This window comes from Euprymna scolopes, chromosome 9 (genome assembly GCF_053919585.1).
Source record: "Euprymna scolopes isolate OS-2025 chromosome 9, ASM5391958v1, whole genome shotgun sequence".
NCBI classification, from domain to species: Eukaryota; Metazoa; Mollusca; class Cephalopoda; order Sepiida; family Sepiolidae; genus Euprymna; species Euprymna scolopes.
Genome location: NC_136490.1, coordinates 40,684,612 through 40,756,700, shown reverse-complemented (window position 1 = coordinate 40,756,700; position 72,089 = coordinate 40,684,612). Strand labels below are relative to the sequence as shown.

The following is a 72,089-nucleotide window of genomic DNA, read 5'->3' as shown; positions in this document are numbered from 1 at the left end:
ATATAGTCATCAATAGTAATGGAAGTTTGGTAAATTTTTAACTTAAGTGGAACGGATCATCAGAAACTTGTTCACGTTGGACTTGAAGACAACCATATTATAGACAGCTGGAAAGCAGGAAAACGGAAGACAATTCCACAGGCGTGCAGTTCTAAGAAAGATGCTTTGATCATGGAATCTATGTTTAGGTTTAGGCACAGATAAAGAGTGGGGTGGGGGGGAATTATTGATAGTGTTTTCAGTTAGACGAGTGTTTCTTGTGAAAGTTTGGCGAGGGGGGACCATAGATTGAAGCTCAGTCAAACACTTTCCATGAAAATAACGATAAATATCCTTTCTTATTGTATTACTGTTTAAAGCTGGGTTTTTTTTTTCTTACAAACAGAATAATACATATTATTTATCGCCCTGTCTGGAGTTTAAAACCACATGGTCAGATAGTTTGGAAAAGTCAGTGCACTCTGGTCTAAAAAAATGCCTTAGTAGCCCCATTGGCAATCCTCCGTAGGGCAGCCTTAGGCAATTAGCAATAAACTAACTCCTCAGAGAGTAGTTAAAGCCTGGAAGGATAGACAGAATAGAACCATACCTTAATCTGATTGCAGCAAAGCCATTTGTATCATAATTTTATGAAAATCACAATTGCATAATTGCATAACATCGTTTAACCAACTAAATTTTGGTATTCCAAACCTTTATTTTTACTCTTTAGGCTTTTCATGACTTTTCAGTCCATTTATGATACATTGAATATTTTACTAGAAAAGAATAAAACTAATTTTTGTTTAGCAAATTCTTTGTTTTTGCAGACACAAGTCATTTAGTTAGTCAATTTTTTTTTTTTTTTTTTTTTTTTGCCATTTTTTTTTTTATAACTTGGGCAGATAAATAAATAACTCCCCCACTTATAAAAAAAAAAAATTATGGTGTACGTAGCTGTGATGGAAAATAGATTATTATAAACCAAAGATCACGTAAATTGATCGGATAGTTTTATTTTAAAAATAGAAAATAAAATTTTATAGATAAACAACGATCTCTCGATGCCATTTAACAAATAGTTTGTAGGACAAGGGAGATAATTCAAACTTTTACAAACTTTTAAAAAGCTATTCAGTTTCATTTTAGACCTATATATATATAAAGTAGTAGTGTTCGTGTGTGTCTGTGTGCACAACTCTCCTGCAGCCCACCTCACTGGACCAATCATGACTAAACCTGGCATCATGCCCACCTAGGGATGGTGCGCATCATTTCTCAAGGTCAAAGGTTAAGGTTGGTACTTTGCTAAGATAAAACATTGTTTTAAATTTGTGATTTTGTTTAGAAAGAGAATCCTTTTGTTTCCGCAATGACTGAAACAACAATTGACACTAAAGCCAGTGTCAAAATTCGTCCGAAGACGAGTAGACGATAACTGTGTGCAATAAATATCCACAAATACTAATTAACATGTGAGTAATTATATATTTTCGTTGGTTTGTATCTTTAATATTTTAAGCATTTTTGATTTTGTGTGTTTTTTTTTAAATTGTCATTTCACCCCAAACAAGGCACAGAGCCACTTAGTTGTGAGGGGCTAATATTTAGGACCAGATTTGCAGGGATACTATTTATTATCTATTGTTCCGATTACACTTGAATTTCTGCATGCCAGTACAGTCAGGGAAGCAGGAGCCCGGGAGGGAATTCCAAAATACAGCAGTCCGAGGGAAAAAGCTATTCGAGTAGAAGGCTTTATGGCATCTAGAGATCTCTACAGCATGGGGGTGGAATTTTGCTGCTTGTCGGGTTTGTCAACAATATTGTCATCAAGAGGGCACTAGTACTCAGAGTTCGTCAGAACAGTTGCTATTGAAATGCTTGTAAAATAGGCAAAAGGATGTCATGTTTCAGCAATGGGACAGAGGTTGGAGTTTAGTTGATAGTTCAGGACCTATTAGGTAAAGATTCACTAATCCTATGAGATATAACTGTAAGCACATCTGCTGTAGATCTAGCAGAACGGAAACTATATTGCAGTCACTTTGAAGGTTATTTTTTCTGAAATGGTTGACTACTTCTCTATTTAACACAGATTCCAGCAACTTACTCATGACGCACTGGAGACTTATTGGCCTGTACTGAGAGGGAGATGACCGATCACCTGAATTCCTAAATACAAGGCATACTGACAAGATTTTCCAAGGTGTTGAGAAGCAATTCGCCTTAAAAAAAATGCTTAAACAGCTTTGTAAGTATGGGCGCTAGTTCTGGTTAAAGTTTTTTGAGTACTATAATTGGAATGCTGTCAGAGCCAGTTGCTTTACTGGAATCAAGGTTTTTGATTAGCTTGGCAACATCACATACAAATATTTGTATGTCGCATAGCGTGTTTTCTGATATAGGAGGAAACATTGAGGGTTGGTGACCTTGGTCGCAAAGGGAAGAATTAGCTGCAAAGTTCTTGGCAAAAAGTTTGGCTTTGTCTGATGCTGACGAGATTACCTCAGGTCCATTGATAATGGTTGGGATAGAGCACACGCTTCTATTCACGTTTCTGTTTGCTATTTGCCAAAAATAGTGGAAACCAAGCCACTGCTCAGCTACTTTGGACTTGACAGAATTAGCATGCAACTCTTGCACGTTCTGTATTACTTTTTTTTTACAGTGGTTGCTGGCAGTCCTGAAAGCGGTTTTAGTCTCAGTACATCTATTACGTTGGAAGCAATGGAAAAAGTGATTTCTGTGCGCAATGGCAGCAGCACATTCTGGAGAGAACAGCGGCTGGCTGTTAGGTTTTTGCTGGAACTTTTTCGAAGATATGAAACGGTCTATACCTACAATTAACCATTCTGTCAGGTCTGATACTATGGAGGACACATCCTTTTTAAACATGGAACGCAGAGATTTGATGTTTAATGTGAAATGTTAGAAAATAAGATAGATTTTAATATTTGGATTTAAAATTATTTGCTTTACTGTCTGAATACTTGTTCATTTTTAATTGGAAATATTATACACTAGCAGTTTAGCCCGGTTTTGCTTGGGCCCTATGTACTGTTCATAACTATGTGCATATATATATATATATTAAAAAGTTTGACTCGTGTCCAGGTAACCTACATCTAAAATTTCAAGTGTTTAGACACAAAATTGATAGGGGAGTTTGGTAGAGTCTACAAAGGTCAACCCTTTCAACTTTGACCTCTTGGCTGCCCAGAAACTGATTAAAAAGCTTGCTGCATGTCTAAATACCCTTTATGTAAATTTCAAATTTTTATACACAAAATTGGCTGAATAGTTTTCTAGAGACTGCAAAGGTCAAATATTTTGAACTTTGGCAGCCAAATTTTCGGCCAAAACCTGATTAAAAAGCTTGTCCTATGTCTAAATACACTTTAGGTAAAATTTCAACTGTTTAGACAAAAAATTGGCTGAGTAATTTGGTAGAGACCGCAGAAGTCAATTTTAACTTTGACCCCTTAACATCTATTGTTTTGAGCTCAAATCAAATTAAAAAGTTTGATCCATGTCCAAGTAAATTTAAAATTTCAAGTGTTTAGACCCAAAAACTTTGACAGCCAAATTTTTGACCAAAAACCGATTAAAAAGATTTTACAAAATCTCAATACCCCTTACGTCAAATCTCGAGCCTGTAGACTGAAAAGTGACAGAGTTGTTTGGTAGGGAAATGTACACACACAGACAATTTCACTTTTATAGATAGATGGATTATAGTCACATGTTTAAAATTAAGATAATTTGAAATTAATTAGTGTGAGAATATATATTTAAATACAACTATATTTATATTATTTATTTTATTTTATATAAATCAAATATTTACTTATTTATACTCCTGTATTTTTATTTTTATTTTTTTTTGGTATATTGATATTCATATTAAAAACCCTTTTTTGTATTCATTTAAAAAGAAAATACAACTTTGTTATACAGAAGCGTCCAAAACTAAGGGAAAAAAATTTTAAACCTAATATTTGTTAGAAATAACAACTGTGAAAAACTGAAATTTTGACAACTGGAAGTCGTTATCATCCAAAATAACATACTAAAATTTGAATCATTTGCAAAGGATAGAAAAAGAATTATAACAATTATTTATTTATTTTCAAAATAGGAATGTCCAAAAGCAAGGGACAACATTGAGAAAAACAATGTAAACAGTATGCTGTATTCAAATTTTTTATTTCCTCTAAAGAATAAGTCTTACTTAGTTATTTGTAAACGTTGCATCAGCCGGCATCATGGTGAAATGCCAAAAAACTTGATTACTCTGTGAGACAAGCTATTATGAATCTACACAAGGAAAAGCACACCATTAGAGAGATTTCAGAGAAAGTGAAACGTTCCAGGAATGTTGTAGGCTGGGTTGTTAAATCCTACTGGCAAAATAGTGCTTTTAAAACCGGTAGACCCTGCAAAACTTCGGCAAGAAAAGATCGAATAATGCAGTGTATGTCATTAAAGGACCGTTTTAAGTCTTTCACCAAAATTAAAGGGTTATGAATAGTACCTCGTGTTAATGTGTCAAGACAGACTGTTTCTAGACGACTGCAAAAATAGGGCTGTTTAATCGAACCCCAGGGAAGAAACCACTTGTTAGTTCGAAGAATAAGAGATTATAGTTTGCAAACAGGTATGTAATTTGGATATATGAAAATTGGGCAAAAGTATTTTTCAGTGATGAAAGTAAGTTTAATTTATTTGGAAATGATTGAAAAAACAACAATATAAAGAGATGTATTGGTGAAAGATTAAGTGCAAAGTGTACTAAGAAAACTGTCAAGTTTGGGGGTGGAAGCGTCATGGTATTTGGAATGTTTTCTAGCCAAGGTACAACGCCTGTCTGGTTACAAACTCGTGTAAACATGCAGATCTATAAAAACATTGTTCAAGATCATGTTGTGCCAATCATACAGAATTCAGGTTTTGATAGGACTACCTTTATGCAAGATAATGCCCCATGTCACAAGGCAAAGGTAGTAATAAGTTACCTTAGCGAGCAAGATTTTGAAATTATGGATTGGCCACTGCAAAGTCCTGACTTAAATCCAATAGAAAAGACCTTAGGAGTGAAAGTTATGGAAAGAAATCCCACTAACACGGAGGATTTGTGGGTGAAGCTTCAAGAAGAATGGTCTAAAATTAGTATCGAGGATTGTCAAGAAATGATTCGTTCTTGTAGTCGAAGATGTACAGCTGTCATTGAGAGCAAGGGCTCATTTACTAAATATTGATTGTAAATGTATTTTGATTGTGTTTTGGTTACATTGTTTTTCTCAATTTTGTCCCTTACTTTTGGACGTTCCTATTTTGAAAATAAATAAATAATTGTTATAATTCTTTTTCTATCCTTTGCAAATGATTCAAATTTTAGTATGTTATTATGGATGATAACGACTACCAGTTGTCAAAATTTCAGCTTTTCACAGTTATTTCTAACAAATATTAGGTTTTAAAATTTTCTCCCTTAGTTTTGGACACTACTGTATATGGGCAAGGTGGAATTTCATTCATCTGCAAAAGGTCTAGCTAATTTGCATATTCTTCTAATTCTTCTTTTTAATTCATTTCAATTAATTCCCTATTAGTTTTTTCAGTTTTCTTATGGAATGATCATCTTTAGTTAACTATTACGTGTAATCATATTGTAACCCGATGTGTGTGTGGCTCCTCGACAATCGCTGACTCCCAACGTCGTGTACCGTGGATTTTTCGTTCGATTGTTCTTCTTTTGGCTGGATCGTCCTTTTCCCATTGGTGACTGTTGATGAGAACACATGCGGTTCACAAAATAGAAATATGAACAAAGGAAAAACACAAACGCCAATGTTCACATATAAATTGATTGTTGGACTTGTGAGTGTGTGTGTGTGTTCCCCTGTTCTATTGATGTTACATTTGGTCTATCTCTGTTTCACAATCAACTCTAAATGTCAAACTGTAGTCGTTATCAACTCCCATACGTCTAGCGCATCTAGTTGTCAACTGACTGTTCAACTTCCATCCGCTCTCGAGCGCATCTCGATCTCAACTGTCCCCTCTACGTTGGTATCACTGGTCGCCCACCCCATCCTGGTTACCGGAAGCTGCCCTTCCCTGTTTTATCAGTAGGTTTCTATTGTTATAGTTGATTGTAGGATATTTCCTCTTTCCTTGTTTTTCTAAGCCATTTCCTATCCCTTTGTCTATTGTAGGATATTTGTGATTTCTTTGTCTATTCCCCCCTTCTTAGCACTTAGTGGCTCAAATCCACCCCAGGGCCACTTTATAGTATCACAATATTCATGCAGATATTCTACATGATTTATACAAAGGAGACGGAAGAAGAAAACTACAGTTATTTATTACTGACTAGTAGGGAGCACCTGGCCTTACTCAGCCGTTTAATATGCTTAAATATATTGTAATTCATGCAGATTTCTTATTTATCATTACAAAGCCAATTCTCTATTGAATATTATATTGTACCTAATATGTAGTACTGATTTCAAAAGTTTAAAAAAAAAAAAAAAAAAAAAAAAAAAGATTGGGTGCCTTCAGCTAAAATCGAAACCAAAACATTTAGCGCTCCAGATGCATTCCCTACCATTCGAGTTATCGCAAGATAAATAAGAAAGATTTAAAATCAAACCACTTCAAACTATGAATGAATTTGCACATGCGCAAAAGTAATACAAATATGTTGACAAGTTGAAATAAACAATTTGGATTTCAACTTACCAACATTTCGGTATGCATTATTCATCCATTCAAACAAAGTTTCCTTATTCTAAACCAACGTTGGTGTATGATTACTGTTTCCTGTTAATTAGTGTTATGTGTCCAGTAGTTTAAAAGTTTATCAGTTAAATATTTACACACAGACACACATCTATTGTTTTATTTATATAGAACTATACCACAAGAAGTATTACCTCCTTTTACAAATGGTCCTGGATATGACCTTGTTGCAATATTTTTGATTCAGAATAGGGTATGATCCCACACAGTCGGGCGATTCTATTTATAAATGATGCTGCTAGGAACTGACGAATCAAATTAATTCACGTTCTGCTACCAACCAATCAGAAACCAGAATTGCTCCATAAATATGAAACCTTTTCTGTAGCAATTACGCATGTTTTTTCTGTCTCGACACGGTAAGAATATTTTGCTCTGTGGAACTGTTTACTGCAAAAACCAGTCACCTCTCAGGACTTGTGTGTAACAACGAACTATCGGAAACTGTTCTGTCTACTGCAACCCAGTCACCTCTCAAGACTTGTTTAGAATAACGAACCATCAGAAACTGTTCTGAAACTAAACATGGCTTACACTTCTAGAGGTTATGCGCCCAGCATGTCTTTATTTCGATGGATCCGAATCAAAATTCAAATTGTGGTAAGTTAAATTTCTAGGATATCTACGAATCCAAAAGATACACAAAGTACTACAAACACAACCTGAAAACAGAAACGACCCCGACTTCATTGAAAAGAACACAACTGTCTTTGCGAAATTAATACAGTGTTTAGATGACCGAAGTCTATCACTAGTAATGAGAGACGCCCTGGATGATGGCAGCAAAGCATTGAACATATTGAGAGAACATTATGTATCGAAGGGAAAACCCAAAATTATTTCTTTATATACTGAACTGACCTCTCTAAAACGAATGGAAGCTGAAACTATTACTGATTATAAGAGCCGAAACGACTGCAAATTCTTTAAAAATGTCTGGTGAAGTTATAAGTGACAGTCTGTTAATTACCATGGTCCTTAAGGGATTACCGAGTGATTTCAAACCATTTACCACCGTGATAACCCAGAAACAAAAACCCAGGACTTTTAGCCAATTCAAGGTAGCACTCAGAAATTACGAAGAAACTGAAAAAATGATTACAGAAAAAAAACGAATCCACAAATATCATGAAATTTAAAAATACACACATAAAAACACCAAAATTAAATTATACCCATGCCAGGAATAAAAACTGCAACTTTGCCAAAAACAATTTTTCTCCTAAGAAAAGTACAAAAATTATTTGCTATAATTGTGGACGACCTAATCACAAGAGTTTCCAATGTAGATACAGGACTCAAAATGGCGACTCCATTAAAAATGTGGAGAGCTCTGTTAGCGAACATACATTTTTATTTTAGTGTACGTTTAATGCATCAACAAACAATAATAATTTTCTTGTCGATTGTGGGGCCACGGCACATGCGATTACAAAGGAATCTGATTTTATCAATTTTGATCCCAACATTAAGCTACAAAATCATTTTGTAGAACTAGCTGACGGTAGTCGAGTAAATGATATCATTTTGAAAAGAGGCGATGCTAAAATCTCGCTAAAAAACAATAAAGGTCAACTGTGTTTCTGTATTCTAGAAAATGCTCTTCTAATCCCAAAATTTAAACAAAATGTATTTTCTGTACAAGCTGCCACAAAACAAGGTGCAAATACAAACTTTAGCCCCAATAAATCAAAACTGGTATACCCGAATGGAACTGTATTCGACATTAAAGAAAATGGAAGACTATATTATTTAAATAGCATAGTACAATCGAAAACCGCCTGCCATGATCTACAGATATGGCATAAAATTCTTGGACATTGCAATATTCCTGATATCAAAAAGTTGCCAACTGTAGTTGATGGAATGAAAATACAAACATCAAAAAACTTCAACTGCAACGTCTGTATGCAAGGGAAAATGACAAACTATCAAAGCAAGATACCAGACAAGAAGGCCAAAAAAATCCTATCAATGGTGCATTGTGACTTGAACGGTCCCGTGGAACCGATGGCCAGAGAACATTATAGATATGTTGAATTTCGTAGATGACCATTCAGGTTTAATAATGGTTTACTTTTTAAAGAACAAATCTGATACCCTGCTAGTGCTAGCAACTAAAAAATATTTAGCCGACATGGCTCCCTACGGTGAAGTAAAGTGTATTCGCTCTGACAACGGTACGAAATTCACCAATAAAGACTTTGAACTTTTACTAATTAACCATCATATCAAGCATGAAAAATCAGCTCCTAGATCGCCACACCAAAACGGGACTGCTGAAAGAGCGTGGCATACACTTTTTGAAATGGCAAGATGCCTACTCATTGAATCAAAACTCCCCAAAAACCTTTGGACGTATGCACTTATGGTGGCAGCCTATATACGCAACAGGTGTTTTAATAAAACACTATCTAAAACTCCATATGAATCTTTCTGTGGTAAAAAAAACAAATTTAAACGGAATGCATATATTTGGTTCAACTTGCTTCGCATATATAGATAAAAAGACTAAATTGAATATTAAAGCCGACAGAGGTATATTTCTTGGATATGAGAAAAACAGTCCAGCCAATTTAGTATTTTTTCCAGAGAAAAATAAAATAAAAGAATCCGATATGTAAAATTCACAGACACGTTTAATTTTACAGACGAAAAACCCGTCATATGGAGAAGATGAAATTATATTCCCTCAAATAATTAAAACAAAGACAATAAAAATAACAGAGACAAGAGTATCCATGATGATGATGATAAAATCGAAAGATATCCCAAAAGAAATAGAAGGCGACCCGATTTTTTTGTGGTCGACAATATAAAAGATTATCAAATCGACTATTGCTATTTAATGGAAAATGCGCCAAAAAGCTTTAACGAAGCAATGAATTCAGAACATTGTGATGAATGGAAAATTGCCATGAAAAAAGAAATAGATGCCTTAACCAAAAATGATACCTATACGGTAGTGCCTCTCCCAAAAATAAACATGTTATTTCTACAAGATGGGTCTTTACAAAAAAAAGAGTACAGCATTAGGCGTAGAACAGTACAAAGCTAGATTTGTTGCTAAAAGGGTACTCTCAGATTTACAGTATAGAATATTTTTCTACGTTTTCACCGACCACAAACCTAACGACAATCAGAATTTTACTGCAAATTGCATTGCAATATGACCTAAACATCCATCAAATGGACGTAAAAAATGCTTATTTGAATGCCCCAATAGACTGTGAAATTTATATTACCCCTTCAGAGGGATTTATAATGAAAAATAAAAAGTGTGTGTGGCGACTTAACAAGTCATTATATGGTCTAAAGCAGAGTGCTCAGTGTTGAAATACAGTATTTCATGATTATATATTATTAAACAACAATTCAATGCGCTGTAGACCCCTGTTTATATACCCAACACAAAGACGATAAACTACTGATTTTGGTTTTGTGGGTCAATGATATTTTAATCGCATCAAATTGTGACATAATGTTAACCGATGTTAAGAACAAATTAAGTAAAAGATTCAAAATGACCGATCTTGGCAAAATATCCTGGTTTCTGGGGATAGAATTTAATCAAAGCAAAGGACTTGTTACGATGAATCAATCGAGATACATCGACAAAATACTATTAAAATTTGGAATGGGAGAATGCAAGAAATGTTCTACACCGGTCGAAAATGATATTAATAAAAATATACACACAGAATCTGAAATAATAAATGATAAACAATACTGCGAAATTATAGGTAGTCTTGTATATTTAATGACTGCGACCATACCCGACATATGCTATACAGTAACAAAACTGTCACAAAAATTATCACAACCGACAATGAAAGATTTAAACAGAGCTAAACAAGTCCTGCGTTATTTAAAAGGAACTAAAGAACAGAAGTTAGTATTTAGAAAATCAAAAAATCCCCTAAAATTAGAAGGATTTTTGGATTCAGATTGGGGAAACGACGAAGATCAAAAGAGTATATCTGGATATTGTTTCAGACTCTCAGAAAATGGGCCTATTATTTCATGGAAATCTAAAAAGCAACAGATTGTATCTCTCTCTACGTGTGAAGCAGAATTTATCGCGATCACACACACGACCCAGGAAGCACTTTACCTTAAAAATATCCTAAAGACTATTTTAGAGCCAGAATTAACTAAAAGCCCCGTAGTAATTAATTGTGATAATCAAGTAGTATAGTCTTAGCACAGAACACGATAATCAACCAAAGATCTAAGCATATAGATATAAAATACCATTTCATAAAAACCGAGGTGAAAAAGGAATCCATTATTTTGAATTACATATCATCAGAACAAAATATCGCTGATGTATTCACGAAACCTGCAACAAGAATAAAGTTAAAGCATTTTTTCTCAAAACTTGTTGGGGTTTTTTTTTCACGGCCCTGTATGTATATAAATTTCTATATATAAAAAAAATAAAATAAATAGTCCTGGACAAGATGTTAAACTGTATCCATTTTATTTGTATTAACACTTTAACCTACTAATGCATAACTAATACTTTTGCTGAAATAAAAAAAAAAAAAATCATTTTTAAAAACCTCTTTGTAATTTTCCTTTTCGACAAAATACTTTTTGCATGCTTATTTTAAGGCACACAGAAATTACAATTGACTTTTATTTATTTTTTTGTGCACGTTAGTTTTCTTTCTTATTTTTCAAAAATGTCCTATTTTTTTTTTCATTGTTTTAATTAACGAAACAAAACAAAAAACTCTTTAAACGGGTACATATTGCATGTATGTTTATTTTTATGTATATTTATTCATATGTATGCGTTTTTTCTGTTCTTTTTGTTACAAAACTGCATAAGCAAATTTAATAAATGGCTTCTTTTTCACACATCCACCCCTTTTAAGGTTAAAATACCTTCCATTTCTTTTATTTCTCTTCTCTGTACACGTATATCTGTTTTGACATTTGAGAACACAATTAAAAATAGTGTCTTTTTACATGCTAAAATTCTAAGATCCAAATGATTTCTAATTTTTGTTATGTATAATAGAATATAAAAATATATGTTTATTTTTGAGCAAAAGGAACACAAGAGACTTCCTCGCTATGAAAAATAGGGGGGATGTTGCAATATTTTTGATTCAGAATAGGGTATGATCCCACACAGTCGGATGATTCTATTTATAAATGATGCTGCTAGGAACTGACGAATCAAATTAATTCATGTTCTGCTACCAATCAATCAGAAACCAGAATTCCTCCATAAATATTAAACCTTTTCTGTAGCCATTGCTCCCAGGTCCACTCTGATCCAGAGCGGTAGTACCTGTTAGGGTTCCAACTATGGGTTAAATAGAAACAGACTTGAGAAAATATATACATTTCTATTCAAACATTTTTCTTCAAAATCACTGGATTCGGCATTAAATAACCTGAAAAGGGTTGATATGCTGTAAAACAAAAACAACCAACCAACCTTTTACAAATGGTAATGACTGAGCACTGAAGTCTACATGAGTGCTGCCATGTACAAGGAGTGCACATTTCTGACAGTGGTAGAGCGAGTATCACAGTGAGAGTTGGACGGCAGTTTTGTTACCTTCAGGTTATCATCAGCCAGTCTCATTCAACAATTCTTTTCTCTTTCTCTGAAATGTTTCTCACGATGTACTCTTTTTACAATTACATAACTATTTCTGAAATTTTTAGATGAAGATTGATAGTTCATTATTATTCCGACTACTGTTCTCATCTGGAGTTTTATTTTCACAGCATTTTGGCTGCAAGGATATGTGGAATAGTGGATGAAGTACTTAGTAAAATTCAGATGTAAGTTACATTCCTCTGGATGTTGAAGGTTCAATCTCAAGTGCAGGCGACACTCAAAATACAATTGTGAATTACTTAGGACTTCTACTCAGTCATGGCTGACAAACTGAGAACATACAACCCCAGTAAAGGGTTTTGATTGAAATTCTTTGCAGATTCTCAAGTTTTACAGCATATACGTAAAGAAAGTTGGAAGTTACATCAACTTTAATGTGCAAATAACACGCTAGATGACAATAGTAGTTCGAATAATCCAAATGCAATAAAACTGTCGGTGATTTTATGTTCAACTCCGCACATTGACCCTCGACCATGGTCATTTATTCTTTTGGTTTGTCTTTGAATTTCTTTAAATAACACCCAAAAGGTATCATCGTCATCACATTTGATTCAACATTCTGCTGGATGGTGCATCATGAGGAAGATTAAATCTGAACAGTACAAAGAGACATGTGCAGAACAGGAGACTTTGATGGTATGGCCACAATGAAAGAATGGATGAGAATTCTTGAATTAATAAGATGTACAACAACTAAGGTCGCTGGGTCAGTTCACTGAGGAAGGCCAAGGAAAACATGGAAGTGATGAGGATGAACTTAAAAGAAAGGTTAGCATGAAAGTCAAGTTTCTATAAGCTGCCTACATGCTACTATGTAAAGCAGATGTTTAATTAATGAAGATGATGATGATTCACGTGTTGAACAGCTGAAAAAAAAAATCAAGTAAAACTAGTGGGCATATCTAAGATTCAATATTTGACACAAATGATACAAACCCATGAAAATTAAATATTTTACCAAAGACATTTTTTTTTAGTGAAAACAGTTTTATTCATTCAAATATAGAAAAGTAATATAGAATGTTTTAAAAAGTCATAAATCACAGATGAATCTAAATTTCACATTTTATGGAAAAAAAAAGTATGTATCATTTTTTTTATACAAGCTTTTTTGTCAACAGGCAAAGATCTTAATATAAAATATACATCACATTAATTCAATTTATGTAATGAAATAGCAGAAAATAAAAACAGCTTTCTTGTGCCCAGTCTTTATCAAAAAGCACAAAAAATTAAAAATGGAAGTGTTAAAAAAAAAAAAAAAAAAAAAAAACAACAAACAATACTTGGCCAATTATTTTCAATACAAAAGGACAGAAAATGTTTTCGTGAAGAGATATGGTGAAGGTATTTGTAATGAACCGAATGGGCATACAGAAAATCTAAGTTCATATCGAGTTGATTCTTAATGGAGATTCCTTAGTCAGTCCTGAGTCTGATTAAGACAGATGGAGAGGATATAAATAAATAGGTGTTCAATATGTGAATAATCCTTGTGTGATTGGAGAGGTTGAGTTAGTTGCATTAAATAAATTGTTTGAAAAAAAAAAAAAATTTCCTAAATAAAAACAAAAGCACTTCACAAAACTTTCTTTTTTCTGAGAAAGCAGACAAAGAACACAAAAATTTTGCTTAATAAATTCTTTGCCCCACCCCCCTCAATTTGTTCTCTGTTCAACAAGGTTTTATATAAAGACTCAGGATATCCATCAATACTCAATATTACATAAGTACTTAAATCCTCAGGATACCCATTCATTAAATAAGTCATTCATGCTTTGAAATGCTCTACTTAAATCTCCAGAATTAAAATCTCAAACTATTCCTGCAGATTTTCAAAATAAATTGAATCAAGAAAAAAATTTAACAATGTAAAAATGTATGCATTATTCAAACTACTATTTTCATCTTGTTTTTTTTTTATTTTTTTCACAACGTTTAAATTGGTGTAACTTCTTCAGGTGTATCTTTTTAAACTTAAACCTGTAGCGCAACAGTTTAAAGACGTGAAATAACAATTAGTTCAGAGTGATGGTCTTCTGAAGGTTCAATTCTGACTACAAGCGATGAAAACTAATTAGCACTACTACTGGTTTATGGCTGGCGGAACATGAACAATATATTGCTACAGATTAAAGAAAGGGTTTAGTTTGAATTCCATTTAGATTCCCGAGTTTTACATAAAGATACCAATGTTCCAAAAGATGCAAGTGAAGAAGTTAAGAGGTGAAAATAAGAAGCAAGATAAAAAGCAGTCATCCAAATTAACAATCCTCATCTCAAAAATACCAAAAAATTTCTCACCAAAAAAACTTTTTTTTTTTTGCATCTAGTTGTTTTTCTCCATTATCAAAAATGCAATAACTTAATACTCAATGCTTTTAAATATATAAGCCTGAATCTAGTGAACAATGTAACTTTTATAACATAAGATGAAATAATCTTTTGGGGGGAAAAAGAATTGGAGGCGAGTCACCCAATTCATCAAATCAGACACAAATATTTATAGTAATTATTATTTGCCCATGTTTATTTTAAAAAAGCAAAATAAAAAAGAAATTAATTAAAATTAGATAGAAAGTTTAAAAATTGAAACTAAAAGTAAATTCTTTTTTTTATATATATAATAAATAAATGTTACTAAAGGCAAGATAAGTTACTCTTCTATATATATATATATATATCCCTAAATGCTGGAAATCTTTCTACTCTAAGTTTCTTCCCTCGGACAGTCAGACTTTAGAATTCTCTTACCGTTACTGGCTTATCTGACTGTGCTGACATACAGAAATTTAAATACAGTGCAAACAGACAATTTTTTTCATCTCCCCTAAACCTGGTAACAAATAATAGCCCTTTACATGATATGCCTTGTTTGGGGTGAACGCGGGTAAAAAAAAAAAAATTAAAAAAAAAAAAAATGAATATATATATGTGTATATAACTAACACAAGAACTGTTAAAAAATGAAATAAATTCCAACAAAAAAGAATTTAAAACTGAATTTATATATATTATTTGAAGCTATAAAACACTCAAATAAAACTTGTCCTTGGTTAGAGAAGGAGAAACCCTTCTTGATTGGAGGAATTTTTTGTCCCATCCAGCATATAGCATTCATGGGCACTGGAACCCCCCAAAAAATAAAATCTACCTTGTGTCTAACTTTGAAATAGAAACTTAATATAATATAAAACCATTAAATCATCTGCCACCCTCACTGAAAGCTCTTCTAATCTGGAAAAGTCTTAGTGGACTTTGCAGATCAGATTGAGCTCAGCCTGCAGTTTATCCTGTTATACTATATGTATAAAGAAATGGAAAAGACAAGCCAACAAAAAAAAAAAAAATAAAAAAAAAATTTAAAAAAAGGTCAATTCTGACAGAGAGAGCTATAAAAAAACCTTCTCTAGGAATACACGAAAGCAACAGCATCTAGACGTAAAGATCTGATGGTTAGAGCAGGATGACCAAACCAGAATATTTGAGATTTGAGAACTGAAATATCATGGGACTGCTTTCCAACTAACTATAACATGGTCATTTTCAAATCTAATGCAAATAAGTCCCTGATGAACCATCCTCTTAAATAATTAAGCCTTACCCGAGTTCCATCAGCTACCTAACACTTAATAAGCCTCATCTTAGAGTGGCCTCTAAGCTGTGAATCCCCAAGTTAAAAAATAACAAACTTTTGGTTTTATAAAAGGAATCTAAAATAGTTATTTAGTCAGAATATGGAAACTATCATGCCTACTGAAAAACAGATAATTCCATGGTGCTCTAGCATATAAAACACAACCAGGATAAAAACAATTGAAGGACTTCTTCAGCAATAATGTACAAGACCTTAGAAAGAAAACTGTTTTTGTACAGTTTCATTATTGTAAAAGAAAAAGAAATGTGTACCCTTTCATTTTACTAAATAAAAACTTTGTTTTTAACACAATTACGGTGTGACATTAACATATTATACTAATTTAAATATTTAAAACCTAGAAATTAATATACTCGCATACACCATTATCAAGCAGATCAGAGGTCTCTAAACTACGCCTCGCCAAATGTCTTTAATCTGGCCCACAAAGCTGTTATGGAAAATGTAAAAACATCCAGGAAAAAAATTTTTTTAATTAAAATTTACGGAAATAGTGTGGTGTTTTCTGTTTGTTTAGAAAATGATTAAAAGAATGAGGTTTGGGAGGACCAGTTTCACTAAAAAGCAAAGCTAATGAAAAAAAAAAAGTGTAAAACACCTTCCGGTTATTTTTTTTTTTATTTCGGATTTTATTCTTTATATATATATATAAGAAATTAATAAAGCATATTACTTCCTGAAAACAGTTAATTTTCCTACATAAATAAAACATTAATTCTAGCCTATATATGTTGAATAGGTAAAAGCACAGAATAGTTAACATTCGAGAATTCATAAACCCAAAAAATAGCAGAACCCATGTAGTTTTTTAAAATGATACTAGTAGGGAGACCTGATGTTGACCGGGATTGAATGATGATAAACTTGTATTTCACATTCCCATATTTTTATTGTTATCAAAATCAGTGAAATCATCAATTTTTCAACCAAATCATTTGATTGCCTGCTCTAGTTGGGGACCCATCACAGTGCACTAGGAGGAAGCTTCACATGCCTCCCTGCAGTGACGGTCCACATTGCACTGTAGAAAACCTACTATTGATCTTATAAAATTATTTTTATATATAATAGCTTAAAATGCAAAAGTCAAGTATTAATTGTGCTCAAAACAAACATTCATTTTGAACGTGCCCCCATCATATCAAAGAAACTACTGTTGATTTTGTATGCTGGGTGTTTCTACTTGTGTGATAATAAAACTTCTCAAATGCACTGGTGATATTAGATTATATAAGGTGTTACCTGTTCCTTTTTTCATCAGATTTTTTTTGATTATCGATACTTAGCGAAGACATTCCATTACAAAACGTATCTAAGAACACATTTTTTATTTAAAGTTTATAAAAATAAAAATTTAAAAAAAGAGGTGCTTCTTTAGGAGATGACCCATATTGACTTGAATTTTCTGGTTATGGTTTACAGAATAAACTGTAAATGGCCAAAGCAGTTTACAATTTGAAAACCACCAAGAAAAAAAGTCAAACGATAAACATTGAAACAAATGCAAAACCAAGTTATTTTAAGATTTTAAAATTTTACCATATCCTGCAAGTTTGAAAAAAAAAAAAAAAAAAAAAAAACTTCCTTAAAAACGAATACAAAAAGAAAATTTGATTCACTTACTGATTTGAACAAAACCATAATATATATTTGTGTGAAATTTCATAAAAATCATCCCAATCATTTTGGAGTTTATAGGGAACTCACCCACACAAAGTTCCTTTTGTAACTATTGCAAATCATTTTCCTACATTAAAACTATACAAGTTCAGTAGAAAATTTCAATCTAACACATTTTATGCTTTTTTGTTTGATTTATGAGTTCTTGAGTGTTAACTATTCTGTACGTTTTTACCTGTTGAATATAACCGAGTCACAGGTAAAATATCACTTTCAAATCAGAAAGTCAATAAGGCAAATGTGATAAATCTTTAATACATTTTTTTTTTATGATTCATACATAATTTATTTTGCATGCAAGAATTTCATATTTAAATATTTCAAACTATTATAGAAGTACATGTAGTGAACATCAGTTTTTATACAGCTTTCATTTTTTATAAACTTGGAGGGTTGTTATATGTGTACGTGTTAGGTTCATAAAAAAAAAAAATATCAATATAATGCATATTTTAAACAGTACAATATTTATACATTCAACACCAAAACCATATAAAATTAGACTATGAAACAGAAAAATATCCGGAAAACGAGATCAATTTTGCATAGCTTAATATTCTACTGCTCAAACTTTCGCTTTTTGTTCTTTGCATTTTGTACTCCATCCAATCCTTTAATCACCCCTCCCGTTTCTCCTGACCATATTATAAGTGCTGTACTCTGTTCATTCCACTTGCAACACTCCTTTCTTTTATTTCTTATCGTCTTTTTTCGATTTTGCTTTCTGTGTGATTTTAAGCTTCGTGAGGTTATAACTTAATGATGCCCATTTATGCATGGCATTTTAATCAATTTTTTTTTCATATACTAAGTATTGTGTTGAAGCGACAATTCTAATATATTAGATGATTAACAAATTGGAATTATTTTTCTTTTTTTGTTTATTTAATTGTTCTATTCTTTTAATATTAAAAAAAAAAAACTACCACAATAAAGTTAAATTTTAAATCGGAACCATTTTCTTCAATTCCTTGCATGAATTGTGGTGATCAAGATCGCTGCCACAACACTACATAGATTAAACGGTCTAATGTTTGAAGTATATGTGCTATTGTATAAATCTTTAGGAAAAAGCAAGAAAAATGCCATCATCATAAAAAATTCAGCTTTAAATTAATCTGCCCAAAGTCAACATCATGAATCTATATATTAATACTGCAGTACTTTTAACGTACATATGTACGTGTATCACAGTTTCCAGATTATAAACTATTCGATCGGGAGATTCTATTTATTAAAAAAGAGGATAGAAGGTGATGACATATACTACGAACATTAAATTGTTAGTATATATAGATACGCTAATTTAATGTTCTTTTTAAAAAATAGGATCGCCCGATCACTGAAGATGCAATGTAAAAAGAAAAATTTTTTAAAAAATGTTTTTGTGTCGTATGTGAAACTAAAATATACCTTCTTGGTCTTCTGACTAGGATCCAAGTGTAGTATCTGTTCTGTCTAAAGATAGTATAATGATATCTTGCGGCATCATCCATACAATGGAAATATGTCACAGAGTCCTATAAGGATATTGGAGATAAACTGTAAAAACCAGATATATTCTGACACTACATTAACCAGATTACTTAGATAAATACGGTTACAGTTTTAACAAAAAGGCTACAATAATATTGTGAGGCATCCATTCACGCTGAACGTCCACAGAATGCCCAGCAGCAAATAGATTACATATGAAAGATGCCGCTGTGAGATTTCCATAAGTCCTGCTAGCTTAAATACATTCAATTTTCAATAGGCCAAAGAGTAAAAACTTTTTTATTTTTTCCTCCATTATATTTTTTCACCCCAAACAAAGCATTATACCACCAAGATGCAAGGGCTACCGAGTAGGAGTCAGATTTATATAGGGGCCATCCTAAATAGAGATATGCATCAAGATGTTTGTTCACATTACATTTAAATTTCTATATGTTCGTACAATTGGGGAAAACAGGGAAGAAATTTCAAATGCAAGTGCACCAAGGAAGGAAGCTGTTAGAGTAGAAAGTTTTCCAGCATTTGGAGGTCACTATAATGAAGAGGTGGGAATTTGCTGCTGGTCTGGTTTATTGAGAGGTAATTATGTTGAGGAAAATACAAGTGCATCAGAGCACATTCTGTGGAAGAAGTAAAACAAGCACTGGGATGCAACATTGTGGCGATGAGACAGAAACTATTAAACTTGTCTATTATAAACTTGTTAAATAGTGTGAGACCTATTCAGCTAGAATAGTTGACTTTGTTTTTTTTTTGTTTTTTTACAAAGGAGCCACCACTTATCAAGACCCGGAGGCCACTCGAGGATAAGGGTTAATGAGTGTACAGTGGTTAAGGGGAACATGTTATAGTCATATTTAGTAGTGGAAATTTGGTAAATTGGATTACTTAAGAATTTATTCACATTGGACTTGAAGACAACAATATTGTAGTCAGCTGGAAAGCAGGAAAACGGAACAAAGTTCCACAGGCGTGCAGTTCTAAGAAAGAAGCTTTGTTCATGGAATGTACGTCTAGGTTTAGGCACAGATAAAGAATGGGGGAAACCATTAATAGTGGTTTCAGCTAGACGAGCGTTTTTTGTGAAAGTCAAGACAGGGGGGAGGCATAGATTGGAGCTCAGATGAGCACTTGCCATGAAAATAATGATAAAGCAGAGACAGGCTCGCAACGTCTCTTCTGTGATACACATAGCAAAAGATATTTACATGTGTGTCCCCACATCAGTTTTCATTGGTTGAGCCTTTAAAGAATGTTACTGATGATGTTTGAGTTTGTGTTTTCATATATTTTTAAGATTTCAATATAAAAAGTGATTTCTTATTTTCATGAAATTTTAAACATAAGTATTCAAAACCAATTAAGAAATATTGCCAGAATTTCAATTTCATCTGAGCATCTTAAAGGGTTATAAAGTAAAAAAAATAAGTAAAGTGGTTAACCATAGTCAGGGGCAACCCATAGGCTCCCTTTTCATTAGCTACTATGCCAAAATGTAAGAGAGGGGACTATTCCTTTTCCCAGGACTACTCTACTTACCCTTTATCTTCACCTTATAATACTGAGTGTTTGAATCTTTGGAATGACCAAGCGAGAGGATTGAACCCTGTATCTCATTACAGCTGACCTGTTATCAAACACTAACTATGATGCCAAATTGAGGGTTACTCATTCCATTTGAAAAGTCAAATATTGATAATCTAGCAACCTTTGTTTATTATACTTTTTCATGGGATAAAATAAAAAAATTACAAATAGGTTTTCTGCAAGATTAAGAGAGAAATATTTAGAAGTGTGAACTTAAAAACTTCTTTTTTTTTTTTAAAGAAAAAGAAAGAAAAGAGGTGTTTCTTTAGAAGATGACCCATATTGACTTGAATTTTTCTGCTTATGATTTACAGAATAAACTGGAAATGGCCAAAGCAGTTTACGATTTGAAAAACCACCAAAAAAAAAATAAATAAAAAATAAAATAAATAAAAAATAAAATAGTAAACACTGAAACAAATGCAAAACGAGATTATTTTAAGGTTTTTATATTTTTAGCATCCCTGCAAATTTGAAAAAACAAAAAAGTTTTTTTAAAAACGAATAAGAAAAAGAAAATTTGATTCATTTAATGATTTGAACAAAAGTATTGAACCCATTTTTAACTTATAAAAGGAGGGGGGATAGTAGACGCTAACCTTAAAGCAAAGAAAAATAACAAAGTTGTTCCCTTTATTTAATGTTGCTACTGTTTGGTGACAGCTGGGCCATCTATGGTCTATTCCATGCATCACAATCAGAAATATTAGAATTAATATAGATTCTCTCCTCTAGAAGCATCACAAAAATATTGCTGACTTCCGACTCTGATGAAAGAAATTAGAGAAAGAGAAAAAAAAAATCTAATCTCTCACAAAATTTGCCAAATCTGTTGTTTTCATAAAATATCTATGCTTTTGTTTACAAAATTGGAAAGTCAGGTCATATATACATGTTATGGGAAAAAAATCTTTTCAGACAATTAAGATCAAAGTGTAGTATTTGTTCTGATGTTACACTTAAGTTAATTTATCCTTAGTATAAAATGTTTCAACTCGATTGACTAAGGCAATTTTTATTTTTGTCTACTTCCAAAGCACCCCTTTTTTGGGGGAGCTAGTTTCCCATCCCCACATTAAAAACGACTTTGTGTCACATATTGACCTTGTGGGGAAGCAATTAAATAGTAATAGTATCAGCATGATGTTGACTTATGATGGAACGGAGCAAGGTGAAAAGGAACGTTAATGCTTTATAATCAGGTAATCATGGAAAAGTTTAATATTTACAACGTACAAAAAAAAGAAAAAAAAAAGAAAAGAAAAAAAAAAAGAAAAGAAAAAAAAAATCACCGAAACGTTTAATCTTGTGCATGAAGGATTTCTGGTTCTTGGAACTTTGCGGATGGCAAAGGAATACAATGAGTTGCCGCAAAATCAATCATGTATTTGCTCGCTATATACTTGGTCAATACTTTTTTAGCATTCTGGCTTAACTCTTTGCCTCCCTCAATTGGGAAAGGTGTAGACAATTCTTTCAAATAAGCCTGGCAATTAATTTGCGGGTACTCGTCGATGGCATCATCCATGTCACGCTGCAAGTGCTTCTCATCACTGGTGAGACTCAACCACTCCTGTAGAGTGTTTGGGTCAATTATGTTTGGATAGCGATGTTGGAGAAGTTGGCTCAAAAGAAAGTTACCACGATTGCTTAACAAGTCTGCCTGTGTGTTGGTTGTGATTACTTCATCGAGGGTCCTCCGAATGAGCAGCACAGGGCCATGATAGTGGGCAAGTTGTTCTGCAATATTCAAGTTCATAAATTGATTCACACATAGACGCACAAACTTATCCATAAAAGCTGGCAATCGTGTCACAGCAAGTGGGAGCAGATGATCAAACGACGCATCGATGATGAGAGATTTCAGGTCGGGATATGCCATTCCAGCCCACGTAGCAACATAACCCCCAATCGACCAAGAATAAATAATAATATCTTGCGGTAAAAACTGAAGCCCCCTGATGGCATACTGTATTACAGCATCCACTGCGTGCTGTTCTTCAGCTGGGCCCGGACGGCCACTACTCTCACCGAATCCTGGATGATTCCAACCCAAGACAGAATATCCTTTTTCACATGGTGTACACACAATGCCGATTTCGTAATAGCCGCAGTTACCTTCACAGCAAATTACTAACGTACCCCCGTTTTGAGTTTTTTTTCTATTGTCAATGAAAATAGTATCGATGCCATTGTTATCAACAGTTTTAACCCTAGCACGAACCGCTCCATCATTTTCGACTAATTTTGCTCTGTAAGATATCAGCGTTGACCGATTCATTTTATTTACTAACCAAGTTGCCCCCGGGTAGACCAGCGAACGGCCAATAAAATTGAAGAACACATATCCCATGAGCAGCATTGGATAATGTAATATTTTCTGAAGAATATTGCCATCAACTACCGCAGGTCCACTCACGGTAAGTTTATTTAAATTACCAGTGTTGGATCTTTTCACGCCGGCCTGTGATGTATCAAAATCATATGGTCGAGCCCACTGTTCAAAGTCATAACAGTTTAACATTTTTAAGTTGGAAGGCGTTGGGCTAGCCTCAGTAGCGACAAGTTGCTGCTGAAATAATTTGTATTCCGAATCCATGTATCGTCCAAGGCCACGGATGACCATGGCAATAAGGTAAAGGGCAGCTGCCCCGGACACACAACGAACCACCACTATCATGTTGTTTGGGTTGCTGCAGTAGCCATGACGGTAAAGGTAAAACATGATAAACGGTGAAGCCCACTTGGAAAGACTGAACATGAGTTGAGCAGAGGAGATGATTTGGTCGCCGATGGCCTCCAGGTGTTTGCTTTGGTAGTATATTTCAGCCTCGTTAGGTCGGCGTGTCCGGTAAAGGCGAGGGCCGAAGATGGCTCTGATGATAGACGATGCCATGATGTTTTGGGGCGCAGCGTAAAACCTGGAACTGTTCGTGTGACGAAATAGGAAACGTTGCGGTTCCGACACCGACGATGACGAATTACGGATCTAAATAATAATAAAAAAAATAAATCATTGTTTTTTTTTTTTAATAAATTTTCTTAAATAAATAAATACTTTAAAATGCATAAATTAAAAATGAGTTAAAAGTTAGGATTCGCACCGTGTTGTTTACAAAGGCATTCCTACGGTAATGACGATGGACAACATTGAATCTACGAATGACCAACAGTGTATATAATTCGCCTCAACATATACTTCTTTAATAAAAATATTCTTGAAGTTTTTTTTCCTTCTTTTCTTACCAATAAAATGATAATGAAAATATATTTTTTCAAGTAATGCAAACTTTCATAGTCATCTACAAGAATTCATTTGGTGGCGGCAATCAATCACAATTATTGTAAGAATTGGTACTTCTGCATTATAAAGCCCGTTTTCCGTGAACCTTACTCGGCAACGACCCCTCCCCATAGAACAAAGAAATCCGCCGGATTATACTGAATGACTAAAAAGAGACGCGAGCAGATGGTAAAAATTGAAATAAAAACAAAAAAGAAAAGAGTTTAAAAGGAAAAGAAAAGAAAGGGCAGCCCCAGCGTAGTACAACCCCCCCCCCATGTTAAGAACGGCTTTCGGAATAAACACCTCCAATCTCGAAAGGCGTTCTTAACATGGGGATGTTGGGAGGTGCTTATACTACACTGGAGCAGGTCGTAAAAAAAATAAATAAATAAATAAACAAAATTTTTATTACTCCTCCCCCCCCCCAAAAAAATAACAGGAAAAAAAAAACAATTGCCATTAAAAAATAAATAAAACAGTAAAAGTTATGGTACTTCTACAATTTACTACCAAAAATGGAGATGCCATTTTTTTGGGCACCTGTCGTTAAATTCAGAGTGAGAAATCAGTGTTTTAAACTATGACCGAAGTAGGAAATAAATAAAAAAAATTACAAAATTGTTTTATTAAAATTATATTGATAAATATCTTATGCAGACTTTTCAATAAATGTCTTTACAATTATATGTTGATACATTTTTATACAATAAATATTTTGGTTTTCAAATGGCGCTCGCCTAGTTTGTGGAAAAAAAAAATGAGTTGGATGAATGTTACTTACATCTGGCAAGCTCAGCGACGGGGGATATTGTGACCAACTTGAATATCTATCTACTTCTGATATTTATAGTCAGGATTGAGTAGGAGGGGTGGGAGGTGATTACCAGGGTTTCGGAGTCGGAGTCGGAGGTTTTAGCTGGAGTCGGAGTCGGATTTCTAAATGTAGTCGGAGTCGGAATTTTTTTATCCGACTCCGACTCCTTAAGTCCCCCCACCAAATTTATTTTTAAATGGTTTTCCTGTTTGGTTTTACCAGTTGTACAATTTAGCAGTTTTTATAATGTCTTGTTCTTATTTTTTTAGATATATCATATTTTGTACTGTCCTGCAATGCTTCTACTTCATCAAGATATTTTGGTTTATCGGATCACTGCAAATCTTGTCTGGACAGCTTTTTTCGCTTTGGTTGTGACGTCACACATGATCAATGAAAAGTCTGTCTTTGAGTGAGATCACTGTGGATAACAATCAGATTGTAATCCGAAAGTTATCCAGTTCCTGAATGGAATTTGGCAATTTGATTAGTCCAGGATCGATCCGGAATTACAATCTTATCCCAAAAAAAAATGGGTATAAATCAATTTGTGTTGCCACCATGTGACAACATTGTATATGATTAACTAATCTAAACAAAAATAGCTGATTATGGCTGAAACAGTATATCCCAGTGATTTTTCTTTTCCTTCATTTTAGGTAGTTTATCACATTTTTCGTTAATAGAAATATGCTAGATTTTTGTCTTTGTTTTTGTTTTTCTTACAAATAAGTTTTAACATTTAAACATTTCCGTTCTCTTATTCTTTATTCTGCATCATGTTCGCTTTTTTTGTTGTTTTGTTTGTTTTTCCGATTTAAAAAAAGTTATATTTAAACAGGGTTATTACGTTCGCATATTCTTTATTTTCCATTTTGTTTTGATTTACCCCCCCCCCCACACACCTCTAAACACCCGGGAAGCGCTGGGTACCCTCGCTAGTTAAACATAATTCTATGTTATTTATTAGTAAAAATGAATGCCTGAAAATTTTCCGACTTCAATAAATAGCTGATGTTTATAGCCTCAGCGCAGTCAACATAAGAGATCAGAATTTAAATATTTTATTTTTTTGTAGTTTAGGGTGTTATCGTTTAGAAAAACATAACAATGTTAGAAAATATCGGATTCAAATTTCTTTAATTTTGGACCACTTTCCATGGAATGAGCCAAATATACAACTTTCCCAAGTCTAGGCAAGTTGATTTAAAATCAACCTACCCTAATACTGGTATGTGGAAGAATCTAAAAAAACCCTACATATGTATTTATTTACGTTTTTATAGGTTTACAGAAATTGATTACTGAAATAAAGCAAACAATTTTTACATTTTGAATCAAACATCTTTTTTTTTTTTTGACAGATTTACAGAAATACATAATTTTGAAAATTAGTTACAAAACTTGATGCACCCACAAGATGGCTTCAAAACGTAAATCTGCCGTATTTGACCATTTTAACTTAACCAGTGATTTCAAGCATTATGTATGTCAGTGCATAACAACCCGAGACGATGAAGAAACAACTTGTGGTGTTGAAATTAGTGCTATCAAAGACCATGCTCCTACTCGTGCTTCTAACTTAAAAAGACATTTGGAGCGCTGCCATCCTAGCATCTTTAAACTTGTTCAACAGAAAAACAACGGCTCATCTAATACACCAACCACATCAAAATCTAAAACTTTGATTACTGAAAAGAACCCTACCACAGCATCTCTTACAAGTTTTTTTGTTAGTGATAAAGTGACAATCTCAATGACTCCAGCTGAATTCAAAAGGAACATCGTTAAGATTATTGTTCTCAGCAGCATTCCCTTGAGATTCTTTTCTCGGCCTGAAGTGTTAGCACTGATTGGTGAAGTGGCACGAAAATTAGGAGTGGCTCTAAACAGAGATTCCATAAAGAAATTAATTATTGGTGAATATGAGAGCCAAAAAAAAAAACAGCTAAAGAGAAAACTAAGCAATAAGTTTGTATACTTGAAAATGGATGCATGCACACACCATCGTGTTAATTATTTTGCTGTTTATGTTAGGTATGTGGATTAAGGGAAAAATATGACTAAAATCTTGGCCATTAAAGACTCTGAAGCCCAACATTCCAGTAACTTCTTAAAGCAATTGGTAAAAGAAGTGTTGCAAGACTTTGGCATTCAGAAATACCATGTATTATGCATTGTCACAGATAATGCGTCTAACATGCTGAGTATGGTAAAAAAAACTGAATGAAAGAGAAGATTTTAGTGTTACAGAAGAATGTGCAACAGAAATTCAGGAAGAACAGCCAATTGACTGGGATGACTTAACAGAGAAGCAAGAGGATTTTTAATTTCTTTGAAGGGTTTGAGGAGGCACCAAATTCATTGGATGCATTTGGTAATGTAGCAGCCTGCATTTCAGAAATTGAACACCAGCGTTGCTGTGTTCATACACACCAACTTGCAGTAAACGATGCTCTTAAAGAGTATCATTCCAGTTATCTGATAGCAAAAGTCAGAAGAGTTGCTATTTCAGCAAGAACTCCAAAGATTGATGCCATTCTTAAAAGAAGAGCTGGAAAAAGGAGCCATATTAGACCAAGTAACTCGCTGGGGTAGTACTTACAACATGGTAAAACGGTTTGTTGAATTGAAGCCTATTCTTATCGATATGGCAAACCCAGATGTCAGTTTTTCAGAAGCACAATGGATTCAACTTGAAGAACTGGAAGACCTTCTTAAGCTCCCTTTTCAAGTGACAAAAAAGCTTCAAGAAGAGGACCTCACTCCAGGAATGTTCTTGAAAGAATGGAAAATGTTAGAACATTCCTTATCCAGGCGTGGTGGTTTGCTAGCAAGAATAATGTGCGAGTCAATGCGTCAAAGAGAAATACAACTGCTTCATAATAAAATCCTACTGGCTGGAGTATATGTAGACCCAATGAATAGAGTGTTGTTATCTGACACTCAGAAAGATAAAGCGAAATCGGCACTTTGTGATCTTGCTGTGAGGATTTCGGGCTTAAATTCAAAGGCATCTACTGAAGATCCAGACACTATTTCAACCACAGACTCAGAGGGAACCTGCGATGAAGAGGATTTTGAAAAGCTTTTGGATCAAGAAGATCATAAAGCAAGGTCAAAGCGGCATAAGCTACAGGAAACAGCTAAAACGCTATCTTCAGTGAATAAAGCCTTAGCAAGTTTCAAGCTAGACTTTCATGCTGCATTACAGCAAGTAGAACAACTAGATAGAAAGTCTAAGTTAAATGTTCATGAAGCTATAAAGCAGTACCCTGCGAGAGTGAAAGAATCTGCAATGTTGGCAGCAGTACTTCCAACACAAGTGAGTGTTGAACGTTTGTTTTCAGCGCTAAGGCTAATCAGGACAGACCAAAGGGCTGCAATGAAAGAGAAGCTCACTGAAGCCATCTTGTTTTTGAGAGTAAATTATTAAATTCTTATTTGCAACTTTCAATTCTATAATTATAAATAAAGCATATTTTTTATATTTACAAATAAGACATTTTTATAGATTGATTTTTTTTCCTAATATTGTGATAGAAGATTTATGAGAATGGACAAATGCAATAACATATGAGTTTTTTCGGGAGAGGGTACAAAGGAAAAAGAAAATATATAGCTTGAAGTGCAACTCTGCTATTATAGATTTGAATATGCTGATAGGCTGGTAAATGATCATGAGCATAAATAATACCATTGTGTATTATATATGTGTGTATATGTATATGTATATATATATATGTGTATGTATATGTGTACGTGTATGTGTATATATATGTACGTGTATGTGTATATATATGTGTATATATATATATATATATATATATATATATATATATATATATGTATATGATATTTCAATAATAATCAATCTATGCTACTATAGCCCTTTATGGCTTTTTCCTGTTTTACCTTTGATCCTCATTCCATAAAGGCAATATTATCTTTTAAAATATTATTCTCTGTATAATGTCTTTATCCCCCTCTTCTGATGAAAAGCGTTTCGCTTCGAAATGCCATAGCCTAAAGAGGTTTCCCTATCCCTAAATATTTTATTCTATTTTGAACTGATAGCATAATAAAATTTAATTGTAAACTTTTTATCCCTTTGTTATCTAAACTTATTCTATAAAGCTGGTTGAGTTTATATGTGAGTATATTTATCATGCAAGTGAATGCTAAACGTCGAAAATGATATACATGAAAAGTAATTATAAAATGCATGCTGAATCGATGTGGGAGGATGGCATATGGATCTGCAAAATAGATTTTCACATAGGGTCAAGGCGTCGGGAGTCGGAGTCAGGAGTCGGAGTCGAAGATATTAAAGGAGTCGGAGTCGGCATCCTAGTAATTCTAGGAGTTGGAGTTGGACTTTTACCATCAGACTCCACAACCCTGGTGATTACAACCTATATATTCAGAGTTGGTCTCTCTATCTCTTCTCAGTCTGTACTGTGTTATCATAGAGACCAAACTGTTAGTCTTCTACTCCGGAATTTTAGATAGTTCTATTACCAGATCCCGTTGGGCGGGTCACTTAAGGAGGATTTCTTTTTTGCAACCCTGATTGCTGCCTGCACCTTTTAAGCATCGCCCTTCAACCCTTTTTTTTCAAATTGCAAAAAAGAGATTTTAAGAATTATCCTTTTCCGCTGACCGGTGACATAATTGATCAACTCGTTATTCAGCATGGAAGTTTCCAGGGAACGGATCCTTCAACGGATAACTGTACTGAAGATAAAAGTTGAGGAACGGTTGAAGCTGTGTCATGGAGATAGAGTGACCCCACATGCTTATGCCATCTTCCGCAACAATATTTTGGAGTATATTCATGAAATGGAAGTATGCATCACTAAGCTGGAATTAGCTCAAATTCCAGAGACGGATGTACTGGAAACAGAAGTTAGTTGGGCATCACAACTCATGGAATACCATACAGAGTTGGGTGAATTGGATGATTCCTTGGCTGCACCTACTGCCAGTTCTTTCATGGATACAACTCTTCATTCAACATCAGAAAGAAGTTCAGCTTCCTTTGTAGTTAAACCTCTACAGATACAGATCACCGGACCCACATTCAGTGGTTCTAAGATGGCTACCAATCACATGAGTTTCCAGAATTTTTTGTCAAGATTTGAAAACTGTGTGGTTGGTATGGCTAACGACGCTTAATGTTTAAATTTCTTAAAATGCTCCCTTACGGACAGAGCCTTGAGGCTAATCAACCATCTGAGCTGCACAGATGCAAATTATCAACGCGCCCTTGCTTTACTGAAAAAGGAATATTTAAATATCGATGAGATCATTGATTAAATATTCCAAGACATACTTGATTATACACCAAGGAAGGAGATCTCCTACTCGGATTTTGGTGAGTTTATTTCCAGGACTGCATCCCTCTTAGAGGAGCTAAGGAAACGCTTATTCCTGTGACTTTTCTGTGAATACTTTAGGTGGAGCTCGTTTAATGGCCAAGATTCTGTTTTTGAAGTTTCCTTGTCTTCCATATTGGAGCTCACCGGGGAGGCAATTAAACAACTACAGGTCAAGGTCGGCACCTCTGCCAGTACTTCATTTGATAGTGGAAGTTCTTCTCAGAGAGTGGCACGGACACCAAAGACTACCTCATCATTCCATATAGACACTAGCCCCCAGACGTGGCCTGGATATTTTCAAAGCTTGCCCCCCCCCCCATTTTGTTTGTGACCTTCAGCAGGGGAAGGAAGTATATTGCAATCAATTGCCTCCTGGACACAGGCAATGGGAGGTCATATCTGTCTGCTGATGTACTGCATGGCTTGCGCTCAATAAAGACAATTGGAATGGATTGCCAGATTAGGTTATCCACCCTGCTTGGCGAATGTGATAGAAGTTTCAAAGAAGTTGCTCTGGACATCAATTTGGGTTGTGGAAATTCAGTGACATCTCATGTTTTCGTAGCCGAGATGATCAATTTGTCCAACTAACAAATTTGGAACTCTTGTTAGATGCCTTCTGGGATGTTAAATGTTCCCTGGCCGGGAAATTTGAAACTGGCTCGGACTTCATACCAATCAAAGGTATTATCGGTTTGGACCTCCTACATCAATTGGGGCCCTTTCAACTTGTTCCTTTTCTGAAGGGATGGGCCTTCTTCACACCAACAGGTGTTGATCCATTTGGAACTGTGGAATCCTTCTTCTCTGAGGATCAAATTCCTTATGAGGCAGCACACCTCTCGTTTAACTTGGTAATGATGCAGACTCCACAAGTGCATTTCTCCCACCTGTGTTTTGTTCTTGAGAGCCAACCCACATACCTAGACCCCTTGGCCGAGTTCTTCCCTGATAGTGAAGTACAGAAGGGGTTGGAACAGATGTTCAACATGGAATCTCTGGGAATAAATGATGAAAATACCTTCTCTGATTATGATCAAGAGCAGATAAAGTGCTTTCAAAATGCCATAGAGTTCAAAGATGGCACATACTATGTGGAGCTTCCCTGGAATGTTGACAAGTTAGCCGGAGTCCCGTCTAATCATGCTGTCTCTTTATGTATCTTGGACCGGGTGACTAAGGACCTGATAAAAAAATAATATGTATCAGGACTACTTGGAAGTGTTCCGGCAACAGGAGCAAGATGGTATAATTGAGGAGATCTTTGTACTTGTCCACGAATTTCAGAATTATGTATGGATACCACATCGGCCAGTTATTAAGCATGACCCTACAGCTTTGACCAAGATCCGTCATGTTTTCAATTGTAGCTTGAAGACTGATAACGGAATGTCCCTTAATAAAGCGGCTTACTCTGGCATCAACCTCACAGGAGACATGCTAAATTTGTTGATGAGCTTCAGAGCTAATAACTACAGTCTGTTGGCAGACATTCGAAAGGCATTTTTAATGATACGTCTCAGCCTGGAAGCTGACAAGAACAGGTTCTGTTTCTTCATCAAGGACGGACATCATCTTCGCTGTTTTAGATACTCTATGTTGATTTTTGGGTTCACTGCCAGCCCATTCAAATTGAGGGTGTATTCTTAAATTTCATGCAGCTCAGTATCCATTGGATGATTGTCGGAAGATGATGGAAACACGATTTTATGTGGACAACCTTGTTACAGCTGAAGCAGATCCGCACAAACTTGTCAAACTATATTTCCTTACAAAGAAACGTCTGCAGGAGGGGGAATTTATTATCCAGTCATGGAACACAAATGTTGATGGCCTCCAAGATAAGATGAAAAGTGATGGTACGCTAAGTGTACACAACAAGAAATGGGATAGGGTATTGGGGTATCAATACAATCCCCTTTCAGAAAAAATGCATGTGGCACCTATTCAGTGTGATCCTGGTGCCTCAACAAAGAGAAGGATCCTTTCTGAAGCTTCTAAACTATTCGACCCACTGTCTCTCTGCCTCCCAGTTACAGTTCGAAGTCGTGGGCTTATTAGGACTATGTGGAAGAATCATTTTGGTTGGGATGATCCTCTTCCTCTTGAGATTTTGAGTGGTTGGAAAGAACTTTCTAAGGACCTGTCAGGGTTAAGTGATCTTCATTTTGATAGACAGGCCCTTGTTGCGGGACAACCTCGTGACATGTACATCTTTTGTGATGCATCTAAGGAAACCTATGGATTTGCAGCATACGTGGTGCAAGACCGCCGATCTTGCTTGCTATTCGCTAAGGTAAAGGTTGCCCCAATGAAGGAAAAAACTGCCTGTGTTAGAGCTAATGGCAGTTTATCTTGCACTAAAATGCCTGCCAACCATTCTGAATAATTGTGAGCAGTTTATTCCAGCTAGGTTGTGCATGGCCACCGATGCCCAGATAGTGTTGTCTTGGCTGTTGTCGCAATCTATGGCCAGCAATAACATTTTTGCCAAAAACAGATTGAAGGACATTTTACTGATGAATCGAGAGTTGGAATCACGATATGGACTAAAGCCTATTTTTAAATATGTGGCCACAACGCATAATCCAGCTGATATGATAACAAAAGGATTAACGATGAGAAGGTTTCTGTCCAATTTTGAATTTAAGTGTACTGGTCCCTCTTGGCTAGGCGGAGGACTCCTTCAGTGGCCAGCACAGGAGTTACCATGCTTAAATGAACATTGCCAACGGATGGCTCATGCTTTGATGAACTATTCACTGGTCATGAGCCAAGAATGCCCTTCTATCATACCTATCCATAGGTTTTCAACCTTTTCTCGTTTGCTGAGAGTCACCTCATTGGTCTACAAGTTTTTAGCTATTAAACTGGGGCGTGAATGGGGCAACAATTCCAAAGCCGCAGTTTATTTGCTAAAATTACTCCAGAGACAGGAATTTCCTGCAGATTGAGTATCTGACAGAACCTATGAGGAACCAGGAACCCATGCGAATTCGTGCCTTGGATCTATTTCTGGATTCTGATGGACTAATCCGCTCAAGAGTAAGACTTCAGCGATCTTCACATCTGCCGTATGAGGTAAAAAATCCCATTTTGCTTGGAAAACATCACCCAATTACAAAACTGATTGTTGTAGACGGTCATGTGAAATGTTCACATTTGGGAACCGGAGCAACCTTGGCTGAATTGAGGCAGAGCGGCTACTGGGTTCCACAAGGTAGACAAGCGGTAAATAAGGTCTTGACATCTTGTGCAAGATGTAAGCGATACAATTCCAGACCGGTGCTTCCCAATGCCGTGACTAGTCTACCGGCTCCTCGCGCTGATTTTGAAGTGCCTTACCAGCATACAGGTGTTGACTTCACTGGCCATGTCTGGGTGAAAGAGGGAAACTGACAGAAAAATGTATTTGTTAGTTTTCACTTGCCTGAATGTGAGAACCGTCCATATACAGGTGGTTCCGGACATGAGCGTGCTGTCCTTCTTTCAAGCTCTGGCTTGCTTCACAAATCAATATGGGATTCCGAGGGCTATCTATAGCGATAACTCCAAAACTTTTATTGGAAGTGGGAAACTTTTTGGACGTATTTCTCTAATGAACGAATATCAAGATAAATTTGGCTCGTATGGCATGAGACTTAATACTATTCCCTTGTTTTCACCATGGTATGGAGGAACTTGGGAACGTTGCATCAAGACCATAAAAACCTGCCTATTTAAGATCATTGGCAAAAGAGCAAATTGGATTATTTCACACTGGTGACCATGATCTCCCATATTCAGAGATCGGTTAACAATCGACCTCTAACATACCAGGTGTCTGCAGACAATAATGCTACAGCTATCACTCCCAACATGTTCTTGAAACCCAACAAGAGCCCTGGGTTATTGTTACAATTGGGGCAGAGAGATCTTGCTACGGCGGTGCCACCCAGCAGGGAGAGACTGATCAGAACCATGGAGCATAGGAACCAATGGTGTGCTGATTTCCATAAGTTGTCGTACAACGAATACCTTTTGGACCTGGGATGGAAATCTCCGGAGCACTCCCGATTGTGATTAGAGAATCAGCTTCAAAACGATGATGTGGCTCTGGTTAAGAGCCCTTTAAAACCCGAGACCATTTTGGATTTTGGGAACCATTGTGGATCTCATACGAGACAATGATAATGTAGTTAGATCCGCCCATGTCAGGAGAGCAGATGGTCTTGTGGAAGTCCACTCATTGAAACATCTGTATCCTTTAGAGCTTTCTGTGGCCCCTAACAATATTCCAGAACCAGGTCACCGATTCTATCGAACCCACAGTGAATGAGCCAGTTGTTGATGGGGACGGAGGGCCATCGTGTTTATCTTCCGTTCCAGAAGACCCTGTCTGGTTATGTCCAATATGCAATGCTCCTCGATTAGATAAGGACATGATTGGATGCGACTCATGTGGTGAATGGTATCATTTCCAATGTGTTGGCATCGATGAGGCACCCCCAAGAAGACGGAAATGGTACTGCCCTGAGTGTGCACCACAAAAACGACGTAGAGGAAGACCAAGCCTGCTACCTGCCTAAAATTGTAATCAGCAATAGCATGTTGTAAGGAACAAGGCGGATACCATGTTCCTAATAAACAGTGGATTGGACATTGTTATTTTATTTCTTTTCCGAGCTTCAGTTCAATGATTTTTTTTCCTTTTTGAATTTTTTTTTCTTTTTCTTGTTGTTGGGAGTGTGTGGAAAAAAATGAGTTGGATGAATGTTACTTACATCTGGCAGGCTCAGCTTCGGGGGATATTGTGACCAACTTGAATGTCTATCTACTTCTGATATTTATAGTCAGGATTGAGTAGGAGGGGTGGGAGGTGATTACAACCTATATATTCAGGGTTGGTCTATCTCTTCTCAGTCTGTACTGTGTTATCATAGAGACCAGACCGTTACGGGTCGCTTTTTTGCAACCCCAATTGCTGCGTGCACCTTTAAGCATCGTCCTTCAACCTTTTTTTTTTTATTATTAAGTTTAAACAATTATGAATGTCAGTTTCAGTTTTTAATAATAAAAATATATATGCATTTCCCGAAAAACTTTCCTGTTTTCATTAATTAAATCGAAGCATTTCAAATTAAACAATTACGGATATATGTTCTCTTTCACTTTCTTTATTTACTTTTTTTCATAGTTCTTTCCGGAAGTAATTAATATCTAGTTTAATTTTTTTTTTTTTTTTCGATATTTCCTACTTCGGCCATAGTTTAAAATACTGATTTCTCCCTCTGATTGAAATGACAGGTGCCCGAAAAAAAATGGCGAGTCCATTTTCGGCGATAAACTGTAAAAGTACCAAATTTATTAAATTATTACGGTAGATTGTTTTATTTTATTATTTTTATTTATTTATTTTTTTATGATTTCCGTTCGCTCGGTATAATCCGGCGGTTTCCGTCGCCCGCTGGGCGTTGTCAAGCGAGATTCACGGAAAACGGGCTTTAAACTGCAGGAGGGCCGAATATTTTAATGTGTGTGTGTGTGTTTTTTTTTTTTTTTTTTTTTTTTTTTTTGATTAAAAAGAAAAAATTCAGTACTTTACTTCACTTCACGGGGAACGTGGAGCGTAAACAGTTTTATTTTTTTAATGACTGCTACCTGAAAGCGCATGCGCAAAAGGTTTCCATTTGTTTATTTAATTATGAAAACTTTTTTTTAATGTACTATTTGAGGTCAAAAGCATTATTTGAATATGTATTAAAAAATAATATTTAGTGGAGAAAATATAATGAAAAATTTTTTTAAATAAAAATAAATAAGCACGAAATAAAAATAAAGTTACTCATCGAAATAAAAAAAAAATGCAAAAACTTGCGGAGTATGCACTGTTTTACGGTCGTTGTGAATATGGAATGGAAACTTAAATTTCGTTGTTTTAAGTTGTTATTTTAAATTGTGCCCCCCCCCCCAAAAAAAAACGAAAGTGATCGAAAGTATAACATTCAACAATCGCACATTTTATGTATAAAAAAGTTGTTTTTTTTCTTTATAAAAATAAAATTTTATTAGCAAAAAACGAAAAATTTGATTTTTAAATGCAAAAAAGTCAATTTTTTAAATGAAACAAGTCAATTTGGAATTTTTTTGAAAACTTTTTTTCATAGTTCTTTCCGGTAGTAATTAATACCTAGTTTAATTTTTTTTGTTATTTATTTCTAACTTCGGCCATAGTTTAAAATACTGATTTCTCCCTCGGATTTTAACGACAGGATGTGCGCCAGGAAAAAAATAGCATCCATTTTCGGCTGATAAACTGTCGAAGTATCAAAAATAAATAAATAAACTTACCAACACCTGATGCTTGATTAAAAAAAAAAAAAAGTTTATAAATATATTATTATAAAAGCTATATCTTTATGCTATAAAAGTTCGAATGAAAACTTTTATTTAAACAATGAAATCCTCAGATTACCATTTTACTACGTGAAAATAAAAATTATCAATGTCTTAACGATAAATTAACGGTTGGTCTCGTAGATTAAAATTTGTCTTATCGTCAGTTCCGCAGAATGCCTTTTGCCTTTGTAAACAAATACAGTGTGAATCTTAATTTTTACCAAAATATACTATTACGAATATAAACTTTAAAAAAAAATTTTTAATTAATATATTTTTTTTTAATGTAATACGAAAACTATATAATTGAAAAGTATCAATCTCAATTAACTAGTTTAGTCAAGTTTTTAGCGACTCCGTTGAAAAAATAAAACATACTAATTTTACTTTTTTTTTTTTTTTTCAAATAAAAAAACAAGTCTAAATAGTTGTGTACAGTTTCAGCGTCCAAAATTCTTTTTTCAAAGCGGAAATCATTTTTGTAGGATTATTCAATTTTATTTTTTCTATTTTAAATCGGTGCAAGTAAACGAAGTAGGTCTAGCAGACGAGCCTCGTTCTAAAATTCTGAAACTTAAAAACCGGTGAAGCTACCAAAAAGTAACCCTGTGGATGAAGATGGATATAAACATTTTTAAAGCTAATTTCTTAATTTTACTTGAAAAAAAAAAAAAAAAATTAAAATCAGTCGACGTACACGAGTCCTACCCTATTAGCGAATTACGCACCGGCTCCGATATTGAACGTTGTTCGATTGAGGGAGACATCATTATTTTTACAAGGAAAGAATTTTTGAGTGTGTGTGACTCACTCCACTGTGTGACCTAGCTTTTTTATTTATTTATTTATTTATTTTGGCTTGAAATTTGCGCATGATCTTTGTTATGATTTTATCTGTTGTTTTTTTTTGTTTTGTTTTTTAGGGGGGGGGGGATATTTTTTGCCGGAGTTTATGTAATTATTAACAGGAAAATTAGTGAAAAAAATGTACTTTTTTTTTTTTTGCCGGATTTAAACAAAATGAAAGCAAAACAAAACACAAATTTTGTGCTTATGTACTTATGTTACCGTTATTTCTTAATGGTTTAAGTGTCTCCCCCAATGTTAAAAAATACCTGTTCTTATTAAATTGTTAGGTGAAAGTACCCGCGCTATTTTTAAATAGTATTTTCAAGTTTAATTAGTTTTGCGATACCTGTTTTTATTAAATTGTTAGGTGAAAATACAGAATATCCCCGAGTGGCCTCCGGGCCTTGATAAGTGGTGACCCCTATGTAGAAAAAAGAGGTACACAGCACCCTCCCGTCCCATGTTTTATCTCTTTTTGTTCGGGGAGGGGGGGCGGAGTTTATGTAATTTTGAAACATTTTTAGTGCATGTTCATGAAAAATATGGTAATAAAAAAAAAATCCCAATAAGCTTTGGAAAAAAAACATAATTTGAACAATTAAAATTTTTATTTTTGAATAAAAAATAATTATTAAAACAAAAACAGTAGTGTTCTCGTCGAGTGGTTTTTATTTTATTCAAGAAAATACAAGGTACTCCTGCAAGATCGTTAAAATACACCCGAAGCGCTTTTCGTTCAGACTAACATTTTCAAGGGTCATAAGTCTGAAAATTATTTTTTTTTTTATTTAGAATATTTGGTAGTGGTATGGAGCAAGAGCGGAGAGGAGGTTAAAAAGGTTTTTAACCTCCTCTCCGCTCTTGCTCCATACCACTACCAAATATTCTAAATAAAAAAAATAATAATAATATGTATATGGGTGTATTTTAACGATCTTGTTTTTAATCGACTTATTTATTTTATTGATACATGTGTTACAGGTAACTTCCCCATTCCCCCCCCCCTTTTCCTCACCCCGTTTTCCATCTTATTTTAGTTGATTAAATTTACGCGTGGTTCGGTTCACTTCTTTATAATATATATATATATATATATATATATGCAAAAAAATATGGTAAAAATGGCAAAAGTGAATAAATAGGTAAAAATGGCACTTTCACAACGAAAACTTGGACCGTTCGAGAAATTCGAGCTAAACTCCCATTCCCTTTCTTAAAATAGTTCCTTAACTTTAATTTGGGAACACTCGGTTAGGCTCAAATTCCGTAGAAGCACTGAAGAAAAATTGGTACTTATGTATTTTTGGTACTGCGACTGCGCTAAAATAATAACATTTCGAAAGTCATTCTTAACATGGGGAGGAGAGGGTTTTTTTTTTTTTTAAACTATTCTGTGTTTCTACTGTACAATTTAATAAAGAAAAGATATTGTGAAACTTGAATTTAACATGGAAAAACTATTTAAATATAGCACGATACCAAAAATACATAATGCACCAAAACATAAGGTTTTATTTGATAATTATTTTATAATAACTATTTATGTATAATAATCTGAAGAAAAAAAAAGTCTGAAGAAAATTTTACCACTGCCATATTTAGCTAAATTCGATTTATTAAGTTTTGAAAATAGAAACTTAATTCAATGATTTAATTTTCTTGCACCAAAAGATTTCTACTTAAAAATGTTACATTACAAAAAATTGACAAAATTAAATTACAAATTATAAGTGTCAAGCAAGCGTTCCGTGAGAACAAGAAAACATGGCTGACACCATGGATTGTGTTCTTCTATAATATAAATCTCACCTGTCTGTTTAAATGTATGTATGTATGTAAAACTTTCAACAACGGATTTTCATGAGATCGCTATCATTTTGAAGCTCAAACATTCGGATGACAAATATCGAAAAATTGGCTAAAAAATTAATTCCTTCACCCTAAACTAGGCACTTTTCTATAAGGAGGGGTCAGTTTTTTCGCTAATATTTTTGAAAGTCATCCCCTCTTTGATTGACTAGCCTTAATTTAAATCTTCATCACTTCTGGTTTGGCGATGGACGCAACAGCAAAGACATCACATTTTTTTTCTCATTCTTTTCCTCCTTCATGGTATGGGTTCGAGCTTGCCTGCCTTTTACCCCTATTTTTTTTTTTTTTTTTCTCAACACACACCTCCAAACACCCGGGCAGTGCTGGGCACCCAGGTTAGTCTACAATATAAATCTCAATCATAGGTATGTGTGAATGCATGTTTGTTTGTATGTCTGCCAAAAACTGACGAGATCGGTATCATTTTGAAGCTCGACGTCTCAGACAACAAATATCACAAAATTGGCCAAAAACATTAATTCCTTTATCCTCAACTGGCCAGTTTTCTACAAGGAGGGATTGGTTTTTGCATTGTCATTTTCGCAAGTCATCATATCGGTTGGATTGGCTTAATTTCAACATTTGGAACTTACGGTGGGGCAATGGAGACATCGACTAAGGCATCACATTTTTTTTAAACCTTTTTTTTCTCCTTTGCGTTACAAGTTTGAGGCTGCCTGTCTACTACCACTTTTTTTTAAATACCTCTGCCTACTTTTGTTCTGATTCTCTGGGTCGGTGTAATGGTCTAAGGGGTAGGATTTAGCGAGATAAAGTGCAGTGGGGGTTAGTATCCTAAGGATACGAAAATGTATGGTTTGGGGAGTGGGGGCATTTTATGGGATCGATAACAAAACTTAGAAAGGTGGAAGGTGCTTGGTAAAAATGTAAACTATTCTGTATTTTCACCTAAGAATTTAATAAATTCAGAAATTGAAACTCTCGCTGCAAGTTATATTACTGATGAAGTTAAATATCAGGAATAGAATCTGATCAAACATCGCTTGCTGCTAATTATGAATAGGGTACTTTTGTGGTTTGCAAATATTTATGAAATTATCGGTGCTTTTGTTTTTTGTTTCTATTTTGCCCCAATTCACAAATATAACTTTTTTGTTGTGAAAGAAAATGAATTATTATTAGAACTCTGGGTACTTATGCAGAATAGTACGGAGCATGCCGAAATAATGATATTATTTTGAAAATAATTCTCTATTGAGAAAAATCACCCCAAATTGAAATACATCGTTTTGGATTCAATATTGATGAGGGAACTCTTAGCAGCTGGGAAAAATTGGGCAGAAACAAAAGAACATAAAACGAGGACAAACATAATATTTATCATTCCTGGTGACTCCTGGCTTAGTTAGGTTTATAAATTATGATGAAAAAAAGAGTGGATATACAAGCAATTAAGTTTTATATTCCTTATCTCTACCTCCACAAAACCTTTTCGCTCAAGACTGTGATTAGCCAAAAAGCCTAGTCCCACCCCTACCAGTATAATATTCATTTAATTGGGGGGAAGGGGGCTTAGCTCTATTTTAAACTAGAGGAATGAAAGCTTAACCTGCATTTCTCCAACTATTTTCACAATTGTCAAAGTGTGATTTTTATCTGTTTATTCACTTGTGCCATTTTTATTTAAATTAGAGAAAGAGAGTTAATTTACATTAATTTTCTTCTTATCAATATATACACGGTTGTCTTGTTTGTGTAAATTGTTGCATTTTATAATTAATGTTACCAGTTAATTTCTTGTTCAGTTTTGTTAGTTTTTGTTTTATTCCAAAGTGTTTAGAACCAGAGTTTAATTTTGTGTAATCAACTGCTGTAACTTATTACCGGGTTTTACAGTCAATATCAGCAACCATGTGAGATGATCATCTTTTTTTTTTTCTTTTCCTTTTTTGGTAATTTTATAGACCCTCTCCCATTTTAATAAAGGGGAGAGGGTCATTCTCCTGGCACTCACAAAAAACAAAACCACTCGATTGTAGTAAACAGTGATAAAAATCACTAATTTCTTTACATCCAATTTTTATCTTTTTTTCCCTCTGATTCCAGCGGCTTTGTAAATCAAATAACTAGGTATGACACTAAAAAAAGGTGGAATTTTTAAACCCATAACAAATAATAAGAGTAAAAACTTTTAAAATAAATTGATTCTTTGTCATTTTTGCAGTATTTGCAAGAAGAGAGATTCTAAAATAAATCTCACCTTTTTTTTTTTTTTTTACTCTCTGTAAAACTGGAGAATTTTCCAAAAATTCATCCAAAAAGGTAAAAACGGGAAAATTGGAAGCGCATATTTTTTCTACGTATTTTGACATAAACAATGAAAACAATGCAATTTTTTTTTCTTTTAATTCTCTCCAAAATCAAATAATCGATCAATTTTGTTAATTTTTTTATAGATTTATTTAAAGAAAGACTGAACTATATACACTTGTGCCCGATATTATTCATACCCCTCGGATCTTTGAGATTTCTATAAGAATATTGCTCAAACCAGAAGGTAGACAATATTAAAGGGATTTCAAACAATAAATCAAGCATAAGCATTTAATTTAAACTCAACAAATAAATAAATTATGCAAGTTTGAAACATTATACAAAGAAAAACAATAATGGCACTAGTTCAAAATTATTCATACCTCTCTTACTAATAGTCAATAGCATGCCCTTTATTCTTAATAACTGCCTGTAACCGTTTGGGATATTTATCAACAAGGTTTTTACAAGCATCAACACTGATTTTTGACCATTCTTCAATGCAGTAGTTCTCCAAATCCCTCAAATTTCTAGGTTTCCGCTTTTTAACCTCAGTTTTCAATATGTGCCAGAGGTTTTCGATAGGGTTCAGGTCGGGACTCTGGCTAGGCCATTCCAAAACATTAATTTGATTATCCTCAAACCATTTCTTGACTATTTTGGCAGTATGTTTTGGATCATTATCCTGTTGAAGGACCCAGTTTGGTCCTAAATGGAGCTTCTCCGCATCCTGTCTAATGCTTTTCTGGAGTATCTCCAAATATTGCTCCTTCTTCATGGTTCCATCTATCTTGACCAAACTACCTGGACCACTAGCCGAAAAGGAGCCCCAAAACATTAGGCTACCACCACCATGTTTCACCGTGGGTATGGTGTTCTTTGGGTTGTAAGCTTCTCCTTTCTTCCTTCAAACGTAAGAAGCATCCATATGGCCAAACAATTCAATTTTTGTTTCGTCAGTCCACAAAATACTTGAGAGAACGGACTCTGGAGAATTCACATGGGTCCTAGCAAACTTTAGACGTGCTGCAAGGTGTTTTCCGGTGTGCAATGGAGTCCTTCTTGGTCTTCTTCCTTTCAGACCATTTTCATGCAGAGTCCTTTGCAATGTTTGCCTTGATATTTTTATGCCAGAAGACTCCAGATTTTCTAAAATGTCCTTATTAGTGGTGGTTGGATTTGCATTAACACTTCTTACAATATTCCTGGTGGCTCTAGCAGACAGTTTCCTTTTCCTTCCTCTACCAATCAAGTTGTTTGTTGTGTGGTGGCTCTGGAATTTTTTGATGATGCTCTGTACTGTTGCTGTAGGGACCTCAAATTTCTTGGAAATTGACTTGTAACCTAAACCATCCTTATGTGAATTCACAATTTTAGTCCTAAGATCATTACTAAGCTCTTTTTTCTTCCCCATTCTAATAATTTTTATTATTTTATTGGTTTTCAGTTGATATCATTTTAATTTCTGAAAAATGCAAAAAACGAAATGAAATTAATCAAAGGTTGTATAAAAGCATTCAAAATAAGAATCAAACAGAAAACAAACAGTCAGAAACTCGATTAATACTGAAAAAATAAGGGGGTATGATTATTTTTGAACATTGCAGATTTTATAAATAGCTGTATATTTCTTTTATTACAAGTATCCCGAGATTTTAAAATGACGAAAATGATCAGAAGAGGTTTATTAAGAATATGTATCAATATGGACGTAAACAATAAATTCTTACAAAAGTTACACCTAATAAACTCAATTTTCAAGAGGGGTATGAATAATATCGGGCACAAGTGTATATATAAGCTGAAATCAAATAATATACAAAAAAATCTTCTCATATTTTGCCGCCCACCCCAACTTGATCTTATAAGAATTTGGGGGGGGGGGGAGATGGTTCACATCTTATTTTTTTTTTACATATTAAAATATACTGGAATGATGAAATAAATATATTTAATTTTTGGTCACAAACCTTACAGATACAATTTATTATTTATTATTTACATTTGTCAGTTTTTACCTGTGTAATTTCAAAATATTTCTGAAATTATTTCTTTTTTTTAATGATTGAATTTTTCAAGGTTTGTGAAAAAAAAAAAATATATGGAAGTTTCAGTCATGAATAAACAGAAAATCTTACTGGTAATAATTTAAATAAATTTTTTTTAAATTGATACCGTTTTTGACTAGGGAACAGTTTTTTCTATGGAAGGCCAATGACGCAGTAATCTGTTTGCACTTGTTACTTTCTTTTGTCAGAATAAAAATATAATTTCTAAACCAAGTAACTGAAATAATTATGATTTAAGAGTGAATGAAATTTCTTTGTGCATAACATGTTTTACAATCAGTTATTATTAAATAAAAATTTGACTTTTAGTTTATGTCTATAAAAAAATTTTGTATGGAAAATAAGTTTCCAATAGAGTTAATTTAAGGATTTAGTGAAGCTTAGTTTTAGAAATTAAAAATTGATTTTTCCTAGAATAAAGAGGAATTTAATAAAAATAATTTAAATATTACTTTTTGGGGGCAACAAATAACGATATTGAAAATTAATATTAAAAAGAAAATTCTGTCAGTTAACGAGTTCCATATCAAACCGGGAGTTAATTGTTTTAGGTGTGGTCTGCTTAAAATATTATTTTCTGGATATCCTATCGATACACATCTTTTTCATAATATTTTAAGCCAAACATGAGACTTTTACTATAATATTTCACTTCAATATAGAGTAAAATTACAATGGATTAATTTCATTTTACTAGTTTTTACTTGCATTTTTTGTTATGGGTGTCGAAAATTAGTGTCATATCTAGAAATAACCAACAACGAACATAAGAGCCAGGATCGTTCATTGTTATCTGTTGTTATTACAAATCAATGTTTTTAGAATTTACTTTTAAAACATTTTTGGTACTTATTCAGAGTGGCACTTATGATGGCAATTAAAAGTAAAGAAAATACAAAAAAAAAAAAGTCTGCATGATGTATGTACCAATCATGGAAAGAAGATGAAATATTCCAAAAATCACATAATTTGATCAAGTATTTTTTTTTATTCAAGCAAATCAAATTTTATGACAAAGCGAGCTGTAGTGTTTTCACCGGTAATGATTAAATCCGATTAAATAAATAAGAGACAACTCAAATCGAAGTGTCGGGGTGAAGAATTAGTCTTATGTTCAATGCCGTTTAGAAGTAAAATTGCTAAAAATCGTAAGTTTTGATTTTCTTAGTTTAAAGAAAAAATACTTGATCAATTTACACAATTTTTGGAGTACTCCTGCACTATTTGTCTCACACACAAGCCATTCTTGACATGGGGATGGAACAGTGTTTTATAACTATTCTGTACTGTCACCTAACAATTTAATAAAAGATATTGGAAAACTTGAATTTAATGTGATAATATTTTAAAAATAGTGTGGGTCAAATAGTGCATAAGTGCCATTTTTGGAATATGACATTTTCGTTCTGTAACGAGTACGTACATCATGCATACTTATAAATCCAAAGATTCAGTAAACAAAGTTAAGACACCGGAAGTGGACTAGGTTTAGCTAAATATGGAATAAAAGTCACTAAGCATCAAACGAAATATGAAACCATATGAAAACACTTGTTGCTTTATGAAACAAAAAGAAAATAAACTTATTTTTACATTTCTATAAATATTATTTTTAATATTTAAAATATATTTATATGAAAATATTTTATTTCAAAAAAGTAATTTCAACTTTCATAGTTTACATTTTTTCAAATATATTCATATGAAAATTATATAAAATTTTCACAAATTTTATATAATTTTGTCATAAAATGTATCATAAAACAATCAATTGAATTAAGAAACAAGTTTAGTTTTTTTTCATTGTTTCATGATAGCACAAGAAGTGTTAAAACTAAATTTTTTAAAATTATTTCCATATAGTTTTGTATTTCGTTTCATGCCATTCCATTTCCGAGTTTTTATTTCCACTTCCGGCGTCTTAACTTTGTGTACTGAATTTTTGGACTTGACTGACTTTTTTGTATTTTCTTTACTTTTAATTGATGCTGTAAGTTCCAATCTGAAAAGGCACCCATTTTTTAATGCTAATGTTTTTTTAACAAAAAGAAATGCTTTAAAAAAATTTAAAGTGAAATGGTATTTATTCATATGAATAAATTTAACAGACTAAAAAGAAAAAAAGGGAATATTATTAATGGATTTCAACCAACGAACAAAAGGGGAGAAAATGAAGTCATTAAATTAAAGAAATTAAAATCTAGTAAAACAAAAACAAAAAAAAGTGGGTAGTGGTGATAAACGAACTTAATAACAAACAAGCTTATCTATCCTGAAGTTTTCAGCTTTAAGATGGCTACCCATTTAAACAGTATCTTAACTAAATTAGTTCTAGTTTTATAACAATTTTTTTTTATTATTCAATTTTCACCCCAAACAATGCACAGTGCTACTTTGAAGTAGAGGGGGCTACTATCGGGGACATAAGTTGCAGGGGTATTATGAAGGGAGAGGAGTACCAAGATGTCTGTTCACATTACACTTTAACTTCTGCATGTCAGTACAGTTGGGAAAGCAGAATCGCAGAAGTTTAGCAGTTCTGGGGAAGAAACTGTTGGAGTAGAAGGCGTTCTTACACTTAGGGATCTCTACTTTGAAGGGGTGGGATTTAGCTGCTTGTCGCGTTTGTCAGGGGTATTCACATTGAGGAAGTACAAGTTCATCAGAGAATTCACCATTAAAGTACTTGTGGAACAGGCAGAGGAATGCAATATTTCGTCAATGGGACAGAGGCTGAAGCCTAGATGACAGTTCAGGACCTGTCAGGTTGGCAACTCTCTTTTGAACCCTGTCCAGGAGTGAGAGACAAGTAGCAGATGCACCACCCAAGTGTGACAACAGTACTCCATACAGTACTCTTTTTGGGTTAATTAATAATTTAATGACCAAACTAACATAATAAGGTTATATTATTAAGGTATTGTTTGATCATTAAATTATTAATTGAACCAAATTACTATAACACTAATAAAGTTAGTTTTATTGGCAGCCATTTTAAAGCTGGAAAGTTCAAGATAATAGGGGATTAAGGAAGTTTCGGTTACACAAAAAATGAAATTTGATGCAAGGAAGCAGGCATTAATTTTGGAGCAAAAATAATTTAGGATGGAAATCTCTTGAAAACATACGAGTGAGAACAACAATGATTTAAATCTCTATGTTAATAAAATTATAAGGCAGCTTCGCATGTGTTTGTTTTTCTTGCAATTTAACATTTATTTGGGTGCTTCTACACTAGTAGGTAAAAATTTTGTAGTCAATAGAGTTTCCAGATAAAAAACAAAAGGATTTTTTTGTCAATTCTAATAAATTACAATGGTAGCTTCCAAATTATGCAGTCGAAACTACCTGAATATTACTGAATTATTAAACAAAAGAAAACAACTATAATCGTGCAAGCAGGTGAAAAATTGCAGCCACCTATAAGTCGTCATTTGTTAGTAATTGTTGAGGTGGAAAGTAAGTAAAAAAAAATTACCAAAAAAATAATTACTTTATGACTCTTCAAAATTTGAGAGTACTTTGAAAGCATCTAAACTGTCAAATAGAAATTTATTACTGGCTTTAAAATTGTTAACAAACCCTCAGGTATTTAAAAAAAGAAAAAATAATATTTCGAAGCTATTTTACATCCAATAATTTTATAAATAGAGATTAAATAGGAAACAATCACAAACTCAGTTAAAATCTTCAACTTAAAAAATTATGACTAATTCATATATCATCACAACCAAATTTAATTTTTAAAATCCTACTTAAAACAAACAAAACAGGATGAAGGAGAAAAAAAATTAAAATTAAAAGTTGAAAAGTAGACTCCCAAGCAAGGCCCAGTAAATCACTGGATACACCTAGTTAAGAACATAAATAAATGGCAGATATTTAAAAGTTTTTAAAATAACTTCTAACACTTGCATGACGAAAAGGGACAGCTTTTTGAATTACACCGTTGTGACATCACCTAAATAAAATGTAAATGATTGATTCATTAGTTTAATTTTTTTCGCTTATTTTATTTCAGTGCTTTTATATATAATAGCGGTAAAATATTGAATTTCAAGTAAAATAAATGGTACCTACGTAATTGTCAGGTCTCAAATAGTAACATATCCAAACATTATGAAAAACGATAAGGTAGAAAATTAATTATTCGTGAAAAACTGTTCCTATAAGGTTTAAAAATAGTTTGATAAAGTTGCACGCCGAATTGGACATATTGGGTCACGTGGTTAAGCAAAAGGGGAAGTAACTCAGTTGAAACAATTTGTAGCAGACAGAATTTATTCAGAAAACAAAATATATAACATATATACAGATTTTGTAAATTTTGTTTAAATAACATTTTTTTTAACCGTTTTCAAAACTTTTTGTAACTACTTTTCCGAAATTGGCATCAAATTCCCAAGAAATTAGAAAACTTAATTACCTCCCCCAATTCAAATTGGTAGATTTTGAAACCAGATCACTAGATGTTACAAATGTCTTTTTTATGAATAACTAGTGAGGGGAACCCGGTGTTGCCCGGGTGTTTGGAGGTGTGTGTGGTTTTGGGTAAATCAAAACTCCTGGGGGGGGGAGTTTAAAAAAAAATGTTTTGGTAGGTAAGTATGAGGATTGAACCCGAACCCTTGAGGCAAAGTTGAAAATTAAAGTGTGAAAAAAAAAAAGTGACGTTAACCATTGGGCCACCGCGAGATGCTAACGGAAACACGTTTGAATTTATTTAATTACTTAAATTAGCAGGTGCACGTTTTAATGACTTAATGAGGTCAACTTTTGACTGCGGGGTAGCATTTCATTTAGTGAGGGAATGCTTTTTTTTTCTTTTTTTTTTCCCCCAAGATGTTGGGGGTAGGGGGAAACAGCTCCACTTGTCGAAATTAAATAGAAATTGTCTTCTGATATAAGGAAATAATATTTCCACATTGATCAAAACTGACTGCTTTCGGACATTTCCGGCGATCGAGACCGGAAAAATAACGCAAGAATTAGTGTCGCTTTTATTATAGGAAAAGGCCTAACCCACATGTGGCGAGCGAAAACTGTTGAATATTTATCTTCCCGAAGTCGAGCAAATTAAATAGACAGGCGAGCTCCGTTGTTAACTCAGATATTACGATTTACATGTGATATAAAAAGTTTTAAAAAGTTGTTAGGTGACCGACCGCTTCTCTGAAAAAAGCCTTTTGTAGACATACAGAAAAAGCGAACACACATACATACATTTTCACTTTTATATTTATAGATTACTAGCAAGGGTACCCGGCGTTGCCCGGGTGTTTGTAAGTGTGTATGGTGTTAAATAAAAAAGAACCCGGGGGGGGGGGTATGATCAAGGCGAAGTTTGAAAATAAAATCGGGCATCCAGGATGAGTTAGTGAAAGATGTTTGAATTTATTTAAGTAAGAACGAAATTGACAGGTACCCGCCCGGAAGTCGTCGAGCATTACGACGACGACGACGTCAATGACCAGGTTTATTTGTTATAAGCGAAGTAAAAAAAGAAAACGTTAACACTTAAGCAGGGGGGGGGACACAATAAAAACTAACGTAAGGCAAACGAACGATGAAAACAGAAAAACGAACACGTGAATACGCCTGTTTTTATATTAAAATTTAAAAAAAAAAATCGCTAGGTACCCGGGTGTTTTTGGGTGTGTGGTTGGGGGTGGATAAGCAAAGTAAAAAAAAAAAAAAAAAAAAAAAAAATAGAAAAACGAACGTTACGTGAAAAATGGCTTAAATGGCTGGTTTAATATTTAAATTTAAAAAATCGAAAAAAAAAAAAAAAAAAAGAAGACATCTCGCACCACGATTCGAACCCAAAATGTTTACATAATGAACCAACGTGCTAATCAACTGACCTAAACACGACATACATGAAATTTGTTCAGTTTTTCAACTATTTAAAGTAAATCAGGTTATGACGTCATCTGGCGCATGCGTAAAACCGGTCGAGAGGGCCGTTTTTGTTTACCCCCCTCCCCTGTGGAAAATTGTCGATTTTGGGGTGGAAAAATGAACATTTTTGGCCAATTTTTCGATATTTTTGGAGCGAAGGATGGAGCTTCAATATGATACTGAGTTTGTGAATTTTTGTTGTGTCTGTCGAAAGTTTTTTAGCAGACACACAAACATACATACATACATTTTCGCTTTTATATATATAGATTTTTCTATCTTATCATTTTTCATAATTGTTGGATATGCTACCATTTGCTACCTGACGATTATGTAGGTACCATTTGTTTTACTTGAAATTCAATATTTTTTCGTTATTATACTATAGAAGCACCTGTATTTCTAAATGTCAATAAATATTCAACAATAATGTTATAAAATCTAAACAGAATTTAATAAATATTAAAAAGTAACGTTATATAATTTAAACAGAATATTGTTCGTGGATGCATTTGATAATACATGGAAAAAAAAAAACCCTGAGAAATTCTACAATTATAAGCAAGCTTCTCATTGGCTGATTTTGGCCACCTACCATTTGTTTAGACCAATCAAATTGGTTGATAAGACTATGTTTAAGCCTAAATGATTAGACTAAGTTATTATATATATGTCTTTTTTAAGGTCTGAATTACCAACCTGTCATTAATGATTTTCCCTTCAAATGAACATTAATTATGAACTTCTGTAATATCGACTCAAGTAAAAAATTGAATCTTTCCATCAGAAGGCATCATACCAACCCCCTTCAAATGGCTGCAATTAATCCAATCTATGAACAATGCTTTACCCGGATAAAGAAGAACTTATTTTTCGAGGTTGTTACCAGCTCTATTCAGAGGCAAATCGGGCATTTTCTTTTTGCAACAAAGAATGAATAAAATTTGTATTGAATTTTAGAGATATGCTCTGTTGACTTTTTGCCGCTGTCTTGGAGCAAAAAGCAAGATAAAATAACAATTTTTTATTGCAAAAAGGAAACTTATGTTAAGTTTAAGCTCGTAATAGTTGTTTTTTTTAACTTGTAATTATTACTAAATAATTTAAAACTTACAGTTTAAATGTATTATAACCTTTTATTTTTATTTCCTTCTTAGTAGAAAAGGGTTAGTGTTATTCACAACAATTAACATTTGCCATTCAAATATTTCCCTGGCTTGGTCTGTTTTTGGAAGTTTTTTTCCAACCATTATTTGTTCTTTAACTTTGAGGCACTAATTATGGCATGTTCAAAAGATCAAGTCTCCCGAATTGAAGAAATTTCGTATTACCAACACATTAGACTAGGTGATTGAAAATGCTACTGGACTGGCCTCTCTCAAATCAAGCTCTTTGGATGTTAATAAATGGTTAACTGAGTTAGACTCGTTAGACTCGGTGTTCGACCAGTTGATTCTGAAATCCCCCAAAAGACTAAAAATATGCCAAGATTCTACGCAGTTTACTTCTGACGCGAGATTAAAATTACTCAGGATGAAGTCTAGTTCAACTGATCAGAATTGAATTGGACTGTCCTAAATTTAGTAGGTCTCTCTCATCAGATAAATTTGAATTTTGTAGCTTCCTCAGGAGGTTTTAGTTCTGTTCGACCAACATAGGGAAAGTGGAAAAGCTGCTTTTATTAAAATCAAAATTAATGGGCAAGGCGTTTGACCTTGTTTCCAACTTAGACATAACTTCTGATAATTATGATCAGGCATGGGAGTGTTTAAAGGAGAGATTCCTTAATCCTTCTTTAATTAAAAATCAAATTTTCAAGGAAATTATTCCTCAGCCAAAACATATTAAATTATTAAATGACCTCTGGGTCTTCCTCAAACGTGTCAAACTAGACTTATGCGAAACGGATAAATCATTTGGTACGGACTTCCTTTTGGAGAATTCAATGTCTGGAGCTATGATAGCCCATATCTTGTTTGGAAATTCACAAACAGTGAACGTAGAGAAATTATGAACAGGACAAATGAACGTTTCACTTCTCTTTCCATATTCTTGCGTTGTTTGTGGACTAAAGAACCACTATTCTATTATGTGTCCTAAAAGTCCTAAATACTTTGGGGAATGTACCTCTTTAACCCGACAGGAAAACTGTATTTTTCCTGTAATTAAAATCTTGATGAGGGTAAAGAAAGGGCCACCCTGTTTACTTCTACTACCTGTTAGATACGGGAAATCAGAGGTCATTCTTTTCAAATGCAGTTTTAAACCAATTAAGTCTCGAAGAAAAATTAAATCCAGGGACGGTTGAGATGCCAACATAAGGTCGCGGTTATGCCCCCTGTGTGTGAACTCTTCATAGTCTATTTCATAAGCTCTAAGAAAATGCAATTTTACCCAATTTTCCGTAAGAATTAGTTTTGACTATAAATAACTTTCTACTTGGTGAATTTTCGTAATTTTCGGATATATTACTATTTTCGACATGACAAGTATGTAATGTAGTTTTTGCTTAAAACAACATATTTTAAAAAAATCGATTTGTCGACTATCTGAACAAGCACCCCCCCCCCCAAAAAAAAAAAGATGCACGTTCGTAATCAATTTAAATTTTAGGTGCTTGTTAAGATATAGTCGACAAATCGATTTTTTTTTTTTTTAAATATCTGTCAACTGTATCTTCAAATTTTAACCAGGTGTTGTTAGATAACGCAATGGAGTAATCTAAAAAGTTGTACCTTTTAGTCATGCAAGGGTTAGAGACTATCTTTACCATCTAAATTGCATATCTGCCTATATAGAGATATATGTATATAAACATCGAACAATATAGACAACATAAACTACGTAAACTTTAGTGATATGTGCGTGGGCATGCAATATTCGAATTACCTGCCGATTATTTTGTAGGGTTCTGCCGGGGCTCAACGGGGTCATTCTCTTATTTTAATTTAAATTACGGCTAAATGCGCGTCTTCTTCTTGAAATAAAAAGGACCAAAAAGTGTGTCCGGCGAGTAGGACATAAAATAAATTAAGATCAAAATGTCAATAAAAATTTAACTATAATTTAATTTTACATCAAATACTAAAGAAAACAAAAAACTGCGAAAGCAAAATGTTTAAAATGCAATTGCTTTTCAAAATTGAAACGTGCTTTCGTTTTTTTTATACATATACAAAACGAAATTTTAGAACTTGAATAATTTTCACTCTACCGATTTTTAAATGATAAAACAAAGCAAAGCAAACCAAAAAAATAATGTTAATAAACTTTAAAAAAATTATATAAACTTTAGGAATAAATAGTCAAATAGATTTTTTTTTTTCTGGAAAAATGAAAATGTATTTTTTGGTTTAATTTTCCAGTTCGTTTTTTTTTTTTTTTTTTTTTTTTAATCTAACATTTGGGAGTTATCACTCCAAATCATTATTTGATATACAAATATAAGTACTAGAAAAAAAAATCTTAAATAATTTTGAAAATCAACTTTGATGTTTAGTAAAACTAAGTATAAAACTGGTTAATAATTATGGTTAGTAAGCAATTATTAAATAAAATATAAACCTGCTTTCTTATCAGCTAGCCACAGCAGAAGACAAGGAACTGAAATGGCGACCTGGACTTGATTTCCAAAGACAAATCGAATTAATACAAAAGTTAGTTTCGCTTTCTTCTGGATTTCGCGTTCGTATTTAGTTCGCTAAGGAAGAGAAATGATAACATGTACATTGTACTTAGCGTTTTACAAAGTCAATTACATTTTAACATTTCAAAAATGCCAAAAATAACAAATTTGATTCGAAAATAATAGACTAAATGTTTCACCGTTCATCAGAGTGACCTCCCTTAAATTTAAAAAATCTATTTAGGACCCGTTGAAGCAATTCTATCTACCCCACGGCTATTCACTTAAACCAACAGATCAGCGCGTGACTAATCCTGGGATGTGCCCCCCCCCCCCCGAAGCGTTCCTACTGGGGAATGTTAAAGAGTCTCGTCATGACAATTTTTGCAGACACAGTGTGCTAATTTATTTATTTTACACCTTCCGACCGACTTTGTGTCATATCTTCCTGCAATGGGCAGGAGTCTATTCAATCTAAAGAAAACAATAAATGTTCCTTCCTTCAAGACTGGGGTTATTATTGGTTGCCTGAGGTGCTACGACCAGGAAATATTGGCGGATTCGTTTTTGGCTATATTTATATTTGACTTCACGCGCGCACACACAAACTCAGGAAGGAAACTAGCTTTTATCGGTTTCTAGCTTTGTATATCTTCCTTTGGCGGGAAGTGAGTTAATAAAAGTTGTATCAACCCTATGGGGAAGGGGGTTACATCAGCTCCAAAGTCGCCAAAGTTATGGTCTGGTTTTGAAATGGCATTGCCGCTGTTGACTGAGGAACGGTGAAAACGTCCTGTGTACCTCTAGGAGGTCCACCCTCCCAGGTCGCTATTTTTCGGGTGGGGCAAGTTTATTGCTTACTGTTTGAGGCATCCCTACCGGAGAATGTCGACGGAGCTGCTGCCCAGGAAATTTTTAAATGGCCAGAGTAGAGTACTCCTTTGGGGACGCTGGTTTGACTTTCCTCCACCTCCCTGATCTTGTGTCACATCTTCCTGCGGTGGTAAAAACTAAACAATACTACTTACCTGATGTTTAGACATTCGGGCTAATAACCGAGTAGACTATGGTTCTCTTAGGCCCAAATATTATCTCTTCTTTGGCTTAGTTGGTTTGTTGTCGTCAGTCACACGCGACGCCTTAATAGAAATCTAGAAGGGTAAACCCGCTGTTTTTTTTTTTTTAAATATATGTTCTAGATTAAATCAAACTTGTGTACGATCTACTCTCATTGAAAAGAAAAAGTAAATATTCGGTTTTTCCCAGAAACAATGTTATTTTTATTCATTCATCAAGCAAAAAGTGAAAGTAAAATAAAAATAGTGTAATACTGGGGGGGGGGAGTATGTCTTAACTTTAAGCATATATATATTATTTTGTATTCCTGCACGTCACCAATTGAAAACGAATAAAGAAAAGTTATAAGCTTTTATACTTTTCGTATTCTTTTTTATACATTTCCATTCATATATATATATATATATATATATATATATATATATATATATATATATATATATATGTACGTATGTATGTATATATATATATAAGCAGGTCACCCAGCGTTGACCGGTTATAAAATACATATAAATATTATATTTTAATTCATCCAGGTTTCTTATTTATTTATTATAGAGCCAATTCTCTATTGATTATTATCCAATATATAGTCATGACGTTAAAACACAATTATGTCTTAAGTACCATCTGCTAGAATCGAAATCAGAACGTTGTAAGATATTTTATCTTACCGTTTTTTTTTCCTTGAACAGTGGCAAAAACAAAGCAATAACAACAGAGGCCTACCTTTAAAATTCAATACAAATTTTATTGATCCCCGGTTACAAAAAAGAAATGCCCATCTTTTGCCTCTGAAAACAGAGCTAGTAACAACCTCGTAAGGTAATAGTCTTTATCTTCAACAGGAAATGGAAGCAGGTTCATTCTGTCTTCAAAGATATGAGTTTGCAGCCGTAGAAGGGGTCGACAAGATGCCTTATGATGTAAAGGATCCAATGTTCACATTGTCAGCATAGTGCACAAGTCCATGATCAATGTTCATGTTAATTCAGTAATCATACCAATAAAAGCCTCTTAATGGACTTAATGAAGATGTGCCTATATTTAGGCATGAAATAAGTAGATTCCAGTCTCTCACAGACTTAAATTTATGTGCTTAACTAGTTAGGCACATGATAAACTGTCTCAAGGAGATGAAAGTTGGAGGCTCCATGCCTCTTGCAGGAGTTGAGTTTCAGAATCCTTCGACTGCATGTGGTGATTGGAACGGATTCCTTACATCCGTTCAGGTCAAGTTCTTAGCTGAAACTGAAAAGCAAACACAAAATACAAAAAGCCCATAAAATCGGACAATTTAATTGGTTCAAAACAATACAATGATAGGCATGATGCAATTGTAAAATTTATGACAATGTTTAACACTACAGCCTTAATCGTTATTTATCTCTCTAGCATTGTTACCGTCTGAGCTACCGACAGATGGATATGAAAGGTTAAAAATTAAACAGATTTGACTTATGAATGCTTAATTTTGCGCATGTGCAAAAGTAACAGCAGGAGTTGTGTTTTATTTGAATTACCTTGCTAAGGTCAACTGCTTTGTTTTCAATTTTGACCTCTTAGCAGCAATTTTTGCTGGCTGAAAACCAAATCAAAAGTTTTCTACATGTCCAAATACCCTATATATCAAATTTCAACTCTGTAGACCAAATATTCAGAAAGGAGTTTGGTAGGAAATTTTCACACACACACCGACCAGACCACTTATATATATATATATATATATATATATATATATATATATATATATATATATATATATATATATATATATAAAACTCTGTATGAACTGTCCGCATAAGTTATTTTTCCATATTTATATTTTTATATTCTTATGTTTTTTAAGTTTTCTGAATACAAATCATAAAACTATTAGTTCCATCCTATACAGCAACCAGCAAATACATAGAAATATTTAAAAAGTTTTTAGCGTGACTATTGGATTATTTTGCTAACTGTTTTTCCTCTGGTGAGAAGAATTTGTATTTTTGGAAACTCTGCAGATTAAGGAGCACCTAGCTACCAGTTTTGGAATATTCTGCCGAATAATAAAAACTTTTTGTGAATTTCTACTTTACATCTCTGTTTTTCTTCTTCTCCTTCTTCGTCTACTTCTATATATATATATCTATAATATAAAGCTGAATGTCCGTGTGTGTGTGTGTGTGGTCACGAATAGGCTCCTATATGGTTGACTATTTTAAAAAACTGATTACATATAATGATAGAAGATGTATCGAGACACAGGAATGGGTATGTTTGATCTGACAGAATGGTGGGTCATTAAAATTGTGGGGTCTGCATTCGCGCTTGGTCCACAAAGTATGGAAATAAAAAATTTAAAAATTAAAAAAAACGTTTACAAGTGTTTTTGATATAGATGCACATAAGAATACTTTTATAAGTATGTTTTAACTTAAATAGGGATGGTATAATAAAATTGTGGGGTCTGTGTTCGCGCCTGGCCTCCATAAAATGGAAATAGGCACAAACTTTAATAAAGATTTTTCATATCTACTTGTGTTAGTATACTTTGATAATTATGTTTCAGTTTGAAGAAATATGGTATAATAAAATTATTGGGTGTTCGTTCGTGCCTGACCTCCATAGAATGGAAATATGTCACAAAGTTTAACAAGGTTTTTTTATATAGATCCACAGAATATTGTGGTAAGTGTTTCAGTGTGAACAGGTATAGTATAATAAATTATGGGGTTTATCTATTTTATTTTTACTTTCATCATATTTTGCTTTGGTTTTGATACCCCCAAATTCAACCCAAATTTACAACCCTTCCTTTTCATAACCTATCATACTTTCATAAATCAGAGTCCATTTTCTGTAGGCTGTTTTTGTGAATATACCATAAAAAGCAAAATTGAATTTTAAGTGAAAACTGTTGTTAATTTATAAAACAAAATAAATAAATTGTAATTTTATTTCTTTTCATTTCTTAAGCCAAATTTGCTATTTAGTTTTATATACGAAGGGCGTACAATAAGTAATGCCTCTGACTCACTTCCAGTTGTCTGATCTTGCTGAAATTTTGCAGGTGCAATAATTTATATCTCTACGGATTATGTGGCAAATTACAGCTCTGAACTAAGTGTGGTTTCTGTTTTACAGGTGTTTGAACTGAGTCAGGTGTAAAATGGAGCCTGTTGAATGTCGAGCAGTTATCCGGTTTTTGTATTTGAAAGGACGCACACCACAGGAGACTTTTGATGAAATGAAAGAAACTTATGGTGATAATGCCCCATCATATGACCTTGTAAAACGTTAGCATCATGAATTCAAACATGGCCAGAAGTCTGTGGAAACAGCTCCCAGACCTGGTCACCCCCCCCTTCTGCCATTCATGAGGCATCTGTCCGTCAAGTTGAGGCTGCGATTTTGGAAGATCGGCGCATTACTATTCGCCAAATAGCCCAAGATGTCAAGATTACTACAGGGCCTGTGGAAACTATCATTCATGATCATTTGCATATGCATAAGGTGTCTGCCAGATGAATTCCCAGGTTGCTCACGCCATTCCAGAAGCAAGAACGCGTTGAGTGCTCGAGGATGAATTTGGAGATGTGCCAAGAAGATGAGTCAAAGTTTTTCAAAAACTGATTACACAGGATGAAACCTTGGTCTATTACTATGATCTAGAGACCAAAGCCCAGTCAATGCAGTGGAAGCACTTGGACTCACCATCTCCAAAGAAGGCAAGGTTGCAGCCATCCGCTGGCAAGCTCATGCTCACAGTCTTCTGGGACCAGGACGGAGTAGTGATGATAGATTTCCTGGCAAAGGGTACCACAATTACAGGAGTCTATTATGCTTCATTTTTGAGGAAATTAAGGGAAGCTATCAAAATCAAGAGGTGGGACAAGATCAGCAAAGGTATCCTCCTCCTGCAGGACAATGCTCCGGTCCACAACTCGCATGTCGCCAGAAGCATGGGGATGTGGTTATGAAATCCTTCCCCATCCTCCCTACTCTCCTGACCTTGCACCCTCTGACTTTCACCTCTTCCCAACCATGAAGTTGTTTTTGAAAGGAAATCATTTCCCAGATGATGCAGCCTTGATTTCTGAAGTCACATCGTGGTTGGAGGACCAACCTGGAGTGTTCTACAAAAACGGTCTCCAGAGCTGCATCAAACGATAGGAGAAATGCATAACTCTGGGTGGTTCCTATGTAGAGAAAGGCTAATAACTGTGCCAAGTTTCGTTGCTCTACTGCTATGGGAAGTGGGTCAAGGGCATTACTTATTGCACGCCCCTCATATGTCTAGGGCTACTGCCCTCCCTTCCTCTGCCTTATTCACTACTTTGTTTATTTTACCATTATTAAAATTTATTATAGTATTATCTAGATTGGCAGCAGTTGAGGATGAAAGTTTAACTGTGTTCTTATTAATTATTTTACTTAATCTATTTTTTGGGGGAGGTTCTTATCAATTATTTTGTAAAACTCTTTACGCATATTATTTTGTATATGTTCACTAAAAGGAGGATCAAACCAGACTAGTGTTTTACGTCTATTTCTCTTATTCTTAATAACATTATTATGATTATATACTTCTTCATTATTTTTTATTTCAGTCTTTCTTTACTTATCATTATTTTTATTCTTTACATTTCTTCTTCCTTTTATTGCCATGCTTCATGATATTGTGCATTTTGTTCTGCTAATTTTATGTATTTGATCTTTCCTTGGTATCCTGATCTAATTAAAACTTCATTATAATAATCCTTATTCTTATTGAATATATTCTCATTTTGTGATAACCCGGATATTCTTTTTGATGTACTGAGGATAATGGCTTTTTCATACACTTAGGATGATTAGATTTATAATCTATATAGAATAGTGTTTGGTTAAGTTTCTGATAGAGTCCATAAGTATTGTCATTGAGATTTAGAGTCATATCTGAAAAAATCATTATTTAACAATTGAAGTCTAGTGTTATTTCTAACTTAAGGTCATTAATTTTCTTTCTAGTTTTTTCTATAATTCGATCGCTTGAATTAATTATAAAATAATGCATTATCTATATATAGTCTTGGAAGTTTTTAACCTTTAAAACTATACAAAAAAATATTTTTTATCATTCGTTAGAAAACCATCTAGTCAGTAAGTCATTTAATCACCTGCAATCACTGCATCAACTCGCTCTCGAATTTACTATAATACCAATAATTTATTTTTCAAGGGATCATCAGTTGTTTACCATGAAACACTGTTTTGGGGATTTAAAAACAAAACAGTATATTACATCATGGCTCCCCAGCAGTGTTGATCAAACACCACCACCCTTAATCTTAGGAAGAAGACATGTTTCAAACATTTGATCCAATTTCCTATTCTTAATTGCAATTACTAACCTTTTCATAGTATAAAAATGAATTTCTTACCTGTGTTATTCATCAATTTCCACATTTAAAATGGATACATTTTTTAATCTTTTAATTTATCAGTCTTGTATTTATAAGATTAGGATTAATCCATTTAACTACTTATCACCCCCACTATGATTAGTATTTAGTATATTTACATTCTTATTTAAAATTAGATATATAAAGGTTAAAAATATTTTTACATATATACATTTTTTTTTTTTTTTATTAATATAAATTTATTATATGTAATTATAAATACATTTTATACATTGCTAATATAGTTTTGGATTTCCTTTATTAATATAGTCTGGTTTATCTTAAACGATTCAAAAGAATCAGGATAACGAACAAATGCTTTATTTAACTGTTTTAATATTTTATTTTTATCCCCACCTTGTTTTATCATCCTTATTACTAAACTAGAAACTGGTGGTATAAAGTCTGTTAGTTTTAAAGTAACGTGAGCTATTCTCAAAAACTCTGACATAATGGTTCCATAAAACATAAAAACAAGGCAGGTGCTATCTTTATGGGGCATACATACTATTTTAAAGGGGAAAACGTTTCTTTTATCAAATATTTTATAAAAAAAAAATCCCATCCTCAATTTTTATATCTAAATCCAGAAATGTAGCCTGTTGTCCTCTATGTTCACAATTCAATTTTAATTCGTTTGGATATATAAGATGTTTATTTTTTTCGAATTCATCATTATCGTTTATACATATAAGGTCATCTATAAATCTCCTACATCCATGAAAGTTATATGTTATATATATATATATATATATATATATATATATATATATATATATATACATATATATATATATATAGCCCTCTATTTAAGCCCAGTATATTTTATACTTTTCTTTTAGTATGTACAGACCTACCAGGTCAGTTATCTATGCAGAGTCCGGAACCCATCATAACATCAAAATGGTTTTCTCTATCCTTCCTTGTCAAAAATTAATTAGTAGATTATTAATTAGTAGATTGTAACATGTAAACAAAGTTTATACAAAACTATCATAGATTGAGGAAGAAATAGTGGACATTTAAGTGGAAACTAGAATTTGATGGTGTAGATTAGTATTTGTGAAATAAATCAATTAAATAATTAAAGTGAGGAAGAAAAATAATTATTCAAATGAAAAACATACAAAAGATTAAATTAAGGTACTCATGCAGAGAGTGATCCATGCTGAAATAATAACGTTATTATTTTAAAAGCCATTCTTAACATGGGGAGGGGAGGGTGTTTTGTACATATTCTGTACTTTAACCTTACAATTGAATAAAAAAACATATCATAAAACTTTAATTAAATGTGAAAATACGATTTAAAAAATAACGCGGATCACTCTCTGCATTAGCACCTAAATTAATATTTAAAATAGGTAATTGGTTGAAATATCATTTAAAAAGTAAAAATATGAAAATGGGGCGATTACTAAATTTGAAGACTATTGAAAAAATAAAAAAAACAGAAGAAAATATAAAGTGGTGTGGAGGTAGGTCCAGCTATTTGATCTCTTAAAATAGAGATTATGAATGTATTCATATATGTATAGCTAATGTATTTTGCTGTATGAAGAGTAGCTATTTTGGAATATTTTTAAATGATATATTTAAAATTGTCCAAATGATTATGAAACAATTGTAACACATAAAAAAATACACATTTTATATTTTGTTGTCTTGATTTTTGTGAAGATATAATATATTCGCAGGACCCATTAACCGGCGTTGCCCAATGTTAGTATGCCCTCCCACTGCATACAAAATTAAAGTAGCTCTGTTGTTGTTGTTGTTGTTGTTGTTGTTGTAGCTTAACCAGCAACCTCCTCACATTTAGAACGGCTTTCAAAATGGACACTACCAACCTCTCTATGTTAAGAACGGCTTTCGGAATAAACACTCCCTTTTCTAAGTGATGGGGGGGATTCATTTCATGTATTTTATACAGAAATATATTTCACAGCAAATTAATTAGATTTGTGACGTATCTGCGTTTAAACATAATTAAAAGTATCTAAGTTACACTCAGGTATCTTTCAAATATGCAGAAAAGCAAACTACAATTGTATTTTGGTTTGTGACCTATGCGAGTTTATAAATAGAAGCAAAACATTTAATATTAGTTATTTGCCTTGCGAGTTTACAGGTGTAAAAAAAAAAAGTTAAAACATTAAGCAAACCCCTATGGAAAAGTGAAAATAGAATGTAGTACTGTGTCCAGCAAACAAAAAAAGTTTTTTGAAAAACGTTACCGGTGGTTCCAAGGCGCGAACGCCAAACATGGAATGCTTAAGTGTAAAAGGATGCAAAGAAAAAGTAAACACCTTTAGCGAATTGGCCACCATAAATTGTCACTTTCATTGGCTTAGAATTAACCCTTACAATGCGTGAATGAATTAGTGACCTAAATAAATGTGTAATAAGGATGATCTCTCTATCTCTTTCTCCCACTCTCTGTATCTCTCTATCTCTAACTGTCCCTCTACCCCCTCAATCTCTCTCTGTCTATCTCTCCCTAATGGAATAAACAAAATATTATAATTACGAGGCAAAGGAAAAGTAAAAAAATCCATTGTTGTGTTTTACGTTTTAGCTAAATAAATGAAGACAGGAGTAAAAAGAAATATGTAGAAATAACGGATATGGGAGTGAGTGGAATGAGAAGCACTTTCACGTAGCTGTGTAATGTATTGGGTGTCAGTTGATGATGAATGAATATAATAACATCATGAATGGGTTAATTTAATTAATTTAATAGCGGAAAAGTCCAGTAAAGCAAATTTATTGTAGCTAATTAATAAGTAGTAAATGTAGAGCAAAAGGTTCTAAAGAAAAGAATGGATATGTAAAAAAATGGCGGCATGTTTTAAAATGGCGAACCGTTCATTTAATGGTGGAAGAAGCAAACAGCAGAATTTGAGAATATCTACATCTCAGCCAATCAGCTGGGCTGGATTTTGGAAAGGGAGAAATTATTATTTGTGTAGATGTAAAGTGGTAAGAGTATGGGACATGTATGAATTCAGTAGCTAGTTAATGATGGCGTAGACGCAAGAAAGTAGGAAAAAGTATAAATTCATCTGGTGAAGAATGGGGTCATAAAAGGACTTATGGAATAGGGGGTAAAATTGGAACTACTTCCTCTGTAGGTTATGATGATGATGATGATGATGATGATGATGATGATGATGATGTCGCTCCTAGGAGTAAATGTAATGTTTTAATATTGTGCAATAATATGTCTAAAATGTTCTATAGTTAAATAAAATAATGGCTAAGAGTGTAAACATAATAAATTTGTATGTGATATCTGTTGTTGTAAACCTACGGTATTTTGGTCCAGAAGGGAAAAAACTGCACCTCTTTTATTATATATAGGGATATATATGAAATCAAGAAATAAAAATTAAGTTTACAATAAATATTAATATTTATATAGTAATTCCAACCATATAAAAAGCTTAATCCGCAGAGTTTCAAAGAAATGTTTTATTTCCATCAGAGGAAAGATATGAGAAAAGGAATATTATAGCGAAGCGATGAATTTGCTGGTACTGGCATGAATTGAAACAGCATTATATGAAAACTAGTCATAAATGCAAAAAGAAGATTTTAGTGTAAAGAGTTCATGAAAGGGGGAAAGGAAATGAAAACTAAAAGGATGAATTCACTATAATATTCCTTTGCTCATATCTTTTCTCTGACGAGAAGAATGCATTTCTTTGAAACTCTGTGGATTAAGGAAATTTCGATATATCTTATTTGAGTAACAATCTGTTGAACAATAAATTCATGTAAAATATAATTTACAGTCTTAAATTGTGCCTTTTCTCTCTCTCTCTCTCTCTCTCTCTCTCTTTCTTTCTCTCTCTCTCTCTCTCTCTCTCTCTCTCTATATATATATATATATATATATATATATATATATATATATATATATATATATATATATATACTAGCAGGAAAATCTGAGGTTGCCCAGAATTGATAAGGATCAACAAATGTTTGACACTTCCAATACTTTTATTGTCATCAAAAGTGAAATTCCCCATTTTTCAATCAAATCCATTGATTGCCTGCTCTTGTTAGGGACCCACTGCAGTGCACTGGAAGCTCCATGTGCCTTCTCACAGTGACTAAGTTTACAATACATTGTAGTGCACATTATTTATGTAACGAACCTATGGCTGATTTTATAAGAATAAAGTTAAAAATCCTAAAGTTTAGTAACATGATGCACTTCTTCTCTAAACAGAAACATTTATTTTGAGCAGGCCCTAATCTTATCAAAGAACCTACTGTTTATTCTATACACTAGGCCATTCTGCTTGTGGTGATAAAATTTCTCAAATGCACTTGTTAGGCTGTATAAGGATGTTAAATAGAAACAAAACACATTGATTATGAGTTTGAGTATACACTAGGCCCTTCTGCTTGTGCGGTGATAAAATTTCCCAAATGCACTTGTTAGGCTGTATAAGGGTGTTAAATAGAAACAAAACACATTGATTATGAGTTTGAGTATATATTTTTGATCAATCTGACTGTTCTTTTCAAGTAATATCTACAAGATTTTTGGGGGGATTTGTTATATCAGATTCTCTCAGTTTTTCGCTGTGTTCCTTCTGGGAAATATTACACCCTCTTTGTTATGCTCCAATTTTTTATTATCTCAACATACATATCCACCCTGACAAGAAGGAGACTTTACCAGCTCTTGGAACCATTTCTGTGGATCCTTCTATTTGGGAATTCTTACCAGAATTTTGCTCTCAACTCACATTAAGTTTCAAGACTTTACCAGGATTTCCCAAGAATTTAACTCTCAACTTATTTTAAACTTTTGGATTTTTAAACAGTCACAATGTTTTTTCTCTCTCTCTCTCTCTCTCTCTCTCTCTCTCTCTCTCTGGAACCCCACTTTTAAAGATCTTACGTAGACTTTTATAAAGTGTTGAACATTTTAAAGACTTTACTGCGGATATTTTAATGATTGGATTTTCCTTCCTTCACTTTCTTAACTTTATGCATATAATTTTTTTCCCGTACCTTTATTTGCTTTTCCTATCTCCATTCCTACTTTCTTCACCTTTTCCTCTTTCTTCCATTTCCTTTTCTTTTCTTTTATTGTCTACTATCGAGGGGTACCTGGCGTTGCCCGGGTGTTTGGAGGTGTGTGGGAAGGTTAAAAAAAAAAAAGTAAGTATGAGGATCGAACCCGAACCGTTGAGGCAAAGTTGTAAATTAAAGTGTGAAAAAAAAAAGTGTGACGTTAACCATTGCCCCAACGCGAGACGCTAATGGAAATACGTTTGAATTTATTTAATTACTTGGATGTAGCAGATGCACGTTTTAATGAGTTAATGAGGTCAAGTTTGACTGCGGGATAGTATTCATTTATTGCTGAAGGCTCCCCCCCCCCTCAAGATGTTATAGGAAAAAGACTAACCCACATGCGGCGAGCGACAAATATTGAATATTTATCTTCCCGAAATCGAGCAAATTAAATAGACAGGCGAGCTTCATTGTTAACTGTGAGTTATTACGATTTATATGTGATATAAAAAATTTTAAAAAGTTGTGAAGTGAGTGACCGCTTCTCTGAAAAAAGCCTTTTGTTGACACACAGAAAAAGCGAACACACATACATACATACATACATTTTCGCTTTCATATTTATAGATTCTTCTTTAATGATCCCTATTATTTCTCTAAGAGCCCTATTTTCTTTTTACTATTACTTACTTATATGCTAACCTTCCATTTTTTTACTTTTTCACTTTTCTTTTTATTTTTATAACTAGCGGGGGGGGGGGGGGTACCCGGCGTTGCCCGAGTGTTAGGAGGTGTTTGGTCGGGCGGGGTTGGGGGGGTGTTAATGAAAACCTAAGAATAAGCAAAGTAAAAAAGAAAACAGAAAAACGAATGTTAAAACTTATCTTAAAAATAAAGCGGGGGGGGGGTCGAAAAAAAACCACAAAAAAACTAACGTAAGGCAAACGAACGATGGTAAATGTAAAAATCGAAAAAAACAAAAACAAAAAAGAAAACAAACTAATGAACGTTAAAACTGCTTAAAAAAAACGTGAAAAATGGCTTAAATAAGCCTGTTTCAATATTAAAATTTAAAAAATCGGTGGGTTAGGTGTGTCAGAAATTTCGTGAAAAATATTGAATAATTCCATCCCGTCTTTCCAAGCTTATAACTCCTCGAAAAATGTAATTCAAGCCCTAATTGTTTTCAATGAAAGGAGCAAGGACCAAGGTTTCATTAAAAAAAAAACATAAAAAAAAACGTGTTTTTTTTAAAAAAGGTTTTAAACTTCGGACTTTACAGGTAAATTTCTAAAAAACACTGCTTTTTTTTGTTTTAAATTATTTATTGATCTTGTATCTTCAATTTGTGATATATAACACTTTGGTGAGTAAATTAATTATTTACTTTTAAATAGACATTTCAAAATGGGAGACGTGAATTATTCGACCCCCTGTCTTTCCAAGCTTATAACTACTCGAAAAATGTAATTGAAGCCATATTTTTTTTTTCAATTAAAGGAGCAATGACCACGGTTTCATTAAAATAAAAAAAAACAAAAAAAAAACAAACAACGTGGTTTAAAAAAAAAGGTTTTAAACTTCGAACTTTACAGGTAAATTTCTAAAAAACACTACTTGTTTTGTTTTAAATTTGAATATATTATTTATTGATCTTTTCTCTTCAATTTGTGATTCATAAAACTTTGGTGAGTAAATTAATTATTTACCTTTTAATAGACACTTGAAAATGGGGGGGGGGCGTGAATTAAAAAAAAACGTTTGTCTAAAATATTATATTCGGTTTATTGGAAAGAGCATAAAATTTCACATTGACCCTGAAAATATTGTAAAAATAGAATCAATGGAAAAATTTTGATAGATTTTTAAAGTTTAAAAATTGAAAAATATTGAGTTCGTAAAATTCATTACTGTTTTTAAAAAATAGAAAAAATATTTCTATTACTTTTAAAACAACTTTAATAGTTTATTTTGGAAGTATAATCTATAAAAAAATAAACAACCCACTTTTAAAAGAGAAATTACGAGATTTTTATGTTTTATTCGCAGTTTCGTGGTAGGGGTGTCAAAAATTCCTACAAAAATTCTGATACACCTATCAGTGGGTACCCGAGTGTTTTGGGGATGGGGGGGGGGTTAATGAAAACCTAAGTATAAGCGAAGTAAAAAAAAAACCCAGAAAAACGAACGTTACGTGAAAATGGCTTAAATAACCCTGCTTCAATATTTAAATTTAAAAAATCGAAAAAAAAAGAAAAAAAGGCATCTCACACTACGATTCGAAACCCAAACATTTAGATAATGAACCAACGCTCTAACCAACTGAGCTAACACGATGTACATGAAATTGCGTCAGTTCTTCAAATATTTAAACTAAATCAGGTCATGACGTCGTCTGACGCATGCGTAGAACCGTGAAAAAATTAACGTTTTTGGCCAATTTTTCAATATTTTTCAGGCGAAGGATGGGGCTTTCATATGAGACCAAATTTGTGAATTTTTGTTCTGTCTGTCGAAAGTTTTTAGCAGACACACAAACATACACACACACACACACACACACACACATACATACATACATGATGATTGCAACGTCTTGTCAGACGAGTGCCACTCCCTCAGACACTTAAAGTCAATGAGCCCAAAAATGACTTTTTCTTTTAGTCCTACTGGTGAATTCACACGCTCAAGCAGGCATGACACTGAAGATGGTCATTGAAATCAATTATTACATGCTTCCAGCATTTCAAGCCTCTATGCATCACAACTTTTCCATCGCCACAGGACCACTTTTATAGACAAATGCCTGAGGGAGTATCTATACACAGATGATGTTACAGAGTCTTAGCCTTGTACGACAGCAAAGTCTCTCTTTCGGTTCAAAATATTGATATCCAGCAACAAGCAAGAGCAAGATAGCCAGCAACAAGTTAAACTGCAGACCAGCTAAATGTGGGTACTGGTCTCCCGCTTTATGGTTTTTTAAATCAGAGATTTGCTTCTCCACCCCAACACACACATACACACAAACACACACGGTGCTAGTTGGCCGTTGACCCCGAAAAAGGGTTCATTCGCCCTTTGGAAGGTCTTGTTTTTAATCCTTCAGGGGGACTAGCCACCCTCCTCACCAAACAAGTCTGGTGGGGGTACCAGTTTAGTCGCCGGTGACCCGACCATGAGGCAGGTAGTACTGGGTTACAGGGTACCAGTAGCATATGACATGACATGACCTTACATACATACATACATACATACATACATACATACATATATACATACATTTTCGCTTTTATATATATAGATTACTTTTATTTTTATTGTTAAAATCTTTTTTCCTTCCTGTTCACATATGCTTAATTCCTTTTTCCAAGTTATACCTTAATGCTTGTTATTATTGTATTTCATGTATCTTAATATATATTTTCTTCATTTCCAATCTAAATGTTCCTAAGCCAGCTTTTATTTGCATAATACTGGCCCTTATCTTATTTTGACTATGTTCAATTTTTTATGAAAAATTACAATCATATTTTGTCAACTGACGACAAACTACTGCACATTCGGCCTTTTTAAAAGGGAAATAAATGTTTAGTTACTTTAGTATTTTTAATCAATTACATGGAAAACATTTGAGAAAAAAATGGAAAAATTTACCCGTGCATGTGTACACACTAATCTTCTACAAATGTATTTTTACTCTTGCAAAAATATATGTGCATAGGTTTTATGGGAATCTAAAAATAAAAGAATAACAATTCTATAGAAATATATTTGGAAAAACAATCAGAATTAGAAATTGTATCAGAATTGTGAATTTAGAATACAATCAGTAACTGGAATCAGTATTGGAATTGAGAATTTAGAACAGAATCGGTAATTGTATTGGAACTAGAAATTTAGAACAGAATTGGTAATTGTATTGGAATTGAGAATTTAGAACGGAATTGGTAATTGTATTGGAACTAGAAACTTACAACAGAATTGGTAATTGTATTGGAACTAGAAATTTAGAACAGAATTGGTAATTGTATTGGAATTGAGAATTTAGAACAGAATTGGTAATTGTATTTGAATTGATAATTTAGAACAGAATTGGTAATTGTATTGGAATTGAGAATTTAGAACAGAATTGGTAATTGTATTGGAATTGAGAATTTAGAACAGAATTGGTAATTGTATTGGAACTAGAAACTTAGAACAGAATTGGTAATTGTATTGGAATTGAGAATTTAGAACAGAATTGGTAATTGTATTGGAACTAGAAACAAAACAGAATTGGTAATTGTATTGGAACTAGAAATTTAGAACAGAATTGGTAATTGTATTGGAACTAGAAATTTAGAACAGAATTGGTAATTGTATTGGAACTAGAAACTTAGAACAGAATTGGTAATTGTATTGGAACTAGAAACTTAGAACAGAATTGGTAATTATATTGGAACTAGAAATTTAGAACAGAATTGGTTATTGTATTGGAATTGAGAATTTAGAACAGAATTGGTAATTGTATTGTAACTAGAAACTTAGAACAGAATTGGTAATTGTATTGGAACTAGAAACTTAGAACAGAATTGGTAATTGTATTGGAACTAGAAACTTAGAACAGAATTGGTAACTGTATTGGAACTAGAAATTTAGAACAGAATTGGTAATTGCATTGGAACTAGAAACTTAGAACAGAATTGGTAATTGTATTGGAATTGAGAATTTAGAACAGAATTGGTAATTGTATTGGAATTGAGAATTTAGATCAGAATTGGTAATTGTATTGGAATTTAGAATTTAGAACAGAATTGGTAATTGTATTGGAATTGAAAATTTATAACAGAATTGGTAATTGTATTGGAACTAGAAACTTCGAACAGAATTGGTAATTGTATTGGAATTGAGAATTTAGAACAGAATTGGTAATTGTATTGGAATTGAGAAGTTTGAACAGAATTGGTAATTGTATTGGAACTAGAAATTTAGAACAGAATTGGTAATTGTATTGGAATTGAGAATTTAGAACAGAATTGGTAATTGTATTCGAATATAGAATTTAGAACAGAATTGGTAATTATATTGGAACTAGAAATTTAGAACAGAATTGGTAATTGTATTGGAATTGAGAATTTAGAACAGAATTGGTAATTCTATTGGGTCTAGAAACTTAGAACAGAATTGGTAATTGTATTGGAACTTGAAATTTAGAACAGAATTGGTAATTGTAGTGGAACTAGAAACTTAGAACAAAATTGGTAATTGTATTGGAACTAGAAATTTAGAACAGAATTGGTAATTGTATTGGAATTGAGAATTTAGAACAGAATTGGTAATTGTATTGGAACTAGAAATTTAGAACAGAATTGGTAATTATATTGGAATTGAGAATTTAGAACAGAATTGGTAATTGTATTGTAACTAGAAACTTAGAACAGAATTGGTAATTGTATTGGAACTAGAAATTTAGAATAGAATTGGTAATTGTATTGGAATTGAGAATTTAGAACAGAATTAGTAATTATATTGGAACTAGAAACTTAGAACAGAATTGGTAATTGTATTGGAATTGAGAATTTAGAACAGAATTGGTAATTGTATTGGAACTAGAAATGTAGAGCAGAATTGGTAATTATATTGGAACTAGAAACTTAGAACAGAATTGGTAATTGTATTGGAACTTGAAACTTAGAACAGAATTGGTAATTGTAGTGGAACTAGAAACTTCGAACAGAATTGGTAATTGTATTGGAACTAGAAATTTAGAACAGAATTGGTAATTGTATTGGAATTGAGAATTTAGAACAGAATTGGTAATTGTATTGGAACTAGAAATGTAGAACAGAATTGGTAATTATATTGGAATTGAGAATTTAGAACAGAATTGGTAATTGTATTGTAACTAGAAACTTAGAACAGAATTGGTAATTGTATTGGAACTAGAAATTTAGAACAGAATTGGTAATTGTATTGGAATTGAGAATTTAGAACAGAATTGGTAATTGTATTGGAACTAGAAATTTAGAACAGAATTGGTAATTGTATTGGAACTAGAAACTTATAACAGAATTGATAATTGTATTGGAATTGGCAAAAATTTTGGAATCGTCCTCATTACAATTTATTTTTTAAAATTACATGGTTTGACCCCAACAATGTATAAAAAGAAAAATCTTCATTTCACTTAGGCATAGAGCCCTGTTGATTTTGGGGTGTGTGGAGAGGTTGAAGGTATTTCTAATAGTCTACAAAACTTTGTGGTTACTAATTGTCTGTATTTTTGAGATGAGGTGTTTTCATTGATTGAGATTGTCAGACTGACTTCCTCATCTTGGTTGTTATAGTCACAACGTTTCGGCCGCTTTGCCCTCCGGCCTTCATCATGTGTTTTGTATCGAACTGAGGAACCGTTTGTTAGGAGTCTCAAACCCAACCCTTTATTATTATCACAGGGGTACCGTGTTCGGACTCCAGCTAGGCTCTGGGACATAGTTGCTGATTCTCTGTTTTTAATGTTACTTTTCACTGCTTTTGTTTAGGATTGAACTCAGCACCTTTGGGTAACTGTAAACTTTGATACAACGTCTAGGACCACTCGGCCATATGTCACTAGTTTACAGTTACCCAAAGGTGCTGAGTTCAATCCTGAACGAAGGCAGTGAAAAGTAACATTCAAAACAGAGAATCAGCAACTATGTCCCAGAGCCTAGCTGGAGTCCGAACATGGTACCCCGTAATAATAATAAAGGGTTGGGTTCGAGACTCCTAACAAACGGTTTGTGGTTACTCTTTTTACCAAAATACCGCATTCACACAATGGAGTTAAACCTACTTAAAAGATCTCCAATCGTTTTTGATATGAACACTTTTTTGGTTCCAATGAATATATATAAATAGTGAATATATATAAACAATGAATATATATAAACAATGATATATATATAAACAATAAATATATATGAACAATGATATATATATATAAACAATAAATATATATAAACAATATATATATATAAACAATGAATATATATAAACAATAAATATATATAAACAATAAATATATATAAACAGTGAATATATATAAACAATAAATATATATGAACAATAAATATATATAAACAATGAATACATATAAACAATAAATATATATAAACAATGAATATATATATAAAATAAATATATATATATAAAATAAATATATATAAACAATAAATATATATAAACAATGAATATGTATAAACAATAAATATATAT

General features: G+C 33.3%; 1 protein-coding gene across 3 annotated transcripts; it reads right to left on the bottom strand.

Annotated features, from left to right (window-relative positions):
* Window positions 1-20,009: 20,009 nt before the first annotated feature.
* Window positions 20,010-54,608, bottom strand: LOC145284519 (phosphatidylserine lipase ABHD16A-like). 3 transcript variants are annotated; one of them, XM_080133404.1, is made up of 2 exons: window positions 54,333-54,608; window positions 20,010-23,844 (listed from the first exon to the last, which is right to left on the bottom strand). In XM_080133404.1, exons 1-2 carry the CDS (start codon window positions 54,345-54,347, stop codon window positions 22,156-22,158), a joined length of 1,704 nt encoding a protein of 567 aa, XP_079989530.1. In that variant the 5' UTR covers window positions 54,348-54,608; the 3' UTR covers window positions 20,010-22,155. The 3 variants fall into 3 exon arrangements, with proteins under 3 accessions (XP_079989530.1, XP_079989531.1, XP_079989529.1); XM_080133405.1 differs by lacking the exon at window positions 54,333-54,608 and adding an exon at window positions 53,244-53,533; XM_080133403.1 differs by lacking the exon at window positions 54,333-54,608 and adding an exon at window positions 52,569-53,502.
* Window positions 54,609-72,089: the final 17,481 nt, after the last annotated feature.

Coding starts and splice junctions, on each gene's coding strand:
- LOC145284519 (XM_080133403.1), bottom strand. CDS start 52,613: ATGACCCCGTTGAGCCCCGGCAGAACCCTACAAAATAATCGGCAG. Junction 23,845..52,568: donor CCCTACAAAATAATCGGCAG/GTAATTCGAATA, acceptor ATTATTATTTAG/ATCCGTAATTCGTCATCGTC.